Genomic DNA, 72,089 nt, shown 5'->3' on the forward strand with positions numbered 1-72,089 from the left:
CATGACCCAAGTGGAAATCCCCTCCCATAAGCCTTTCCCCATCTTTGGATCATGATATACTTCAAATCCAGCAAGTTGAACCTCCCCATGTTCTTCCTTCCATTTATTTTTTCTCAAAAATAATTTCTGCCTTCTATTTCTACTCTTGGAGATTTTCAAAGGAGCTACCCTTTCTACTTTGAGTTCTGCCTCCAAACTAATTTACCTAGCTAGTTCTTTGAGCCCTCAACCAAGATCCATGAAGATCCACTGGTCTCCAGTTCAAATATTTCAAATTATGCTTGCTGCAAGTTTGGACCAGATTTAACAAATTTGATGAAATTCATTTGAATTCTTCTCCTAAAAATCTGAGAAAATTCAGGCAGCCTCTGGGTGCATTGAGAGGTCACCTCACCAAGTCCCAGCTCCAGGAAATTTTTTCTTCATGCCAAATCATTTCGTCGAACACCTACAGAGCACTGTTCTGTCAAGTTCAGTTAACAGTTTCAGGAACACTGTCGTTTTCTTCAGAAACTGTTTTCCATCTCGCCAGTACCGCGGTGGCGCCTTGCGCCCTGTTCTCTCCTTCTTATCCCTGCGCCACACGATCCCCTGGAGGCTAGCGGACGTCGGCGACGAGCAGGAGGAGGTGCGCCACCCCGTGAGCGACGGCAGCGGCGGCTTTGCGGCTGCCAGAGAGAGGCGCAGCATGGACGGTGCCGCCCAGCGCCGCCCAAGCCACCCGAGGCCGCCGCGTGTCCCTCCACTCACCCGTGCGCGCTGCCACCCTTCGTCGTGAACTGGTAGGCGTGGAGCGCGCTCTCTGCCGCCGCCGTGCCCGTACGGTCGCCCCGTCGAGGCTCGGCACATTACGCCTTGCCCAACCGAAGTTTAGTGGTGGAACAACACCAGTGAACCTCCCTGATGCTGCCTGGCCACTTAAACCCCCTGCCCAACCTCTGCCTCGCCGTAATCGCTCGCCGGAGCTTTCCCGTTCACGGCCACCCCCTCGGATCGCCTATAAATAGAGGCCCCGAGCTCGAACTCGAACTCACACCACCCCTACGCACCACCAATACCACGCCAAGCCACTGGAGGAGCCCCGAGGGAGCCTTCTTCCCCAACTCCGGCCGCCTCGACCCGCCACGGGACCCAGCTCGATTCGCTCCCGTGCGTGCACCTCTGCCTCTCAGCTCTTGCCAGTAGCTTCCTTATGCATCCACCCTCCTGACTCGCGCTTCAATTTGGAGTTTGCAGTGCCCACCGGAGTTCTCCACCATCGCCCGAGCCACCGTCCGCCGGAGAAAGTGTCGCCGTCGACGTGGTGCTCTCCGACGACCAAGTCCACCACCCACCGACGCGGAAGGACACCCTGAAACTCTTGGTACCCTCCGATCTCCCTACCTCTCCGTGGTTCGACGCCGGCTACCACCGCAGCCTTCGGGCGCCGGCGAAGTTTTAAACCTGACATGTGGGACCCCCCCCCCCCGTCAGCCTCTCTTCTGTTTCCCCTCTCGAACCGTTTTCTGTTGGCGCCTTCGGGCAAATGCGTTTTCTCTTTGAGCTGGCGCATTTCTTTCCGAACCGTTTTCTGTTTTCTCAGTCAAGTCCCTGGATCTTTTCTGTTTTATCACAGATTAGTCCCTGGACTAAAACCCTTATAACTTTTTAATAAAAGATGATTTTTGATTGATTCTTTTTTTGTCAGTCTTATATTTTTGTCTAGTTTTTTATAGTATTTATTTGGAAAAAATTTGTAACAACTTTTATGCACGCGATGGTTTTCACGTTAGTATACGTTGTCGCTATACCGTAGGTTCCGGAGGAGGTGACGGAGCCGCGAACTTCGCCGAGCTAGACTCCGACTTCTCCGAACCAGGCAAGCATGTTTGAACCTTCGATATGACAGGTATTTTGCATGTTTGCTTGAATGGTTGTGCATGGCATATGAGCATCGGTGAGTATCTCGTTGCATGTCAGGCAACTATCCGTGTGTTCCGAAGTTACTGTGACCTCTGATGAGAGATGGCCTAGTCATGTGGTGACCTGAAAGGCAGTAAGGTGGTATTGTTGTAGCATGCCAGCCTTACGACACCCGATAAACTCCAACGTTAACGTGGACTGAGTCACGTTATCATTCTTCCCCTTTCGTGCTACCACATGTTTTCTGCAAGGAATACGGTTTAGTAAGTTGTTAACCTCTTTCCATGTACACACCAAATAGAGGGGCCGGGATGAGGGTTCCATGGCCCTGGATTAAAGCCAGTCATCCGGTCAGGGGGCATGGGTGTTTCCGGTTGGGACCGAGAGGGGGGCACCCCTTAGAGCGAGCGTATATAAATTTGATCCCATGCTACGCGAGGTTGTAGCCTCCCCGTCTCAAGGTTTTTCTTGAACGTTGCCGAGGGTGATTCCTGGCATCGGAATGTTGAATGGGTGTGTACTGGTTAGATGTGTTTCTCCTAAAACACCGTAAACGGAACTAGTCCCTGTGACTACTGAAATCCGTTGGCTGTGGTTAAAGTACAAACTTTGCAGAGTCAAATCCCCCCCGAATCATCATGCCCATGGTCAAGGACCGTGGCCAGTGTATCCATATCTTTGACAAATCCTCGTGGTAAATCCCCGGTGTACAAGCTTGAGTGGTAAACCCGGTTGCATTATTATTCTTGTGGATGGACTAACCTTTATTTTATCTTGTACCTGAATATTCCCTTACAATGATTTAAATTCAAGAGCTACTGAGATATTTAAGTTATTTAAGTCATTTGATATAAGCCCTTTATGTGATGTCGCTCAGACGTCCGACTGTGGCATGCTCGTTATTTACATTTGATATAAGCCCTTTATGTGATGTCGCTCAGACGTCCGACTGTGGCATGCTCGTTATTTACATTCGATACAAGCCCTTTATGTGATGTCGCTCAGACGTCCGACTGTAACACCTTTTTTTAACAAACAGAGGATATATGCGTGATTAAATAAAAAATAAGGGTTGCTTTTGTAAAAGAGCATGCCACGTCACCCCTGACGCACGGGTCCCAGCGGTCAGATACACCGTCAATACGCGCTTATACGGTTGTTAGACCGTTTTGCAACACTTAGGCTTAGAGTTGGTACTACATGGCAAAAAAAATGACTAATGGTACTGATTCGTTACGACGTGCCGAAGTGTGGTAGTTCCCTGCAATTAACTCGTTTTGCTTCTTCAATGAAGATAGTATTACTCATTATGTACAACATTACCAGGTTATGTTAATGGCCAGCGGTTCAAGCAAGTAGCCATTTAAGGGCAACCGAAGCTGTTTAGTCCTTTTCATCACCATTTGGACAAGATGAAATGATTCAGACAACATCAACTGAACTAAAATGATGTTTCCCTAGAAAGAAAAAAACTGAGTGATGTTGTTCAGCCTCCACAGTTGTAAGTTCATCAATGAACAGAACTAAAATATACTCCTTCAGCCTTCGTGTTACAAACATTTTTGTTTCCCACAAATTTATGAGTGTAGTTGCTTACACAAATTTCAACCTATTGCTGGTTGGCTACATCTCAGGATGGCAAGACGCATCTACGTAGTTTTCGCTAGACCCGAGTAACAACAGTTGTGCGCCTTTTCCAAGCACATCAAAATACCATTTAGTAATGTGCATGAGAAAACAAGTTCAAAATCGTTTCGAGATACTTAATTTGAAGCAGCAGACTGTGAGACATTAGTATCGTAGAATGGCACATGAACATCTGAGTTACAATAATTCCTTTATGAAAATGTTCACATTGATGAACTTGGGTTTCAGAGCAGCAACACAAGCAATCAACAAAATTGCCTAATTCTGGATTTGGAAATTAAGCAATTTGCAATTAAGCTTAACCCAATCTAGTAATATAACAAGTGTGCTGACAGAGCAAATCACATAAGGCACACTAGAAAGATCTAGCATTTTTTTTGGAACGAAGGCTCAAGAAGAGCCCGGTTTTGAATTAAGAAAGCCATCAACCAGCCAGGATAACAAACTCGAAACCAATACAAGAAAACAAAAAAAAAAGACAAGATACAAAGGCGCTGGAAAGCAGCTCACAAGCCTCACACACACCAAGCTAAATATGATCAAACATGAAGACACGCAGCTCGGAGACGTGAAGGTCCTCAGTCGCGGACAAGTCACCAGGGGAGTAGGAGAATGTCAGCACATGAGCTGCACTTCCGACGGCGAGGAAGGGCACGCCGTCGCCAAATCACCAGCGGCCCCGACATGCCATGTCCTCCCAGCTCCACTGTCAAAGAGGTCCCTGCCTTCTCACCTGGCTCGAAGGCGCCGAACCGTTGATAGTGTAGCAGTTCACCCTAGAACCTGGGAGGAAGGACACCGGCAGGCTGCATCTGGAAAGGAACCGAGCTCACCCGACTAGCCACGGAATGCTCACCTAGAGCAGAGCAAAACCCACAGACTGAACACGAATGAGAAAGAAATTTGAATAATATAATAACAACACAAAGAAAGGAAGAATTGTAGGTACGCATAACCAGCCTCTTGCCCTCCTGTAGCCTGGCCAAATGGGCCGGCCCGGCACGTCTCGGCACGGTCCGGCTTGAGTTAGACAGGCCAGGCATGTCACGGCGCGACCAGACATGCTTAGTATGTGGGCCGCGCTGGGCCAACACATGTGCTGACCTCCGTGGCCTAGACACGACATACTATTAAACGGGCCGACCCATCGGCACGTTTAGCCGCCAACCCACCTATTATTCAACATATTGGGCTGCCTATGGGCCTATTGGCATATTGGGCTGCCTATCGGCCCAATTAACCATGTTCCCGGTCGGCACATCACGAGCCGGGCACACGTGCTAACGTGTCGGCCTGCCAGACACGGCCTAGTTGGCCAGGTTTCGTGTACACCATGGCAATGCTGAAGAGGAACACAAGCGTCTTGTGCTTCGTGGCCACCCTCATGATGGTCATGGCTATTATTACCTTTGTTCTCTCCTTATGCGATACCCACAAACAGGTTGATAAGTGAATTTTATCATGGTGGTCACGCTCAACCAATAACGTAAGCCAAAGGCGGAAGAAAATGAGAACTCCACGGATATTTTGTTCAGAAGAATTGAAAATTTCCCAAAATTTAAATTTGTTCATTGACCCATATACTTGTTTCTCTTTTGTGATGCAATACTGAAATATGGCGAGTCAAGCAAAAGCAAAGAAAACAACATCTCACAATCCATACAATACTTTTCAGATGCGAAAATATATGTCACTCATAGGAAGTACCCAGTAAATGTGCATTCGAGAGATGCCACGAGAGGAAAAATAGTGGAAACCATCTTGCATGTGCGTGGCCTTGTGAGGCTGACGACGATCTTGCAACAAAAGGGCAAGATAGTGATGCATGGCAGGAGCCGTGCTCCCATCCAAACAGAGAATCCAACGTGGGCTGACAGAGATTCCATTTTATTTGATTTTCACTTCAAAACCAAAACACAGCTGAACAAAGAAGCGCAAATCATCCGCAAGTTAATTAACAACCATGCAAATCCATCCATACCAGGGTTTTCCATCAGAAAATCATACTAGTACGTACTAGGGTTCATGTGCAGATCGATAGGCCATCGTGATTGGCTAGATAGGTTAGCGGCGAGGCCGGGCTAATTCACGCCAACTTAGTGAGACAAAGGCGCAGATGGAGCTCGCCGGACTCTCCTCCGTGCAGCATGTTGGGGCTGACATGGGCGTGGAGCCAGCCCTGGTCCATGTCCACGGCGCCGGGGACGGAGCAGCTGGCCACCGTCGCCTTCAGCCTGAAGCTGCACCCGAGCGGCTGGCGCGGGGGTGCCGGAGGGCCGTCCACCCAGAGCACGCCCGTGTACAGGGGCTTCGCGTCCGCGTCCGCGTCGGCGTTGCCCCTGACGCACACGACGGTGACGGGGCGGCGGCCGCCCGGCTCCCTGGCGGCGCCCACGGCCAGGAGGAACACGCGGCCGTCCTCCGCGACTAGCAGGCGGCGCTGGTCCTCCTCGGACGACGCCGGCACGACGAACGGCTGGGGCACCTCGTACCTGATCTTCTCCACGGGCCACGCGTGCGCGCCGGACGGCGAGGCGAGGTGGCGCACGAGCTTGGCCGGCGAGCCCACGAAGCGGCAGTCGAAGCAGTAGCAGGGCGCGTGCTTGCAGCTGGCCTTGTGGTCGGCGGCCGAGTGGTAGGGGATGCCGTCCATGGCCCAGCCGTGTCCCTTGTAGAGGCACGGCACCTTGTAGGCGTCGACCACGCCGTCCATGAAGCGGGAGCGGGTGTAGGACACGGCGTGCCCGCATGGACCGCAGCGCTTGTTCGTGCCGCCGTTGCCGTCGCCGCCGCTGACGCAGGCCTGGCACACGAAATGCTCGCTCCCGCACTGCAATCCACAACCACAAGTCGATGTCCGTATGATTCAACCTTCAGCTTCCTTCCATGGGTAATTCTAGCTACTAGTTCGAATGTAGGAGTCGGAGCGATGATTACCCTGAACACCGGAGGCTTGAGGGGGGCCAGACAGGCGGCGCAGTGAAACAGCTTCTTCGGCAAGGCCAAGCTGACGGCCTCCACCTCTTCCGCCTCCACGGCTGCCATTGCCGCATCTTCTTGCTCGGCCACTTCGTCTTCGGCTTCACCACGCGGACTGGCCTCACAATGGCCACTGGACTGGTCGGCTCCAGGTCCACCACCGTGGCAGCTGAACTGGGGGCGGCCGGCGACGGCGCCATGGCGGCAACTGGAGTGGTCACCACAACCGTGGCGGCTGGCGTAGTCATGTCTCCCTCCGTCGTGGCCGCTGGACTGGGCGGCATGGCGGCCAGAGGAGTGGTCACCGCGGCCGTAGTGGCCGGCTTTGCCATGGCAACAGGGCTGGGCGCCGCCGGTGCCGATGGTGCCACGGTGGCCACCGGGCTGCAGGGTAGCGCCACGACGCTCGACTTCTTGCCGCCGCCCCCCTCCGCATTCATGGAGCGGCGTGACCTCTTCTTGTGCTGCTGCTCCTCCATAGAGATCGACCGGTGCGCGCACCTGAAATTTTGACCGGCCGGAGAGGGGATCGTACCACAACTATTGGAGAGAGAGAGTTACTGGAAGAAGAGGCTAGCTGTGGTGGGCAGGGCACCGTTGTTGGGTTGCTCTGCTTTCACCAATGGTGTGAAGTGAAGGTAAAGTGTTCACTGTCTCCTTGCTACAGTAGTTCAGCTGACGCCAAGTCCCAACAACCATATCTTGTGCTACTTTCATAAAGGGTCTTTCACTCTTTGTGCTGCAACATAGGAATTTTTGTAGTGATTTTGGTGTGTTTTATGCTCTAGCCTTTTGAAGTTTTTTCTTATGCAAATTGTTTGATTTTGTAGAGTAAATCTATTTTTTCAGGTTGTTCTTCAACGATGATTCTGTCGAGTCCGACGTTGCAAATTGTCACACTGATCTATTTATTCAGTAAGAAATATGTTTTTTTTTCGACGGGGTAACCGAAACAACTTGTATTACACATCCTCTATTTCGAAGCTTCTCATAATATATCAATGCGATGGCACTCGATTCCTACCTTACTCGTATTCACGTGTTTCCTGAAATACTAGAATCAAAATAGGCCCTACCACCATTCATTCTTCAAGGCATCACAGAAATTTAACCATTACAAAATGTTACACAATTTTTGAAACTACTTATCATTGATAATTATCACAATTTACATAATGATTACTTGATTAGCACAAATGCTTTTTATGCATTGCGACTCAAATGGTAAGGATGTTTGATTCAAAACTTGTAAGAATCGACTATTCATTAGGAACAGCATAGTACGTACAATAGAAACACATTTTCTTTGCCCAACCTTTGCATTGGTGCCACGTTTTAGTATGCTTTGTTCACTCTTTTCAGTCTGTATATAGTTCACACTAAGATATTCAAAACATTTCATATTTTCGAATTGGTGGGAGTGCCATCTAAAATACTAAACCTACTCTCTATTCCATTATGTATCCATTCCACTACTGTTGCTAGCTGAAACGCCACCCACAAACTCCTGCGCAAAAGAAAAAGGTCACGAGCAGATAATAACTCCTACCCGGTCCCAAGCTAGCAGCATTTCGACAGCTCAAGGACCACTCCGGTGCTTGGATCCAAGGTAGAGGCTAAAGTTTCAAGACTAAAGAGAGACTAGAACTAGTCTTTAGACTAAAAATTTTTTGTCAGAGGAACCCTACTAAAATATGGATTAGCCCTCTCTCTTCATTTAATTCCTCTCTTTAACACAGTCGGTTCCCCTCCTGTTCCCTCGTCTCCCCCCTCCCCTCGAGCGCTCCTCTCCCCCTCCCTGTTCTGTTCGTGCGAGGAAGAAAGCAGCGGGCCTCCGCAAGACGCGTCGGGCCCCCGTAGGACGCGCCGGCGGCCGCCTCCACCTCCGCTGATCGCCGCTGGCTCGGCCTACCGCCGCGCCTCCGCCTCCGCCTACCCGTTTAAGGTGAGACTGAAGGCCAGGATCCATCCGCCATGGACGGCGCCCGTTCGATTTCTTTAGTTTTGTGCTTGTTTTTCCATTAATCGGATGAGAGTCTTGTCTCAGATCCATCCGCCATGGACGGCGCCCCGTTCGATTTCTTGTCTCAAACGGAATCGTCTGGTGCTGCGGCGGAGGCCTTGGACGGCGAAGGGTGGGGCTTGACGCCGCCTCGTCTCCGGCGTGATAGTTCCGGCGGCCGCGTTCCGAGGGCCGGGAACGTCGCCGCACCGCGCATGGACCTGGGGAACCTTGACCTCAACGCTGACTGCGGCGCCGCCTCGTACCCCGACATGACCATGTACACGCATATCCTTCAACGGGACAGCGGCTCCGGTTAAGGTTTCCCCCACAGAGGGCAAGATCAGATGGCTTGCCGCTGCGAGGTCGTCCACCTCGCCAAGGTCTGTCCGTAGCGAGGGCACCAGGTGCTCGCGGCAAGGCCGTCGTGGTGCCGGCACTAGGAAAAGAGCATTAATCCCGGTTGCATTACGAACCGTGACTAATATAAGCATATATTAGTCCCGGTTCGAGCAGCCAGGGCATCGTACAGGCATTAGTCTCGGTTCAGATGGGACCTTTAGTCCCGGTTGGTGCCACGAACCGGGACTAAAGGGTGCGATGCCTATTGGTACCGGTTCGTGGCACCAAGCGGTACTAAAGGTTAGACCTTTAGTCCCGGTTCGAGCCACCAACCGATACTAATGGGGTTTGAGCCATTAGTACCGGTTCATGGCACGAACCGGTACTAAAGGTCCCATTTTCAAACTCTACCCCTGGATCGCCTTTTCAGTTTTGTAAAAAGCAAAAGAAAATGATAAAAACTTCAAAAATTAAAATCCTTCCAGATGTAGTTATGTTACTACATGTAGTAGTTAGGAAAATTTAAAAACTTAAATTTGGACATGTTTTGCAAAAAGTGTAGGGAAAATGTAAAACGGCTATAACTTTTGCATACGATGTCAGAAAAAAGTATAATATATCAAAATGTTCAGCACGAAAATCCGCATCCGATTTTGACCGCCTACGGCCTGTTTGCAAATTTTTAGAATCCTCAAATTCTAAAAGGAAAAAAAAGTTATGGTCAAATTTATGTTTTTTTAAATTTTTGTTAAATCTGGTCAAACTATGGTCAAACTACTTATTCAAGAAGTATTAGTGTTACTAAATAATTATTTCAGTTTTTTTGAATTTTGGTCAAATCTGGTCAAACTGTGGTCAAACAATGGTCAAACTAATTATTCAAGAAATATTAGTGTTACTAAATAATTATTTCAGTTTTTTTGAATTTTGGTCAAATCTGGTCAAACTGTGGTCAAAGTACTTATTCAAGAAATATTAGTGTTACTAAATAATTATTGTTTTTTAGAACAATAGTTTCAAACTCAAACAGTGAAATGTGTGACTTCATGCTCAAGCTAAATTCCTGAGGGTTAATAGGATTGACATCTTACTATTGTCAGGAAAACAACAAGTGCAGACTTGGAAACGAGGGAGAATAAAACCCGGAAGTTAAGCGTGCTCAGGCTGGAATAGTGAGAGGATGGGTGACTGTCCGGGAAGTTAGATGATTAGAGGTTAAAATAATTCAAAAATTTGAAAATCAAAAAAATAAATTCAATTTTTTTTTAAAAAAACATAAAATTTCCTTTAGTAGCGGTTGGTGTTACCAACCGGGACTAAAGGTGGACCTCCAGGCAGCAGCCACGTGGAGGGCCTTTAGTCCCGGTTCGTGTAAGAACCGGGACTAAAGGGGGAGGCTTTAGTAACGAGCCTTTAGTCCCGGTTCCAGAACCGGGACTAAAGGCCCTTATGAACCGGGACTAAAGGCCCTTCGTGGGGGTTCAAATGGTGCGGGCAACAGCAGGCAGCCGCAGGTAGCGCCGATTCCGGTGGATGATGATGACGGCATCGAAGAAGACGAAGATGAAGATGAGAACACGCTGAACCAACATAGGAAGGTATACAATTTTCTTTGAAATTCTGCTCACACCATTTCTTTGAAACAGAGAGATTTAGGCTGTTTACTTATGCATATTTCTTTTAGAGGCCAAAAAGCAAGGCTAATTGGACCGACGAAAATACGTACATTTTGTGTGAGTTAGCTTGTGAGGAGATAGATGATGGCAATTTTACTGCTAAAGTTTGGACCAGTCAGGGTTACAAAAATATGAAGGAGAAATATTATCAAAAGACAAAATTGTGGCATCCAGGGAGGGAAGTGAAGAAAAAAATCCAGAACCTGAAGGGTGTGTACAATGATTGGGTATGGTTGCAGCAACAAACCGGATGCGGCCGCGGCGAACATGGAGAAGTTACGGCAACTACAGCTTGGTGGGAGAGGGAGATCAAGGTACGACAACTAAAGCTTTTTCAATGACAAGTACATGAGCAATGGAGACATATGCTAATGTTGTACAAATACTATTTTGCAGAGTAGACCAAATCTCAAGAAATTTAGAAAGGGTAACCCTGAGTACATTGGACTGTTGCATGAGATGTTTCATGAGGTAGCTGTGGATGGTACTTCTGCTTACGTACCTGGGCCAGAAGATGATACAGAGGCAAACGACGATGATGATGATGAGGATGGCAGCCCAATGAGTACCAGTACCCGCAAGAGGGGTGCCAGCTCAGTTGATTTTAGGAGTACAGCAAGTAGTCCTTTAAAGAAAATCAAAATGAACATGGAGAATGGCAAAACTGAGGGTCCATTTTTGAGGACCTTGAAGGAGATCACCACCAGAATGGACAAGGAAGCTGAGACATCAAACACTATATTGCAGGCAATTGTCGACCAAGGCAAAGAAAAGGCAAAGAGAAGTGAGGAGCGTAAGGTAGCAGTAGCTACATGTCAGCAACTTGCCATTGAGTGTGGGGCAGCAGAGGAGTCAATTGAGTACTTTGTAGCCTGTGACTTATTCAAGGACAAACACAACAGGTTTGTCTTCCAGAACATGAAGACCCCTCAAGCTAGGCTCATATGGTTGAAGAGATGGTGCAAAGCAAAGAAGATGTATGACGAAGATGAGTCTTAGCTAGGTTGTCATGTATCCAGTGTCTCCTATTGTGTCATGTTTCCTATGATGAGTTAGGCCAATGTGGACCCTTTATGTGTTGAATTGCTATGTGGACCCTTTATGTGTTGAATTGCTATGTGGACCCTTTATGTTTTGAATCGCTATGCGCACCTACTTACTATGTGTTGAACATAGTTCATATGTTGCAAGATGACTCTAGTGATGGTGATACTATTGATGAGTCCAGTGAAGAGGAAGAGGAAGATGAGGACTCTAGTGATGAGGAAGAGGAAGATGCAAGGAGAAATAGAGTGCTAGCACTACTCCAGTTGAGGCGGAAAAGGCTCAACAATATAGGTATGATCGTCCAAATGTTTGGTTCATATTACATTGAGCGTTTCATGGATAAGGGGGAAAGGAGGATTTCAAAAGCTAAAGAGTCCGGCTATGAATGGGTACTAAGAACTCTGGGACACAGAACATACTGCTATAAAATGTTTAGGATGTATCCACCTGTGTTTCATAAACTACATAATTTGCTAGTGGATTCTTATGGGCTGAAGTCTACTAAGAAGATGTCATCAGTTGAGGCTCTAGCTATGTTTTTATGGATGGTGGGAGATGGTCAGTCCATTAGGCAGAGTGAGAATCGTTTTGTAAGGTCCATGGAGACAGTTGTTAGGAAGTTTGACACAGTATTGCATTGTGTGGTTAAGCTTGCGGCTGACATAATTAAGCCACGAGATCCTGAATTCAGAGTTGTGCATGAAAGGTTAAGAAATGCTCAGTGGCATCCATGGTTCAATGACAGCATTGGGGCAATAGATGGGACTCATGTGCAAGTTGTGGTGCCACCTACCAAGATTCCGCAGTACTTAAACAGACATGGCTACTGTAGTCAGAATGTTATGGCTGTATGTGATTTCGACATGAGATTCACTTTCGTTCTTGCTGGGTGGCCTGGATCGGTTCATGATATGAGGCCCTTCAAGGATGCCCTTAGCCGGTTTAGTCACAAGTTTCCTCATCCACCTCCAGGTACCATACTTCACATTCAGTACATGATTGAATTGTGTATACATTGACATTGACTTTGACTGAAATGCATTGCCATCAATAGGAAAATTTTATCTTGTTGACTCGGGCTACCCCAACAAGGCGGATTATCTTGCACCATATAGGGGACAGAAGTACCATTTCCAAGAGTTCCATCAAGGCACCATGCCGAGAGGTAAAAAAGAGCACTTCAACTACACCCATTCTAGACTACGCAATGTCATTGAGCGTTCTTTTGGAGTCTTGAAAAATAAGTGGAGGATCCTTTTTAAAATACAAAGTTATCCTCTACACAAGCAAACAAAAATTATTGTTGCATGTATGGCCTTGCACAATTTTATCCGCGAAAGTCAGTTGGCGGATAAAGAATTCGACAGGTGTGATAGAGATGAGAATTATCAACCTCTCCTTGAGGAAACAAGGAGGAGGCGTCGTAACAGGAGGGATCTAGAAATGGAGCAAGATTCGGTCGACATGAATCAATTGAGAGATAGAATTGCTGATGGTTTGTTCCAGGGCCATTGAGATCAGTGTCATGTTATTTATTTTCTTGTGCATGGACAATACTAATTTCCTTATGTATGGACAATTTTACTTTACTTGTATGGACAATTTTTATCTTGTGTATAGACAGATTTTATTTCCTTGTATGGACTGTATGGACAATATTTTCTTGAGAGCAACAAGGGCGGGAGATAGCAGTAGGGGCGGAAGAGGAGTTGGCGGCAGCAAAACTACCGTGGGGGAGGAGTTGGTGGAAGGGACAGGTAGGATTAGGGAAGAGGGAGCATAATAAATGCTCATTAACTTGATTTTAGTCTCTTTAGTATTTGGATCCAAGCATGGGTGAGGCTAGCAAGTTTTAGTCGCACTACTTTTAGTCATGTGTGTGCTGCTGCTACCAAGAGTTGTGTTTTTCTTCTTTCATCTTCTTTAAGGCATTGGCTTCGGAGCTTCTTGCTTTTTTTGGTGCAAAAGGTTTGGCATTCCTACTGGCTGTACCTGTACTACGGCAGCCTGGCAAATGTCAAGCTTTGGGCACTGTAGCTAGTAGGTTTGTATTGTTCTCCGACCCAACAGGAAGCCCCCACTTGTCCATGACTGAAGAAAGATCCCGAAATTCGAAGAACTGGAAAAACTTGAGCCACTATGTTTGTTCTGGCGTTGTGTATATATGGATTTGTCTTATTTTTATTCTCAGTTGTTCTGGCGTATATCCTTTGCTTTGTGTGTTCCATATATTTAGATTTGTCATATTTCATTTTATTTGGTAGTTCCTGTGTCTGTCCTTTCATTCTCAAGTATTTTTTTTATCAGTTTTTGTTAATCATTACATTGTCGAGCATCATTTGATCTATTATTGTATATGGTTCAAATGAGTGGGATACATGGGTAGCCTGCTCATAGACTGAACAAAGATGACAAAGCCATGTCATGCATTCCTAAGAAAAGATTTGTTGAAACTTTACTTTAATTCGACGCAATACCATGGAATAGCGTCTTCATTGCTGAAGATATCTGCAATGAGAAGATCAGAAGAAGACTGTTGATGATCCACATATATCGGCGCTCCTCTCGGCTGGGGGTGACTCGTGTGGAGGTGGAGCCCTAGCCAGCCGTCACTGCCCCTCCCGCTCATCTTCATCTTCTCCCTCGCCGCCGACGGAGGGCGCCCACAAACAAAGCCTGCACAGCAACGGCGGCAACATGGCCGTCCTCTCACGCGAAGGCACATGCAGCCGAGGTGGCGTGGAGGCACGGTACAATCTTGCTAGCCGTTGGAGTCGTGGTAGACCTCGCGTAGCAGCTCCTTCCGGCGGGTGGTGGCAATACATTGTCGGATCTGGCCACCTAAGGCCGCGTCTAGTAAGTAGATACACAACGGTATATGGATGGGCATCAATGCTTGCATCCTTGACGGTGCACGACAGCTTGCCTTCTAGTCCTAGATGGTGAGCGGCAGAGGTCGTGTGTCTGCGCGAGATTTGCATGTGTGGCTCTGCCTAATGGAGGCCGACACGAGCCCGCGGTGGTTGAGCCTCTCGTGTGTGTTGCATCGGTTGGGGACGGATCTGTGTAGCGGCACGTTGATCCGGTCCAATGAAAGCCATACAAATTTCATTCATATTTTCCAAGCAGTTCGACTATTTAATTTGAAAACTAAAAAAATCAAGCTAAGATGAGACATTAAAAAGAACGATTCTAAAACAAATTCCCTTGTTGAAACATATTCAGAATTTGCATGAACATTTAATTATACACACTTGAATATTTTATTAGGTAAGTTGTAAATTTTTGACTGATTGTGAAACATTTCCCTAAATTTTGTTTTCAAACGAAGTATTTTTCCATCTCTGTATGTATTGTATTTTGATTTATTTATCAGGCAAACAATTTTTTAATAAAGCGTGTGTACAATTTTTTTGACACATGTGATTTAAACCAAAAAATGTGGATATTTTACAATATAATATGAAACCTGAAAAGTTTTTTTAAGACAAGTTCCAATTCAATCATATTTTGGAAGTTTCATGGAAATTTAATTTTACACACTTGGAACAATTTTTAGTAGGCATGAACATATTCCAAAGATGTTGGAACATTTATTTAAAAAATATATAAAATAGATACTCCCTCCGTCTTTATTTACTTCGCATATTAGTTTTAACCTAAGTCAAACCTTATAAAGTTTGACCAAGTTTTCCAAAAACAGTCTAAACTTTCACAACAAAAAATATATATGATAGGAAAATATATTGAATGACCATTCCAGTGGTATTTTATTTGGTATTGTGGATGTTAAAAAAATCATATAAACTTGATCAAAATTTAGAAAGTTTGACTTGAAACAAAACTAATATGCGAAGTAAATAAATACAGAGGGAGTACTACAATACTATGATATATACGCTTATTATCAGATATGATTTATAAATTTCATTTTTAGTAGAACCTAGTTATTTCTTAGTCTAGTTTTTAGTTAAATCGCAAAAGCCTCTACTACCCTTACTGCCATGCTAGTTGGGCCGGCCGCTGGTGAGGTTTTCCTTGAGAAATGGGACGGGCTCATGTTCTTGTGTTTGAATCGAATGCTCGTCAAAGATATATACTAATTGTTCTAAAAAAGATATATACTAATTACTCACAATTAATAAATTCTTCCATGGACATGCATGCAGTAGCTATGCACTTATCCATACACAAAATATTTACTATCTACTACTTTTTTAAGAAATTACTACTATCTATATTCGTCACGTGAATTAAAGCATTAATGAAACATTTAATCTATACTTCTAATAAGCTAGGCATACACATCTATATAAACACAGAAATCAGAATAATATAACAACACAAAGAAAGGAAGAATTGTAGGTAAGCGAGCGTAAGAAGCCTCCTACCCTCCTGTACTGTATAGTGTACACCATGGCAGTGCTGCAGAGGAACACGAGCGTCCTGTGCTTCGTGGCCACCCTCATGGTGGCTATGGCTACCACCCTTCTTCTCTCCCCATGCGACGCCCATAAAAAGGTTGATAAGTGAATTTAATCATTCAATCTGCAACGTCGCTAAGATCAGAAGATTAAGAGCATTTCAGAATATATTTGAAACCCACATTTTTTAATGTCTTTGGACATGCAGGGAGATGAGACTGCTGCATTTCCCTTGCCGGCGTCGTGCTACTCCATCTCTTTCCCAAACTGTACCGACGACAAGTGCAAGAAGTTTTGCGGCGGCGAAGGCAAGCCGCCGGCCCCCAAGGCCTTCTGCAATGACAACAACAACTGTTGATGTCCTGTAATTCAATTATAAGCGTCTGCTGAAGCAACTGAGCTAAGAAATAATCAAATATGACAATATTGATAATTATTTTTGATCAGGGAGCATCCAGCATGGACAGTTTCCAGACTCATCAAGATGTTTTTAAATCGTTGTAAGCCGACTTTTTTGATAATTTGTTGTGATCGGCAGCTTTTGTAGTGATTTTATCTTCTGTGTGTCTCTAGTTCATGTACGTGGAGACTGATTGAAAATAATCAGGTTTAACAAAATGGTTGATTTTTTTTGGAAAAGGAGGATTAAGCCCGGAATCTGCATCAAGCGATGAACATAGTCTTTGACAGTCGTATAAAGGACAATTTAGACGTTTGACAATCGTATTCGTTTTCGCACATATGAGGAATTCCTCCACACCGCAATACTACAGAAGAACAGCTAACCTGGGCCGGCCCATTTCGGTTGGAAAATGAACAAAAATAACGATACGGATGAGAATCGAACTCACGGCCAGCGATAGACTGGCTATCATTACTAGCCACTTCGGCTGGCATACTCAAGTATTAGAATGGCAGTGCTGAAGAGGAACACGAGCGTCCTGTGCTTCGTGGCCACCCTCATGGTGGCTATGGCTACCACCCTTCTTCTCTCCCCATGCGACGCCCACAAAGAGGTTGATAAGTGAATTTAATCATTCAATCTGCAACGTCGCTAAGATCAGAAGATTAAGAGCACTTCAGAATATATTTGAAACCCACATTTTTAATGTCTTTGTGAAGGAAATATGCCCTAAAGGCAATAATAAAGTTATTATTTTTTTTCCATATATCATGATAAATGTTTATTATTCATGCTAGAATTGTATTAACCGGAAACATGATACATGTGTGAATACATAGACAAACAGAGTGTCACTAGTATGCCTCTACTTGACTAGCTCGTTAATCAAAGATGGTTATGTTTCCTAGTCATGGACAAAGAGTTGTCATTTGATTAACGGGATCACATCATTAGGAGAATGATGTGATTGACTTAACCCATTCCGTTAGCTTAGCACTTGATCGTTTAGTATGTTGCTATTGCTTTCTTCATGACCGATACATGTTCCTATGACTATGAGATTATGCAACTCCCATTCACCGGAGGAACACTTTGTGTGCTACCAAACGTCACAACGTAACTGGGTGATTATAAAGGTGCTCTATAGGTGTCTCCGAAGGTACTTGTTGGGTTGGCGTATTTCGAGATTAGGATTTGTCACTCCGATTGTCGGAGAGGTATCTCTGGGCCCACTCGGTAATGCACATCACTATAAGCCTTGCAAGCATTGCAACTAATGAGTTAGTTGCGGGATGATGTATTACGGAACGAGTAAAGAGACTTGTCGGTAACGAGAGTGAACTAGGTATTGAGATAACGACAATCGAATCTCGGGCAAGTAACATACCGATGACAAAGAGAACAACGTATGTTGTTATGCGGTTTGACCGATAAAGATCTTCGTAGAATATGTAGTAACCAATATGAGAATCCAGGTTCCGCTATTGGTTATTGACCAGAGACATGTCTCGGTCATGTCTACATAGTTCTCGAACCCGTAGGGTCCGCACGCTTAAAGTTCGATGACGGTTATATTATGAGTTTATGTGTTTTGATGTACCGAAGGTAGTTCGGAGTCCCGAATGTGATCACGGACATGACGAGGAGTCTTGAAATGGTAGAGACATAAATATTGATATATTGGAATGTTATATTCGGACACCGGATGAGTTCCGGGGGTTATCGGATATATATCGGAGAAACCGGGGGTGGGGGGAGGGGGGTTACCGGAACCCCCCTGGAGGTTATTGGGCCTCATGGGCCCAAGTGGTGGAAGAGGAGAGGCGGCCAGGAGGTGGCGCGCGGCCCCCCTTGCCCCAATCCGAATTGGGAAAGGGAAGGGGGCGGCGGCCCCCCTTCTCCTTCCTTCTCTCCACCTCCTCCTTCCCCCTTCTCCTAGTTGGAATAGGAAGGGGGGCAAAACCTACTTGGAGTAGGATTGCCCCCTCCCTTGGGCGCGCCTCCTCCCCTTGGCCGGCCCCCTCCTCCCCCCTTTATATACGGAGGAGGGGGCCACCCCACAGACACAACAATTGATCTCTTGATCTCTTAGCCGTGTGCGGTGCCCCCCTCCACCATAATCCACCTCGATAATATCGTAGCGGTGCTTAGGCGAAGCCCTGCGTCAGTAGAACATCATCATCGTCACCACGCCGTCGTGCTGACGGAACTCTCCCTCAAAGCTCGGCTGGATCGGAGTTCGAGGGACGTCATCAAGTTGAACGTGTGCTGAACTCGGAGGTGCCGTGCGTTCGGTACTTGATCGGTCGGATCGTGAAGACGTACGACTACATCAACCGCGTTGTGCTAACGCTTCCGCTTTTGGTCTACGAGGGTACGTGGACACAGTCTCCCCTCTTGTTGCTATGCATCACCATGATCTTGCGTGTGCGTAGGAAAATTTTGAAATTACTACGTTCCCCAACGGTGGCATCAGAGCCAGGTTTTATGCGTTGATGTTATATGCATGAGTAGAACACGAGTGAGTTGTGGGCGATACAAGTCATACTGCTTACCAGCATGTCACACTTTGGTTCGGCGGTATTGTTGGATGAAGCGGCCCGGACCGACATTACGCGTACGCTTACGCGAGACTGGTTTACCGCCGTGCTTTGCACACAGGTGACTAGCGGGTGTCAGTTTCTCTAACTTTAGTTGAACCGAGTGTGGCTACGCCCGGTCCTTGAGAAGGTTAAAACTGCACTAACTTGACGAACTATCGTTGTGGTTTTGATGCGTAGGTAAGAATGGTTCTTGCTCAGCCCGTAGCAGCCACGCAAAACTTGCAACAACAAAGTAGAGGACGTCTAACTTGTTTTTGCAGGGCATGTTGTGATGTGATATGGTTAAGACATGATGCTATATTTTATTGTATGAGATGATCATGTTTTGTAACCAAGTTATCGGCAACTGGCAGGAGCCATATGGTTGTCGCTTGATTGTATGCAATGCAATCGCCCTGTAATTGCTTTACTTTATCACTAAGCGGTAGCGATAGTCGTAGAAGCAATAGTTGGCGAGACGACAACGATGCTACGATGGAGATCAACGTGTCGCGCCGGTGACGATGGTGATCATGATGGTGCTTCAGAGATGGAGATCACAAGCACAAGATGATGATGGCCATATCATATCACTTATATTGATTGCATGTGATGTTTATCTTTTATGCATCTTATCTTGCTTTGATTGATGGTAGCATTATAAGATGATCTCTCACTAAATTTCAAGATAAAAGTGTTCTCCCTGAGTATGCACCGTTGCCAAAGTTCGTCGTGCCCAGGCACCACGTGATGATCGGGTGTGATAAGCTCTACGTCCATCTACAACGGGTGCAAGCCAGTTTTGCACACGCAGAATACTCAGGTTAAACTTGACGAGCCTAGCATATGCAGATATGGCCTCGGAACACTGAGACCGAACGGTCGAGCATGAATCATATAGTACATATGATCAACATAGTGATGTTCACCATTGAAAGCTACTCCATTTCACGTGATGATCGGTTATGGTTTAGTTGATTTGGATCACGTGATCACTTAGATGATTAGAGGGATGTCTATCTAAGTGGGAGTTCTTAAGTAATATGATTAATTGAACATAAATTTATCATGAACTTAGTACCTGATAGTATTTTGCATGTCTATGTTGTTGTAGATAGATGGCTCGTGCTGTTGTTCCGTTGAATTTTAATGCATTCCTTGAGAAAGCAAAGTTGAAAGATGATGGTAGCATTTACATGGACTGGGTCCGTAACTTGAGGATTATCCTCATTGCTGCACAGAAGAATTACATCATGGAAGCACCGCTAGGTGCCAAAGCTGCTACAGGAGCAACACCAGATGTTATGAACGTCTGGCAGAGCAAAGCTGATGACTACTCGATAGTTCAGTGTGCCATGCTTTACGGCTTAGAACCGGGACTTCAACGACGTTTTGAACGTCATGGAGCATATGAGATGTTCCAGGAGTTGAAGTTAATATTTCAAGCAAATGCCCGGATTGAGAGATATGAAGTCTCCAATAAGTTCTACAGCTGCAAGATGGAGGAGAATAGTTCTGTCAGTGAGCATATACTCAGAATGTCTGGGTATAACAATCACTTGATTCAACCGGGAGTTAATCTTCCGGATGATAGCGTCATTGACAGAATTCTTCAATCACTGCCACCAAGCTACAAGAGCTTCGTGATGAACTATAACATGCAAGGGATGGATAAGACGATTCCCGAGCTCTTCGCAATGCTAAAGGTTGCGGAGGTAGAAATCAAGAAGGAGCATCAAGTGTTGATGGTCAATAAGACCACCAGTTTCAAGAAAAAGGGCAAAGGGAAGAAGAAGGGGAACTTCAAGAAGAACAACAAACAAGTTGCTGCTCAAGAGAAGAAACCCAAGTCTGGACCTAAGCCTGAGACTGAGTGCTTCTACTGCAAGCAGACTGGTCACTGGAAGCGGAACTGCCCCAAGTATTTGGCGGATAAGAAGGATGGCAAGGTGAACAAAGGTATATGTGATATACATGTTATTGATGTGTACCTTACCAGAGCTCGTAGTAGCACCTGGGTATTTGATACTGGTTCTGTTGCTAATATTTGCAACTCGAAACAGGGACTACGGATTAAGCGAACACTGGCTAAGGACGAGGTGACGATGCGCGTGGCAAATGGTTCCAAAGTCGATGTGATCGCCGTCGGAACGCTACCTCTACATCTACCTTCGGGATTAGTTTTAGACCTAAATAATTGTTATTTGGTGCCAGTGTTGAGCATGAACATTATATCTAGATCTTGTTTGATGCGAGATGGTTATTCATTTAAATCTGAGAATAATGGTTGTTCTATTTATTTGAGTAATATCTTTTATGGTCATGCACCCTTGAAGAATGGTCTATTTTTGATGAATCTAAATAGTAGTGATACACATATTCATAATGTTGAAGCCAAAAGATGCAGAGTTGATAATGATAGTGCAACTTATTTGTGGCACTGCCGTTTGGGTCATATTGGTGTAAAGCGCATGAAGAAACTCCATACTGATGGACTTTTGGAATCACTTGATTATGAATCACTTGGTACTTGCGAACCATGCCTCATGGGCAAGATGACTAAAACGCCGTTCTTCGGAACTATGGAGCGAGCAACTGATTTGTTGGAAATCATACATACTGATGTATGTGGTCCAATGAATGTTGAGGCTCGCGGCGGGTATCGTTATTTTCTCACCTTCACAGATGATTTAAGCAGATATGGGTATATCTACTTAATGAAACATCAGTCTGAAACATTTGAAAAGTTCAAAGAATTTCAGAGTGAAGTTGAAAATCATCGTAATAAGAAAATAAAGTTTCTACGATCTGCTCGTGGAGGAGAATATTTGAGTTACGAGTTTGGTCTACATTTGAAACAATGCGGAATAGTTTCGCAACTCACACCACCCAGAACACCACAGCGTAATGGTGTGTCCGAACGTCATAATCGTAGTTTACTAGATATGGTGTGATCTATGTTGTCTCTTACTGATTTACCGCTATCATTTTGTTGTTAAGCTTTAGAGACGGCCGCATTCACGTTAAATAGGGCACCATCAAAATCCGTTGAGACGACGCCTTATGAACTGTGGTTTGGCAAAAAACCAAAGTTGTCATTTCTTAAAGTTTGGGGTTGCGATGCTTATGTGAAAAATCTTCAACCTGATAAGCTCGAACCTAAATCGGAGAAATGTGTCTTCATAGGATACCCAAAGGAAACTGTTGGGTACACCTTCTATCAGAGATCCGAAGGCAAGACATTCGTTGCCAAGAATGGATCCTTTCTAGAGAAGGAGTTTCTCTCGAAAGAAGTGAGTGGGAGGAAAGTAGAACTTGATGAGGTAACTGTACCCGCTCCCTTATTGGAAAGTAGTTCATCACAGAAACCGGTTCCTGTGACGTCTATACCAATTAGTGAGGAAGTTAATGATGATGATCATGAAACTTCAGATCAAGTTGCTACTGAACCTCGTAGGTCAAACAGAATAAGATCCGCACCAGAGTGGTACGGTAATCCTGTTCTGAAGGTTATGTTACTAGACCATGACGAACCTACGAACTATGAAGAAGCGATGGTGAGCCCAGATTCCGCAAAATGGCTTGATGCCATGAAATCTGAGATGGGATCCATGTATGAGAACAAAGTGTGGACTTTGGTTGACTTGCCCGATGATCGGCAGGCCATCGAGAATAAATGGATCTTCAAGAAGAAGACTGACGCTGATGGTAATGTTACTGTCTATAAAGCTCGACTTGTTGCAAAAGGTTTTCGACAAGTTCAAGGGGTTGACTACGATGAGACTTTCTCACCCGTAGCGATGCTTAAGTCTGTCCGAATCATGTTAGCAATTGCCGCATTTTATGATTATGAAATTTGGCAAATGGATGTCAAAACTGCATCCCTGAATGGATTTCTGGAAGAAGAGTTGTATATGATGCAACCGGAAGGTTTTGTCGATCCAAAGGGAGCTAACAAAGTGTGCAAGCTCCAGCGATCCATTTATGGACTGGTGCAAGCCTCTTGGAGTTGGAATAAACGTTTTGATAGTGTGATCATATGGTTTTATACAGACTTTTGGAGAAGCCTGTATTTACAAGAAAGTGAGTGGGAGCTCTGTAGCATTTCTGATATTATATGTGGATGACATATTGTTGATCGGAAATGATATAGAATTTCTGGATAGCATAAAGGGATATTTGAATAAGAGTTTTTCAATGAAAGACCTCGGTGAAGCTGCTTATATATTGGGCATCAAAATCTATAGATATAGATCAAGACGCTTAATTGGACTTTCACAAAGCACATACCTTGACAAACTTTTGAAGAAGTTCAAAATGGATCAAGCAAAGAAAGGGTTCTTGCTTGTGTTACAAGGTGTCAAGTTGAGTAACACTCAATGCCCGACCACTGTAGAAGATAGAGAGAGAATGAAAGATGTTCCCTATGCTTCAGCCATAGGCTCTATCATTTATGCAATGCTGTGTACCAGACCTGATGTGTGCCTTGCTATTAGTTTAGCAGGGAGGTACCAAAGTAATCCAGCAGTGGATCACTGGACAGCGGTCAAGAACATCCTGAAATACTTGAGAAGGACTAAGGATATGTTTCTCGTTTATGGAGGTGACAAAGAGCTCGTCGTAAATGGTTACGTCGATGCAAGATTTGACACTGATCCGGACGATTCTAAATCGCAAACCAGGTACGTGTTTATATTGCACGGTGGAGCTGTCAGTTGGTGCAGTTCTAAACAAAGCGTCGTAGCGGGATCTACATGTGAAGCGGAGTACATAGCTGCTTCGGAAGCAGCAAATGAAGGAGTCTGGATGAAGGAGTTCATATCCGATCTAGGTGTCATACCTAGTGGATCGGGTCCAATGAAAATCTTTTGTGACAATACTGGTGCAATTGCTTTGGCAAAGGAATCCAGATTTCACAAGAGAACCAAGCACATCAAGAGACGCTTCAACTCCATCCGGGATCAAGTCCAGGTGGGAGACACAGAGATTTGCAAAATACATATAGATCTGAATGTTGCAGACCCGTTGACTAAGCCTCTTCCACGAGCAAAACATGATCAGCACCAAGGCTCCATGGGTGTTAGAATCATTACTGTGTAATCTAGATTATTGACTCTAGCTAGTGCAAGTGGGAGACTGAAGGAAATATGCCCTAGAGGCAATAATAAAGTTATTATTTATTTCCTTATATCATGATAAATATTAATATTAATGCTAGAGTTATATTAATCGGAAACATGATACATGTGTGAATACATAGACAAACAGAGTGTCACTAGTATGCCTCTACTTGACTAGCTCGTTAATCAAAGATGGTTATGTTTCCAAGCCATGGACAAAGAGTTGTCATTTGATTAACGGGATCACATCATTAGGAGAATGATGTCATTGACTTGACCCATTCCGTTAGCTTAGCACTTGATCGTTTAGTATGTTGCTATTGCTTTCTTCATGACTTATACATGTTCCTATGACTATGAGATTATGCAACTCCCGTTTACCGGAGGAACACTTTGTGTGCTACCAAACGTGACAACATAACTGGGTGATTATAAAGGTGCTCTACAGGTGTCTCTGAAGGTACTTGTTGGGTTGGCGTATTTCGAGATTAGGATTTGTCACTCCGATTGTCAGAGAGGTATCTCTGGGCCCACTCGGTAATGCACATCACTATAAGCCTTGCAAGCATTGCAACTAATGAGCTAGTTGCGGGATGATGTATTACGGAACGAGTAAAGAGACTTGCCGGTAACGAGATTGAACTAGGTATTGAGATACCGACGATGGAATCTCGGGCAAGTAACATACCGATGACAAAGGGAACAACGTATGTTGTTATGCGGTTTGACCGATAAAGATCTTCGTAGAATATGTGGGAGCCAATATGAGCATCCAGGTTCCGCTATTGGTTATTGACCGGAGACGTGTCTCGGTCATGTCTACATAGTTCTCGAACCCGTAGGGTCCGCACGCTTAAAGTTCGATGACGGTTATATTATGAGTTTATGTGTTTTGATATACTGAAGGTAGTTCGGAGTCCCGGATGTGATCACGGACATGACGAGGAGTCTCGAAATGGTCGAGACATAAAGATTGATATATTGGAATGTTATATTCGGACACCGGATGAGTTCCGGGGGTTATCGGATATATATCGGAGAAACCGGGGGGTTACCGGAACCCCCCCGGAGGTTATTGGGCCTCATGGGCCCAGGTGGTGGAAGAGGAGAGGCGGCCAGGAGGTGGCGCGCGGCCCCCCTTGCCCCAATCCGAATTGGGAAAGGGAAGGGGGCGGCGGCCCCCCTTCTCCTTCCTTCTCTCCACCTCCTCCTCCCCCCTTCTCCTAGTTGGAATAGGAAAGGGGGGCAAAACCTACTTGGAGTAGGATTGCCCCCCCTTGGGCATGCCTCCTCCCCTTGGCCGGCCCCCTCCTCCTCCCCCCTTTATATAGGGAGGAGGGGGGCACCCCATAGACACAACAATTGATCTCTTGATCTCTTAGCCGTGTGTCGTGCCCCCCTCCACCATAATCCACCTTGATAATATCTTAGCGGTGCTTAGGCAAAGCCCTGCGTCGGTAGAACATCATCGCGTCACCACGCCGTCGTGCTGACGGAACTCTCCCTCAAAGCTCGGCTGGATCGGAGTTTGAGGGACGTCATCGAGTTGAACGTGTGCTGAACTCGGAGGTGCCGTGCGTTCGGTACTTGATCGGTCGGATCGTGAAGACGTACGACTACACCAACCGCGTTGTGCTAACGCTTCCGCTTTCGGTCTACGAGGGTACGTGGACACACTCTCCCCTCTCGTTGCTATGCATCACCATGATCTTGCGTGTGCGTAGGAAAATTTTGAAATTACTACGTTCCCCAACACTTTGGACATGCTGGGAGATGAGACTACTGCATTTCCCTTGCCGGCGTCATGCTACTCCATCTCTTTCCCAAACTGTACCGATGACAAGTGCAAGAAGTTTTGCGGCGGCGAAGGCAAGCCGCCTGCCCCCAAGGCCTTCTGCAATGACAACAACAACTGTTGTTGTCCTGTAATTCGATTATAAGCGTCTGCTGAAGCAACTGAGCTAAGAAATAATCAAATATGACAATATTGATAATTATTTTTGATCAGGGAGCATCCAACATGGATTGTTTCCCAGACTCATCAAGATGTTTTTAAATCGTTGTAAGCCGACTATTTTTGATAATTTGTTGTGATCGGCAGCTTTTGTGGTGATTTTATCCTGTGTGTGTCTCTAGTTCATGTACGTGGAGACTGATTGAAAATAATCAGGTTTAAGAAAATGGTTGATTTTTTTGGAAAAGGAGGATTAAGCCCGAAATCTGCATCAAGCGATGAACATAGTCTTTGATAGTCGTATAAAGGGCAATTTAGACCTTTGACAATCGTATTCATTTTCGCACGTATGAGGAATTCCTCCACGCCGCAATACTACAGAAGAACAGCTAACCTGGGCCGGCCCATTTCCGTTGGAAAATGCACAAAAATAACGATACGGATGAGAATCGAACTCACGACGAGCGATAGACTGGCTGTCGTTACTAGCCACTTCGGCTGGCATACTCAAGTATTAGAATGGCAGTGCTGAAGAGGAACACGAGCGTCCTGTGCTTCGTGGCCACCCTCATGGTGGCTATGGCTACCACCCTTCTTCTCTCCCCATGTGACGCCCACAAAGAGGCTGATAAGTGAATTTAATCATTCAATCTGCAACGTCGCTAAGATCAGAAGATTAAGAGCATTTCGGAATATATTTGAAACCCACATTTTTTAATGTCTTTGGACATGCAGGGAGATGAGACTGCTGCATTTCCCTTGCCGGCGTCGTGCTACTCCATCTCTTTCCCAACCTGTACCGACGACAAGTGCAAGAAGTTTTGCGGCGGCGAAGGCAAGCCGCCGGCCCCCATGGCCTTCTGCAATGACAACAACAACTGTTGTCGTCCTGTAATTCAATTATAAGCATCTGCTGAAGCAACTGAGCTAAGAAATAATCAAATATGACAATATTGATAATTATTTTTGATCAGGGAGCATCCAGCATGGACTGTTTCCCAGACTCATCAAGATGTTTTTAAATCGTTGTAAGCCGACTTTTTTTGATAATTTGTTGTGATCGGCAGCTTTTGTAGTGATTTTATCATGTGTGTGTCTCTAGTTCATGTACGTGGAGACTGATTGAAAATAATCAGGTTTAACAAAAATGGTTAATTTTTTTTGGAAAAGGAGGATTAACCCTGAAATATGCATCAAGCGATGAACATAGTCTTTGACAGTCGTATAAAGGGCAATTTAGACCTTTGACAATCGTATTCATTTTCGCACGTATGAGGAATTCCTCAATGCCACAATACTACAGAAGAATAGCTAACCTGGGCCGGCCCATTTCCGTTGGAAAATGAACAAAAATAACGATACGGATGAGAATCGAACTCACGACCAGCGATAGACTGGCTATCGTTACTAGCCACTTCGGCTGGCATACTCAAGTATTAGAATGGCAGTGCTGAAGAGGAACACGAGCATCCTATGCTTCGTGGCCACCCTCATGGTGGCTATGGCTACCACCCTTCTTCTCTCCCCATGCGACGCCCACAAAGAGGTTGATAAGTGAATTTAATCATTCAATCCGCAACATCGCTAAGATCAGAAGATTAAGCGCATTTCAGAATATATTTGAAACCCACATTTTTTTAATGTCTTTGTGAAGGAAATATGCCCTAGAGGCAATAATAAAGTTATTTTTTTTTCCTTATATCATGATAAATGTTTATTATTCATGCTAGAATTGTATTAACGGGAAACATGATACATGTGTGAATACATAGACAAACACAGTGTCACTAGTATGCCTCTACTTGACTAGCTCGTTAATCAAAGATGGTTATGTTTCCTAGTCATGGACAAAGAGTTGTCATTTGATTAACGGGATCACATCATTAGGAGAATGATGTGATTGACTTGACCCATTCCGTTAGCTTAGCATTTGATCGTTTAGTATGTTGCTATTGCTTTCTTCATGACCGATACATGTTCCTATGACTATGAGATTATGCAACTCCCGTTCACGGGAGGAACACTTTGTGTGCTACCAAACCTCACATCGTAACTGGGTGATTATAAAGGTGCTCTACAGGTGTCTCCGAAGGTACTTGTTGGGTTGGCGTATTTCGAGATTTGGATTTGTCACTCCGATTGTCGGAGAGGTATCTCTGGGCCCACTCGGTAATGCACATCACTATAAGACTTGCAAGCATTGCAACTAATGAGTTAGTTGCGGGATGATGTATAACGGAACGAGTAAAGAGACTTGCCGGTAACGAGATTGAACTAGGTATTGAGATAAAGACAATCGAATCTCGGGCAAGTAACATACCGATGACAAAGAGAACAACGTATGTTGTTATGCGGCTTGACCGATAAAGATCTTCGTAGAATATGTAGGAGACAATATGAGAATCCAGGTTCCGCCATTGGTTATTGATCGGAGACATGTCTCGGTCATGTCTACATAGTTCTCGAACCCGTAGGGTCCGCACGCTTAAAGTTCGATGACGGTCATATTATGAGTTTATGTGTTTTGATGAACTGAATGTAGTTCGGAGTCCCGGATGTGATCACGGACATGACGAGGAGTCTCGAAATGGTAGAGACATAAAGATTGATATATTGGAATGTTATATTCGGACACTGGATGAGTTCCGGGGGTTATCGGATATATATCGGAGAAACCGGGGGGGGGGGGGTTACCGGAACCCCCCCGGAGGTCCCAAGTGCTGGAAGAGGAGAGGCGGCAGGAGGTGGCGCGCGGCCCTCCTTGCCCCAATCCGAGTTGGGAAAGGGAAGGGGGCGGCGGCCCCCCTTCTCCTTCCTTCTCTCCACCTCCTCCTTCCCCCTTCTCCTAGTTGGAATAGGAAGGGGGGGGGGGCAAAACCTACTTGGAGTAGGATTCCCCCCTTGGGCGCGCCTCCTCCCCCCTTTATATACGGAGGAGGGGGCACCCCATAGACACAACAATTGATCTCTTGATCTCTTAGCTGTGTGCGGTGCCCCTCCCACCATAATCCACCTCGATAATATCGTAGCGGTGCTTAGGCGAAGCCCTGCGTCGGTAGTGTTGGGGATCGTAGCAGAAATTAAAATTTTCTATGCATCACCAAGATCAATCTATGGAGTTTAGTAGATCGCGAGCGGAAGCGTTCAAGAGAACGGGGTTGATGGAGTCGTACTCGTCGTGATCCAAATCACCGATGATCCAAGCGCCGAACGGACGGCACCTCCGCGTTCAACACACGTACGGAGCGGTGGCATCTCCCACGCCTTGATCCAGCAAGGAGGAGGGAGAGGTTGAGGAAGAAGGCTCCAACAGCAGCACGACGGCGTGGTGGTGGTGGAGTGACAGTTCTCCGGCAGGGCTTCGCCAAGCACACGCGGAGGAGGAGAGGTGTTGGGGAGGGGAGGGGCTGCGCCTTGGATGTGGTCCTGCAGCCCTCCCCTCACCCCTCTATTTATAGGGAGAAGGGGGAAGGGGGCCGGCCCCTCTAGATGAGATCTAGAGGGGGGGGGGGGCGGCGGCCAAGGGGGGAGGGAGCTTGCCCCCCAAGCAAGGGGGGCGCCCCCCCTTTAGGGTTCCCCCAAAACCCTAGGCGCATGGGCTCTAGGGGGGTTGGCGCCCAGCACACTAAGGGCTGGTTCCCTTCCACCTACAGCCCATAAGGCCCTCCGGGGCAGGTGGACCCTCCCGGTGGACCCCCGGAACCCCTCCGGTGGTCCCGGTACAATACCGGTATACCCCCGAATATTTCCGGTGACCATATGGTGACTTCCCATATATAAATCTTTAACTCCGGACCATTCCGGAACTCCTCGTGATGTCCGGGATCTCATCCGGGACTCCGAACAACATTCGGTAATCACATACAAACCTTCCTTATAACCCTAGCGTCATCGAACCTTAAGTGTGTAGACCCTACGGGTTCGGGAGTCATGCAGACAAGACCGAGACACCTCTCTAGCCAATAACCAACAGCGGGATCTGGATACCCATGCTGGCTCCCACATGTTCCACGATGATCTCATGGGATGAACCACGATGTCGAGGATTCAAGCAATCCCGTATACAATTCCCTTTGTCAATCGGTACTTTACTTGCCCGAGATTCGATCGTCGGTATCCCAATACCTCGTTCAATCTCGTTACCGGCAAGTCACTTTACTCGTTCCGTAATGCATGATCCCGTGACTAACTACTTAGTCACATTGAGCTCATTATGATGATGCAATACCGAGTGGGCCCAGAGATACCTCTCCGTCATACGGAGTGACAAATCCCAGTCTCGATCCGAGCCAACCCAACAGACACTTTCGGAGATACCTGTAGTGCACCTTTATAGCCACCCAGTTATGTTGTGACGTTTGGTACACCCAAAGCATTCCTACGGTATCCGGGAGTTGCACGATCTCATGGTCTAAGGAAATGATACTTGACATTAGAAAAGCTTTAGCAAACGAACTACACGATCTAGTGCTATGCTTAGGATTGGGTCTTGTCCATCACATCATTCTCCTAATGATGTGATCCCGTTATCAATGACATCCAATGTCCATGGTCAGGAAACCGTAACCATCTATTGATCAACGAGCTAGTCAACTAGAGGCTCACTAGGGACATGTTATGGTCTATGTATTCACACATATATTACGATTTCCGAATAACACAATTAAAGCATGAACAATAGACAATTATCATGAACAAGGAAATATAATAATAACAACCATTTTATTATTGCCTCCAGGGCATATTTCCAACAGCCTCCCACTTGCACTAGTGTCAGTAATCTAGTTACATTGTGATGAATCGTACACCCATAGAGTTCTGGTGTTGATCATGTTTCGCTCGTGGAAGAGGTTTAGTCAACGGATCTGCGACATTTAAATCCGTATGCACTTTACAAATATCTATGTCTCCATTTTGAACATTTTCACGAATGGAGTTGAAGCGACGCTTGACATGCCTGGTCTTCTTGTGAAACCTGGGCTCCTTGGCAAGGGCAATAGCTCCAGTGTTGTCACAGAAGAGAGTCATCGGCCCCGATGCATTGGGAATAACTCCTAGGTCGGCAATGAACATCTTCATCCAGATTGCTTCATGTGCTGCCTCCGAGGCTGCCATGTACTCCGCTTCACATGTAGATCCCGCCACGACGCTTTGCTTGCAACTGCACCAGCTGACTGCCCCACCATTCAAAATATACACGTATCCGGTTTGTGACTTAGAGTCATCCAGATCTGTGTCGAAGCTAGCATCGACGTAACCCTTTACGACGAGCTCTTCGTCACCTCCATAAACGAGAAACATATCCTTAGTCCTTTTCAGGTACTTCAGGATGTTCTTGACCGCTGTCCAGTGTTCCATGCTGGGATTACTTTGGTACCTTCCTACCAAACTTACAGCAAGGTTTACATCAGGTCTGGTACACAGCATGGCATACATAATAGACCCTATGGCCGAGGCATAGGGGACGACACTCATCTTTTCTCTATCTTCTGCCGTGGTCGGACATTGATCCGTGCTCAATTGCACACGTTGCAATACAGGCAAGAACCCCTTCTTGGACTGATCCATACTGAACTTCTTCAATATCTTGTCAAGGTATGTGCTTTGTGAAAGACCTATGAGGCGTCTCGATCTATCTCTATAGATCTTGATGCCTAATATGTAAGCAGCTTCTCCAAGGCCCTTCATTGAAAAACACTTATTCAAGTAGGCCTTTATACTTTCCAAGAATTCTATATCATTTCCCATCAACAGTATGTCATCCACATATAATAAGAGAAATGCTACAGAGCTCCCACTCACTTTCTTGTAAACACAGGCTTCTCCATAAGTCTGCGTAAACCCAAACACTTTGATCATCTCATCAAAGCGAATGTTCCAACTCCGAGATGCCTGCACCAGCCCATAGATTGAGCGCTGGAGTTTGCATACTTTGTCAGCATTCTTAGGATCGACAAAACCTTCCGGTTGCATCATATACAATTCTTCCTTAAGGAAGCCGTTAAGGAATGCCGTTTTGACGTCCATTTGCCATATTTCATAATCGTAGAATGCGGCAATTGCTAACATGATTCGAACGGACTTCAGCTTCGCTACGGGTGAGAAGGTCTCATCATAGTCAACTCCTTGAACTTGTCGATAACCCTTAGCGACAAGTCGAGCTTTATAGATGGTAACATTTCCATCCGCGTCCGTGTTCTTCTTAAGGATCCATTTATTTTCTATCGCTCGCCGATCATCGGGCAAGTCTGTCAAAGTCCATACTTTCTTTTCATACATGGATCCTATCTCCGATTGCATGGCTTCAAGCCATTTGTTGGAATCTGGACCCGCCATTGCTTCTTCATAGTTCGAAGGTTCACCGTTGTCCAACAACATGATTTCCAGGACAGGGTTGCCGTACCACTCTGGTGCGGAACGTGTCCTTGTAGACCTACAAAGTTCAGTGGTAACTTGATCATGATCGTCATCATTAACTTCCTCTCTAGTCGGTGCAAGCACCACAGAAACATTTTCTTTTGCCGCGCTACTTTCTGGTTCGAGAGGGGTCATCTCATCAAGTTCCACTTTCCTCCCACTTACTTCTTTCGATAGAAACTCTTTCTCCAGAAAGGACCCGTTCTTGGCAACAAAGATGTTGCCTTCGGATCTGAGGTAGAAGGTATACCCAATGGTTTCCTTAGGGTTTCCTATGAAGACGCATTTTTCCGACTTGGGTTCGAACTTTTCAGGTTGAAGTTTCTTGACATAAGCATCGCATCCCCAAACTTTAAGAAACGACAGCTTAGGTTTCTTTCCAAACCAAATTCATTCGGTGTCGTCTCAACGGATTTCGACGGAGCCCTATTTAAAGTGAATGCAGTAGTCTCTAAAGCATAACCCCAGAATGATAGCGGTAGATCGGTAAGAGACATCATAGATTGCACCATATCCAAGAGAGTGCGATTACGACGTTCGGACACACCATTACGCTGAGGTGTTCCAGGCGGCGTGAGTTGTGAAACAATTCCACATTTCCTTAAGTGTATGCCAAATTCGTGACTCAAATATTCCCCTCCACGATCTGATCATAAAAACTTTATTTTCCTGTCACGTTGATTCTCAAGCTCACTCTGAAATTCCTTGAACTTTTCAAAGGTCTCAGACTTGTGTTTCATTAAGTAGACATACCCACATCTACTCAAGTCATCAGTGAGTGTGAGAACATAACGATAGCCACCGCGAGCCTCAACGCTCATTGGACCACACACATCAGTATGTATGATTTCCAATAAGTTGGTTGCTCGCTCCACTGTTCCAGAAAACAGAGTCTTGGTCATTTTGCCCATGAGGCTTGGTTCGCACGTGTCAAATGATTCATAATCAAGAGACTCCAAAAGTCCATCTGCATGGAGTTTCTTCATGCGTTTGACACCAATGTGACCAAGGCGGCAGTGCCACAAGTATGTGGGACTATCATTATCAACCTTACATTTCTTGGCATTCACACTATGAATATGTGTAACATCACGTTCGAGATTCATTAAGAATAAACCATTGACCAGCGGGGCATGACCATAAAACATATCTCTCATATAAATAGAACAACCATTATTCTCGGATTTAAATGAGTAGCCATCTCGCATTAAACGAGATCCAGATACAATGTTCATGCTCAAAGCTGGCACTAAATAACAATTATTGAGGTTTAAAACTAGTCCCGTAGGTAAATGTAGAGGTAGCGTGCCGACGGCGATCACATCGACCTTGGAACCATTCCCGACGCGCATCGTCACCTCGTCCTTCGCCAGTCTCTGCTTATTCTGCAGCTCCTGCTTTGAGTTACAAATATGAGCAACCGCACCGGTATCAAATACCCAGGAGCTACTACGAGCGCTGGTTAGGTACACATCTATAACATGTATATCACATATACCTTTGGTATTGCCGGCCTTCTTATCCGCTAAGTACTTGGGGCAGTTCCGCTTCCAGTGACCGTTTCCCTTGCAATAAAAGCACTCAATCTCAGGCTTGGGTCCATTCTTTGTCTTCTTCCCGACAGCTTGCTTAACGGGCGTGGCAACTCCCTTGCCGTCTTTATTGAAGTTCTTCTTACCCTTGCCTTTCTTGAACTTAGTGGTTTTATTCACCATCAGCACTTGATGTTCCTTTTTGATCTCCACCTCCACTGATTTCAGCATTGAATATACCTCAGGAATGGTCTTTTCCATCCCCTGCATATTGAAGTTCATCACAAAGATCTTGTAGCTAGGTGGGAGCGACTGTAGGATTCTGTCAACGACCGCGTCATCCGGGAGATTAACTCCCAGCTGAGACAAGCGGTTGTGCAACCCAGACATTTTGAGTATGTGTTCGCTGACGGAACTATTCTCCTCCATCTTACAACTATAGAACTTGTCGGAGACTTCATATCTCTCGACCCGGGCATGAGCTTGGAAAACCATTTTCAGCTCTTGGAACATCTCATATGCTCCGTGCTGCTCAAAACGCTTTTGGAGCCCCGGTTATAAGCTATAAAGCATGCCGCACTGAACCAGGGAGTAATCATCACTACGTGACTGCCAGGCGTTCAGAACGTCTTGAGTTGCTGGGAAAACAGGTACATCACCTAGCAGTGCTTCAAGGACATATGCTTTATTGGCAGCTATGAGGATAATCCTCAGGTTACGGACCCAGTCCGTGTAGTTGCTACCATCGTCTTTCAGCTTGGTTTTCTCTAGGAACGCGTTGAAGTTGAGGGCAACATTAGCGTGGGCCATTTGATCTACAAGACATATTGTAAAGGTTTTTTAGACTAAGTTCATGATACTTAAGTTCATCTAATCAAATTATTAACGAACTCCCACTCATACAGACATCCCTCTAGTCATCTAAATGATACATGATCCGAGTCAACTAGGCCGTGTCCGATCATCACGTGAGACGGACGGGTCATCATCGGTGAACATCTTCATGTTGACCGTATCTGCTATACGACTCATGTTCGACATTTCGGTCTCTTGTGTTCCGAGGCCATGTCTGTACATGCTAGGCTCGTCAAGTCAACCTAAGTGTATTGCGTGTGTAAATCTGGTTTACACCCGTTGTATGCGAAGTCAGAACCTATCACACCCGATCATCACGTGGTGCTTCGGAACAACGAACCTTCGCAACGGTGCACAGTTAGGGGGAACACTTTCTTGAAATTTTAGCAAGGGATCATCTTATTTCTGCTACCGTCATTCTAAGCAAATAAGATGTAAAACATGATAAACATCACATGCAATCAAATAGTGACATGATATGGCCAATATCATTTTGCTCCTTTTGATCTCCATCTTCGGGGCGCCATGTTCATCATCGTCACCGGCATGACACCGTGATCTCCATCATCGTGTCTTCATGAAGTTGTCTCGCCAACTATTACTTCTACTACTATGGCTAACGGTTAGCAATAAAGTAAAGTAATTACATGACGTTCTAGTTGACACGCAGGTCATAAATAAATGAAGACAACTCCTATGGCTCCTGCCGGTTGTCATACTCATCGACATGCAAGTCGTGATTCCTATTACAAGAACATGATCAATCTCATACATCACATATATCATTCATCACATCCTTCTGGCCATATCACATCACATGACACTTGCTGCAAAAACAAGTTAGACGTCCTCTAATTGTTGTTGCAAACTTTTACGTGGCTGCTATTGGTTTCTAGCAAGAACGATTCTTACCTACGCCAAAACCACAACGTGATATGTCAATTTATATTTACCCTTCATAAGGACCCTTTTCATCGAATCCGATCCGACTAAAGTGGGAGAGACAGACACCCGCTAGCCACCTTATGCAACTAGTGCATGTCAGTCGGTGGAACCAGTCTCACGTAAGCGTACGTGTAAGGTCGGTCCGGGCCGCTTCATCCATGATGCCGCCGAATCAAGATAAGACTAGTAACAGCAAGTAAATTGACAAAATCGACGCCCACAACAACTTGTGTTCTACTCGTGCATAGAAACTACGCATAGACCTAGCTCATGATGCCACTGTTGGGATCATAGCAGAAATTAAAATTTTCTACGCATCACCAAGATCAATCTATGGAGTTTACTAGCAACGAGAGGGGAGGAGTGCATCTACATACCCTTGTAGATCGCGAGCGGAATCGTTCAAGAGAACGGGGTTGATGGAGTCGTACTCGTCGTGATCCAAATCGCCGATGATCCAAGCGCCGAACGGGCGGCACCTCCGCGTTCAACACACGTACGGAGCGGTGACGTCTCGCACGCCTTGATCCAGCAAGGAGGAGGGAGAGGTTGAGGAAGAAGGCTCCAACAGCAGCACGACGGCGTGGTGGTGGTGGAGTGACAGTTCTCCGGCAGGGCTTCGCCAACACACGCGGAGGAGGAGAGGTGTTGGGGAGGGGAGGGGCTGCGCCTTGGATGTGGTCCCGTAGCCCTCCCCTCACCCCTCTATTTATAGGGAGAAGGGGGAAGGGGGCCGGCCCCTCTAGATGAGATCTAGAGAGGGGTGGCGGCCAAGGGGGGAGGGAGCTTGCCCCCCAAGCAAGGGGGCGCCCCCCCCCTTTAGGGTTCCCCCAAAACCCTAGGCGCATGAGCCCTAGGGGGGTTGGCGCCCAGCCCACTAAGGGCTGGTTCCCTTCCACCTACAGCCCATAAGGCCCTCCGGGGCAGGTGGACCCTCCCGGTGGACCCCCGGAACCCCTCCGGTGGTCCCGGTACAATACCGGTATACCCCCGAATATTTCCGTTGACCGTATGGTGACTTCCCATATATAAATCTTTACCTCCAGACCATTCCGGAACTCCTCGTGACGTCCGGGATCTCATCCGGGACTCCGAACAACATTCGGTAATCACATACAAACCTTCCTTATAACCCTAGCGTCATCGAACCTCAAGTGTGTAGACCCTACGTGTTCGGGAGTCATGCAGACAAGACCGAGACACCTCTCTAGCCAATAACCAACAGCGGGATCTGGATACCCATGCTGGCTCCCACATGTTCCACGATGATCTCATCGGATGAACCACGATGTCGAGGAGTCAAGCAATCCCGTATATAATTCCCTTTGTCAATCGGTACTTTACTTGCCCGAGATTCGATCGTCGGTATCCCAATACCTCGTTCAATCTCGTTACCGGCAAGTCACTTTACTCGTTCCGTAATGCATGATCCCGTGACTAACTACGTAGTCACATTGAGCTCATTATGATGATGGAATACCGAGTGAGCCCAGAGATACCTCTCCGTCATACGGAGTGACAAATCCCAGTCTCGATCCGAGCCAACCCAACAGACACTTTTGGAGATACCTGTAGTGCACCTTTATAGCCACCCAGTTATGTTGTGACGTTTGGTACACCCAAAGCATTCCTACGGTATCCGGGAGTTGCACGATCTCATGGTCTAAGGAAATGATACTTGACATTAGAAAAGCTTTAGCAAATGAACTACACGATCTAGTGCTATGCTTAGGATTGGGTCTTGTCCATCACATCATTCTCCTAATGATGTGATCCCGTTATCAATGACATCTAATGTCCATGGTCAGGAAACCGTAACCATCTATTGATCAACGAGCTAGTCAACTAGAGGCTCACTAGGGACATGTTATGCTCTATGTATTCACACATATATTACGATTTCCGGATAACACAATTAAAGCATGAACAATAGACAATTATCATGAACAAGGAAATATAATAATAACCATTTTACTATTGCCTCTAGGGCATATTTCCAACAGCCTCCCACTTGCACTAGAGTCAATAATCTAGTTACATTGTGATGAATCGTACACCCATAGAGTTCTGGTGTTGATCATGTTTCGCTCGTGGAAGAGGTTGAGTCAACGGATCTGCGACATTGAAATCCGTATGCACTTTACAAATATCTATGTCTCCATTTTGAACATTTTCACGAATGGAGTTGAAGCGACGCTTGATGTGCCTGGTCTTCTTGTGAAACCTGGGCTCCTTGGCAAGGGCAATAGCTCCAGTGTTGTCACAGAAGAGAGTCATCGGCCCCGATGCATTGGGATTAACTCCTAGGTCGGCAATGAACTCCTTCATCCAGATTGCTTCATGTGCTGCCTCCGAGGCTGCCATGTACTCCGCTTCACATGTAGATCCCGCCACGACGCTTTGCTTGCAACTGCACCAGCTGACTGCCCCACCATTGAAAATATACACGTATCTGGTTTGTGACTTAGAGTCATCCAGATTTGTGTCGAAGCTAGCATCGACGTAACCCTTTACGACGAGCTCTTCGTCACCTCCATAAACGAGAAACATATCCTTAGTCATTTTCAGGTACTTCAGGATGTTCTTGACCGCTGTCCAGTGTTCCATGCTGGGATTACTTTGGTACCTTCCTACCAAACTTACGGCAAGGTTTACATCAGGTCTGGTACACAGCATGGCATACATAATAGACCCTATGGCTGAGGCATAGGGGACGACACTCATCTTTTCTCTATCTTCTGTCGTGGTCGGGCATTGAGCCGTGCTCGATCTCACAGCTTGCAATACAGGCAAGAACCCCTTCTTGGACAGATCCATATTGAACTTCTTCAATATCTTGCCAAGGTATGTGCTTTGTGAAAGACCTATGAGGCGTCTCGATCTATCTCTATAGATCTTGATGCCTAATATGTAAGCAGCTTCTCCAAGGTCCTTCATTGAAAAAAACTTATTCAAGTAGGCCTTTATACTTTCCAAGAATTCTATATCATTTCCCATCAACAGTATGTCATCCACATATAATAAGAGAAATGCTACAGAGCTCCCACTCACTTTCTTGTAAACACAGGCTTCTCCATAAGTCTGCGTAAACCCAAACGCTTTGATCATCTCATCAAAGCGAATGTTCCAACTCCGAGATGCCTGCACCAGCCCATAGATTGAGCGCTGGAGCTTGCATACTTTGTCAGCATTCTTAGGATCGACAAAACCTTCCGGCTGCATCATATACAATTCTTCCTTAAGGAAGCCGTTAAGGAATGCCGTTTTGACGTCCATTTGCCATATTTCATAATCGTAGAATGCGGCAATTGCTAACATGATTCGGACGGACTTCAGCTTCGCTACGGGTGAGAAGGTCTCATCGTAGTCAACTCCTTGAACTTGTCGATAACCCTTAGCGACAAGTCGAGCTTTATAGATGGTAACATTTCCATCCGCATCCGTCTTCTTCTTAAAGATCCATTTATTTTCTATCGCTCGCCAATATCGGGCAAGTCTATCAAAGTCCATACTTTGTTTTCATACATGGATCCTATCTCGGATTGCATGGCTTCAAGCCATTTGTTGGAATCTGGACCCGCCATTGCTTCTTCATAGTTCGAAGGTTCACCGTTGTCCAACAACATGATTTCCAGGACAGGGTTGCCGTACCACTCTGGTGCGGAACGTGTCCTTGTGGACCTACGAAGTTCAGTGGTAACTTGATCATGATCGTCATCATTAACTTCCTATCTAGTCGGTGCAGGCACCACAGAAACATTTTCTTGTGCTGCGCTACTTTATGGTTCGAGAGGGGTCATCTCATCAAGTTCCACTTTCCTCCCACTTACTTCTTTCGAGAGAAACTCTTTCTCCAGAAAGGACCTGTTCTTGGCAACGAAGATCTTGCCTTAGGATCTGAGGTAGAAGGTATATCCAATGGTTTCCTTAGGCTATCCTATGAAGACGCATTTTTCCGACTTGGGTTCGAGCTTTTCAGGTTGAAGTTTCTTGACATAAGCATCGCATCCCCAAACTTTAAGAAACGACAGCTTAGGTTTCTTTCCAAACCAAATTCATTCGGTGTCGTCTCAACGGATTTCGACGGAGCCCTATTTAAAGTGAATGCGGCAGTCTCTAAAGCATAACCCCAGAATGATAGCGGTAGATCGGTAAGAGACATCATAGATCGCACCATATCCAATAGAGTGCGATTACAACGTTCGGACACACCATTACGCTGAGATGTTCCAGGCGGCGTGAGTTGTGAAACAATTCTACATTTCCGTAAGTGTATGCCAAATTCGTGACTCAAATATTCCCCTCCATGATCTGATCATAAGAACTTTATTTTCCTGTCACGTTGATTCTCAACCTCACTCTGAAATTCCTTGAACTTTTCAAAGGTCTCAGACTTGTGTTTCATTAAGTAGACATACCCATATCTACTCAAGTCATCAGTGAGGGTGAGAAAATAACGATAGCCACCGCGAGCCTCAACGCTCATTGGACCGCACACATCAGTATGTATGATTTCCAATAAGTTGGTTGCTCGCTCCACTGTTCCGGAGAACGGAGTCTTGGTCATTTTGCCCATGAGGCATGGTTCGCACGTGTCAAATGATTCATAATCAAGAGACTCCAAAAGTCCATCTGCATGGAGTTTCTTCATGCGTTTGACACCAATGTGACCAAGGCGGCAGTGCCACAAGTATGTGGGACTATCATTATCAACCTTACATTTCTTGGCATTCACACTATGAATATGTGTAACATCACGTTCGAGATTCAAAAGAATAAACCATTGACCAGCGGGGCATGACCATAAAACATATCTCTCATATAAATAGAACAACCATTATTCTCGGATTTAAATGAGTAGCCATCTCGCATTAAACGAGATCCAGATACAATGTTCATGCTTAAAGCTGGCACTAAATAACAATTATTGAGGTTTAAAACTAGTCCCATAGGTAAATGTAGAGGTAGCGTGCCGACGGCGATCACATCGACCTTGGAACCATTCCCGACGCGCATCGTCACCTCGTCCTTCGCCAGTCTCCGCTTATTCCGCAGCTCCTGCTTTGAGTTACAAATATGAGCAACCGCACCGGTATCAAATACCCAGGAGCTACTACGAGCGCTGGTTAGGTACACATCTATAACATGTATATCACATATACCTTTGGTATTGCCGGCCTTCTTATCCGCTAAGTACTTGGGGCAGTTCCGCTTCCAGTGACCGTTTCACTTGCAATAAAAGCACTAAGTCTCAGGCTTGGGTCCATTCTTTGTCTTCTTCCCGGCAGCTTGCTTACCGGGTGCGGCAACTCCCTTGCCGTCTTTCTTGAAGTTCTTCTTACCCTTGGCTTTCTTGACCTTTGTGGTTTTATTCACCATCAACACTTGATGTTCCTTTTTGATCTCCACCTCCGCTGATTTCAGCTTTGAATATACCTCAGGAATGGTCTTTTCCATCCCCTGCATATTGAAGTTCATCACAAAGCTCTTGTAGCTAGGTGGGAGCGACTGAAGGATTCTGTCAACGACCGCGTCATCCGGGAGATTAACTCCCAGCTGAGACAAGCGATTGTGCATCCCAGACATTTTGAGTATGTGTTCGCTGACGGAACTATTCTCCTCCATCTTACAACTGTAGAACTTGTCGGAGACTTCATATCTCTCGACCCGGGCATGAGCTTGGAAAACCATTTTCAGCTCTTGGAACATCTCATATGCTCCGTGCTGCTCAAAACGCTTTTGGAGCCCCGGTTCTAAGCTGTAAAGCATGCCGCACTGAACCAGGGAGTAATCATCACTACGTGACTGCCAGGCGTTTAGAACGTCTTGAGTTGCTGGGAAAACAGGTGCATCACCTAGCAGTGCTTCAAGGACATATGCTTTCTTGGCAGCTATGAGGATAATCCTCAGGTTACGGACCCAGTCCGTGTAGTTGCTACCATCGTCTTTCAGCTTGGTTTTCTCTAGGAACGCGTTGAAGTTGAGGGCAACATTAGTGTGGGCCATTTGATCTACAAGACATATTGTAAAGGTTTTTTAGACTAAGTTCATGATACTTAAGTTCATCTAATCAAATTATTAACGAACTCCCACTCATACAGACATCCCTCTAGTCATCTAAGTGATACATGATCCGAGTCAACTAGGCCGTGTCCGATCATCACGTGAGACGGACCAGTCATCATCGGTGAACATCTTCATGTTGATCGTATCTGCTATACGACTCATGTTCGACATTTCGGTCTCTTGTGTTCCGAGGCCATGTCTGTACATGCTAGGCTCGTCAAGTCAACCTAACTGTATTGCATGTGTAAATCTGGTTTACACCCGTTGTATGCGAACGTCAGAACCTATCCACCCGATCATCACGTGGTGCTTCGGAACAACGAACCTTCGCAACGGTGCACAGTTAGGGGGAACACTTTCTTGAAATTTTAGCGAGGGATCATCTTATTTATGCTACCGTCATTCTAAGCAAATAAGATGTAAAACATGATAAACATCACATGCAATCAAATAGTGACATGATATGGCCAATATCATTTTGCTCCTTTTGATCGCCATCTTCGGGGCGCCATGTTCATCATCGTCACCGGCATGACACCATGATCTCCATCATCGTGTCTTCATGAAGTTGTCTCTCCAACTATTACTTCTACTACTATGGCTAACGGTTAGCAATAAAGTAAAGTAATTACATGACGTTCCAGTTGACACGCAGGTCATAAATAAATTAAGACAACTCCTATGGCTCCTGCCGGTTGTCATACTCATCGACATGCAAGTCGTGATTCCTATTACAAGAACATGATCAATCTCATACATCACATATATCATTCATCACATCCTTCTGGCCATATCACATCACATGACACTTGCTGCAAAAACAAGTTAGACGTCCTCTAATTATTGTTGCAAACTTTTACGTGGCTGCTATTGGTTTCTAGCAAGAACGATTCTTACCTACGCCAAAACCACAACGTGATATGCCAATTTATATTTACCGTTCATAAGGACCCTTTTCATCGAATCCGATCCGACTAAAGTGGGAGAGACAGACACCCGCTAGCCACCTTATGCAACTAGTGCATGTCAGTCGGTGGAACCTGTCTCACGTAAGCGTACGTGTAAGGTCGGTCCGGGCCGCCTCATCCATGATGGCGCCGAATCAAGATAAGACTAGTAACGGCAAGTAAATTGACAAAATCGACGCCCACAACAACTGGTGTTCTACTCGTGCATAGAAACTACGCATAGACCTAGCTCATGATCCCACTGTTGGGGCTCGTAGCAGAAATTAAAATTTTCTACGCATCACCAAGATCAATCTATGGAGTTTACTAGCAACGAGAGGGGAGGAGTGCATCTACATACCCTTGTAGATCGCGAGCGGAATCGTTCAAGAGAACGGGGTTGATGGAGTCGTACTCGTCGTGATCCAAATCATCGATGATCCAAGCGCCGAACGGGCGGCACCTCCGCGTTCAACACACGTACGGAGCGGTGACGTCTCCCACGCCTTGCTCCAGCAAGGAGGAGGGAGAGGTTGAGGAAGAAGGCTCCAACAGCAGCACGACGGCGTGGTGGTGGTGGAGTGACAGTTCTCCGGCAGGGCTTCGCCAAGCACACGCGGAGGAGGAGAGGTGTTGGGGAGGGGAGGGGTTGCGCCTTGGATGTGGTCCTGCAGCCCTCCCCTCACCCCTCTATTTATAGGGAGAAGGGGAAGGGGCCTGGCGCCTCTAGATGAGATCTAGAGGGGGGCGGCGGCCAAGGGGGGAGGGAGCTTGCCCCCCAAGCAAGGGGGGCGCCCCCGTTTAGGGTTCCCCAAAATCCCTAGGCGCATGGGCCCTAGGGGGGTTGGCGCCCAGCCCACTAAGGGCTGGTTCCCTTCCACCTACAGCCCATAAGGCCCTCCGGGGCAGGTGGACCCTCCCGGTGGACCCCCGGAACCCCTCCGGTGGTCCCGATACAATACCGGTATACCCCCGAATATTTCCGGTGACCGTATGGTGACTTCCCATATATAAATCTTTACCTCCGGACCATTCCGGAACTCCTCGTGATGTCCGGGATCTCATCCGGGACTCTGAACAACATTCGGTAATCACATACAAACCTTCCTTATAACCCTAGCGTCATCGAACCTTAAGTGTGTAGACCCTACGGGTTCGGGAATCATGCAGACAAGACCGAGACACCTCTCTAGCCAATAACCAACAGCGGGATCTGGATACCCATGTTGGCTCCCACATGTTCCACGATGATCTCATCGGATGAACCACGAAGTCGAGGATTCAAGCAATCCCGTATACAATTCCCTTTGTCAATCGGTACTTTACTTGCCCGAGATTCAATTGTCGGTATCCCAATACCTCGTTCAATCTCGTTACTGGCAAGTCACTTTACTCGTTCCGTAATGCATGATCCTGTGACTAACTACGTAGTCACATTGAGCTCATTATGATGATGCAATACCGAGTGGGCCCAGAGATACCTCTCCGTCATACGGAGTGACAAATCCCAGTCTCTATCCGAGCCAACCCAACAGACACTTTCGGAGATACCTGTATTGCACCTTTATAGCCACCCAGTTACGTGGTGACGTTTGGTACACCCAAAGCATTCCTACGGTATCCGGGAGTTGCACGGTCTCATGGTCTAAGGAAATGATACTTGACATTAGATAAGCTTTAGCAAACGAACTACACGATCTAGTGCTATGCTTAGGATTGGGTCTTGTCCATCACATCATTCTCCTAATGATGTGATCCCGTTATCAATGACATCCAATGTCCATGGTCAGGAAACCGTAACCATCTATTGATCAACGAGCTAGTCAACTAGAGGCTCACTAGGGACATGTTATGGTCTATGTATTCACACATGTATTACGATTTCCGGATAACACAATTAAAGCATGAACAATAGACAATTATCATGAACAAGGAAATATAATAATAACCATTTTATTATTGCCTCTAGGGCATATTTCCAACCGGTAGAACATCATCATCGTCACCACGCCGTCGTGCTGACGGAACTCTCCCTCAAAGCTCGGCTGGATCGGAGTTTGAGGGACGTCATCAAGTTGAACGTGTGCTGAACTCGGAGGTGCCGTGCGTTCGGTACTTGATCGGTCGGATCATGAAGCCGTACGACTACATCAACCGCGTTGTGCTAACGCTTCCGCTTTTGGTCTACGAGGGTACGTGGACACACTCTCCCCTCTCGTTGCTATGCATCACCATGATCTTGCGTGTGCGTAGGAAAATTTTGAAATTACTACGTTCCCCAACGGTGGCATCAGAGCCAGGTTTTATGCGTTGATGTTATATGCATGAGTAGAACACAAGTGAGTTGTGGGCGATACAAGCCATACTGCTTACCAGCATGTCACACTTTGGTTTGGCGGTATTGTTGGATGAAGCGGCCCGGACCGACATTACGCGTACGCTTACACGAGACTGGTTTTACCGCCGTGCTTTGCACACAAGTGACTAGCGGGTGTCAGTTTCTCCAACTTTAGTTGAACCGAGTGTGGCTACGCCCGGTCCTTGAGAAGGTTAAAACAGCACTAACTTGACGAACTATCGTTATGGTTTTGATGCGTAGGTAAGAACGGTTCTTGCTCAGCCCGTAGCAGCCACGTAAAACTTGCAACAACAAAGTAGAGGACGTCTAACTTGTTTTTGCAGGGCTTGTTGTGATGTGATATGATCAAGACATGACGCTATATTTTATTGTATGAGATGATCATGTTTTGTTACCAAGTTATCGGCAACTGGCAGGAGCCATATGGTTGTCGCTTGATTGTATGCAATGCAATCGCCCTGTAATTGCTTTACTTTATCACTAAGCGGTAGTGATAGTTGTAGAAGCAATAGTTGGTGAGACGACAACGATGCTACGATGGAGATCAAGGTGTCGCGCCGGTGACGATGGTGATCATGATGGTGCTTCAGAGATGGAGATCACAAGCACAAGATGATGATGGCCATATCATATCACTTATATTGATTGCATGTGATGTTTATCTTTTATGCATCTTATCTTGCTTTGATTGACGGTATCATTATAAGATGATCTCTCACTAAATTTCAAGATAAAAGTGTTCTCCCTGAGTATGCACCGTTGCCAAAGTTCGTCGTGCGCAGACACCACGTGATGATCGGGTGTGATAAGCTCTACGTCCATCTACAACGGGTGCAAGCCAGTTTTGCACACGCAGAATACTCAGGTTAAACTTGACAAGCCTAGCATATGCAGATATGTTCTCGGAACACTGAGACCGAAAGGTCGAGCATGAATCATATAGTAGATATGATCAACATAGTGATGTTCACCATTGAAAGCTACTCCATTTCACGTGATGATCGGTTATGGTTTAGTTGATTTGGATCACATGATCACTTAGATAATTAGAGAGATGTCTATCTAAGTGGGAGTTTTTAAGTAATATGATTAATTGAACTTAAATTTATCATGAACTTAGTACCTGATAGTATTTTGCATGTCTATGTTGTTGTAGATAGATGGCTCGTGCTGTTGTTCCGTTGAATTTTAATGCGTTCCTTGAGAAAGCAAAGTTCAAAGATGATGGTAGCAATTACACGGACTGGGTCCGTAACTTGAGGATTATCCTCATTGCTGCACAAAAGAATTACGTCCTGGAAGCACCGCTAGGTGCCAAACCTGCTGCAGGAGCAACACCAGATGTTATGAACGTCTGGCAGAGCAAAGCTGATGACTACTCAATAGTTCAGTGTGCCATGCTTTACGGCTTAGAAACGGGACTTCAACGACGTTTTGAACGTCATGGAGCATATGAGATGTTCCAGGAGTTGAAGTTAATATTTCAAGCAAATGCCCGGATTGAGAGATATGAAGTCTCCAATAAGTTCTACAGCTGCAAGATGGAGGAGAATAGTTTTGTCAGTGAGCATATACTCAGAATGTCTGGGTATAACAATCACTTGATTCAACTGGGAGTTAATCTTCCGGATGATAGCGTCATCGACAGAATTCTTCAATCACTGCCACCAAGCTACAAGAGCTTCGTGATGAACTATAACATGCAAGGGATGGATAAGACGATTCCCGAGCTCTTCGCAATGCTAAAGGCTGTGGAGGTAGAAATCAAGAAGGAGCATCAAGTGTTGATGGTCAATAAGACCACCAGTTTCAAGAAAAAGGGCAAAGGGAAGAAGAAGGGGAACTTCAAGAAGAACAACAAACAAGTTGCTGCTCAAGAGAAGAAACCCAAGTCTGGACCTAAGCCTGAGACTGAGTGCTTCTACTGCAAGCAGACTGGTCACTAGAAGCGGAACTGCCCCAAGTATTTGGTGGATAAGAAGGATGGCAAGGTGAACAAAGGTATATGTGATATACATGTTATTGATGTGTACCTTACCAGAGCTCGTAGTAGCACCTGGGTATTTGATACTGGTTCTGTTGCTAATATTTGCAACTCGAAATAGGGACTACGGATTAAGCGAACACTGGCTAAGGACGAGGTGACGATGCACGTGGGAAATGGTTCCAAAGTCGATGTGATCGCCGTCGGCACGCTACCTCTACATCTACCTTCGGGATTAGTTTTAGACCTAAATAATTGTTATTTGGTGCCAGCGTTGAGCATGAACATTATATCTGGATCTTGTTTGATGCGAGACGGTTATTCATTCAAATCTGAGGATAATGGTTGTTCTATTTATTTGAGTAATATCTGTTATGGTCATGCACCCTTGAAGAGTGGTCTATTTTTTATGAATCTCGATAGTAGTGATACACATATTCATAATGTTGAAGCCAAAAGATGCAGAGTTGATAATGATAGTGCAACTTATTTGTGGCACTGCCGTTTGGGTCATATTGGTGTAAAGCGCATGAAGAAACTCCATACTGATGGACTTTTGGAATCACTTGATTATGAATCACTTGGTACTTGCGAACCATGCCTCATAGGCAGGATGACTAAAACGCCAATCTCCGGAACTATGGAGCAAGCAACTGATTTGTTGGAAATCATACATACTGATGTATGTGGTCCAATGAATGTTGAGGCTCGCGGCGGGTATCGTTATTTTCTCACCTTCATAGATGATTTAAGCAGATATGGGTATATCTACTTAATGAAACATAAGTCTGAAACATTTGAAAAGTTCAAAGAATATCAGAGTGAAGTTGAAAATCATCGTAATAAGAAAATAAAGTTTCTACGATCTGATCGTGGAGGAGAATATTTGAGTTACGAATTTGGTCTACATTTGAAACAATGCGGAATAGTTTCGCAACTCACGCCACCCAGAACACCACAGCGTAATGGTGTGTCCGAACGTCATAATCGTACTTTACTAGATATGGTGCAATCTATGATGTCTCTTACTGATTTACCGCTATCATTTTTGGGTTAAGCTTTAGAGACGACCGCATTCACGTTAAATAGGGCACCATCAAAATCCGTTGAGACGACGCCTTATGAACTGTGGTTTGGCAAGAAACCAAAGTTGTCATTTCTTAAAGTTTGGGGTTGCGATGCTTATGTGAAAAAGCTTCAACCTGATAAGCTCGAACCCAAATCGGAGAAATGTGTCTTCATAGGATACCCAAAGGAAACTGTTGGGTACGCCTTCTATCAGAGATCCGAAGGCAAGACATTCGTTGCCAATAATGGATCCTTTCTAGAGAAGGAGTTTCTCTCGAAAGAAGTGAGTGGGAGGAAATTAGAACTTGATGAGGTAACTGTACCCGCTCCCTTATTGGAAAGTAGTTCATCACAGAAACCGGTTCCTGTGACGTCTATACCAATTAGTGAGGAAGTTAATGATGATGATCATGAAACTTCAGATCAAGTTGCTACTGAACCTCGTTGGTCAAACAGAATAAGATCCCCACCAGAGTGGTACGGTAATCCTGTTCTGGAGGTTATGTTACTAGACCATGACGAACCTACGAACTACGAAGAAGCGATGGTGAACCCAGATTCCGCAAAATGGCTTGATGCCATGAAATCTGAGATGGGATCCATGTATGAGAACAAAGTGTGGACTTTGGTTGACTTGCCCGATGATCGGCAGGCCATCGAGAATAAATGGATCTTCAAGAAGAAGACTGACGCTGACGGTAATGTTACTGTTTATAAAGCTCGACTTGTTGCAAAAGGTTTTCGACAAGTTCAAGGGGTTGACTACGATGAGACTTTCTCACCCGTAGCGATGCTTAAGTCTGTCCGAATCATGTTAGCAATTGCCGCATTTTATGATTATGAAATTTGGCAAATGGATGTCAAAACTGCATCCCTGAATGGATTTCTGGAAGAAGAGTTGTATATGATGCAACCGAAAGGTTTTGTCGATCCAAAGGGAGCTAACAAAGTGTGCAAGCTCCAGCGATCCATTTATGGACTAGTGGCATCTTGGAGTTGGAATAAACGTTTTGATAGTGTGATCAAAGCATATGGTTTTATACAGACTTTTGGAGAAGCCTGTATTTACAAGAAAGTGAGTGGGAGCTCTGTAGCATTTCTGATATTATATGTGGATGACATATTGTTGATCGGAAATGATATAGAATTTCTGGATAGCATAAAGGGATATTTGAATAAGAGTTTTTCGATGACAAAGGGAACAACGTATGTTGTTATGCGGTTTGACCGATAAAGATCTTCGTAGAATATGTGGGAGCCAATATGAGCATCCAGGTTCCGCTATTGGTTATTCACCGGAGACGTGTCTCGGTCATGTCTACATAGTTCTCGAACCCGTAGGGTCCGCACGCTTAAAGTTCGATGACGGTTATATTATGAGTTTATGTGTTTTGATGTACCGAAGGTAGTTTGGAGTCCCGGATGTGATCACGGACCTGACGAGGAGTCTCGAAATGGTCGAGACATAAAGATTGATATATTGGAATGTTATATTCGGACACCGGATGAGTTCCAGGGGTTATCGGATATATATCGGAGAAACCGAGGGGTTACCGGAACCACCCCCTCCCGGAGGTTATTGGGCCTCATGGGCCCAAGTGGTGGAAGAGGAGAGGCGGCCAGGAGGTGGCGCGCGGCCCCCTTGCCCCAATCCGAATTGGGAAAGGGAAGGGGGCGGCGGCCCCGCTTCTCCTTCCTTCTCTCCACCTCCTCCTTCCCCCTTCTCCTAGTTGGAATAGGAAAGGGGGGCAAAACCTACTTGGAGTACGATTGCCCCCCCTTGGGCGCGCCTCCTCCCCTTGGCCGCCCCCCTCCTCCTCCCCCTTTATATACGGAGGAGGGGGCAACCCATAGACACAACAATTGATCTTTTGATCTCTTAGCCGTCTGCCCTGCCCCCCTCCACCATAATCCACCTTGATAATATCGTAGCGGTGCTTAGGCGAAGCCCTGCGTCGGTAGAACATCATCGTCGTCACCACGCCGTCGTGCTGATGGAACTCTCCCTCAAAGCTCGGCTGGATCGGAGTTCGAGGGACGTCATCGAGTTGAACGTGTGCTGAACTCGGAGGTGCCGTGCGTTCGGTACTTGATCGGTCGGATCGTGAAGACGTACGACTACACCAACCGCATTGTGCTAACGCTTCCGCTTTTGGTCTACGAGGGTACGTGGACACACTCTCCCCTCTCGTTGCTATGCATCACCATGATCTTGCGTGTGCGTAGGAAAATTTTCAAATTACTACGTTCCCAACACTTTGGACATGCTGGGAGATGAGACTGCTGCATTTCCCTTGCCGGCGTCGTGCTACTCCATCTCTTTCCCAAACTGTACCGACGACAAGTGCAAGAAGTATTGCGGCGGCGAAGGCAAGCCGCCGGCCCCCAAGGCCTTCTGCAATGACAACAACAAATGTTGTTGTCATGTAATTCAATTATAAGCGTCTGCTGAAGCAACTGAGCTAAGAAATAATCAAATATGACAATATTGATAATTATTTTTGATCAGGGAGCATCCAGCATGGACTGTTTCCCAGACTCATCAAGATGTTTTTAAAACGTTGTAAGCCGACTTTTTTTGATAATTTGTCGTGATCGGCAGCTTTTGTAGTGATTTTATCCTGTGTGTGTCTCTAGTTCATGTACGTGGAGACTGATTGAAAATAATCAGGTTTAACAAAAATTGTTGATTTTTTTTGGAAAAGGAGGATTAACCCCGGAATCTGCATCAAGCGATGAACATAGTCTTTGAGAGTCGTATAAAGGGCAATTTAGACCTTTGACAATCGTATTCATTTTCGCACGTATGAGGAATTCCTCCATGCCGCAATACTACAGAAGAACAGATAACCTAGGCCGGCCCATTTCCATTGGAAAATGAACAAAAATAACAATACGGATGAGAATCGAACTCATGACCAGCGATAGACTGGCTATCGTTACTAGCCACTTCGGCTGGCATACTCAAGTATAAGAATGGCAGTGCTCAAGAGGAACACGAGCGTCCTGTGCTTCGTGGCCACCCTCATGGTGGCTATGGCTACCACCCTTCTTCTCTCCCCATGCGACGCCCACAAAGAGGTTGATAAGTGAATTTAATCATTCAATCTGCAACGTCGCTAAGATCAGAAGATTAAGAGCATTTCAGAATATATTTGAAACCCACATTTTTTAATGTCTTTGGACATGCAGGGAGATGAGACTGCTGCATTTCCCTTGCCGGCGTCGTGCTACTCCATCTCTTTCCCAAACTATACCGACGACAAGTGCAAGAAGTTTTGCGGCGGCGAAGGCAAGCCGCCGGCCCCCATGGCCTTCTGCAATGACAACAACAACTGTTGTTGTCCTGTAATTCAATTATAAGCGTCTGCTGAAGCAACTGAGCTAAGAAATAATCAAATATGACAATATTGATAATTATTTTTGATCAGGGAGCATCCAGCATGGACTGTTCCCAGACTCATCAAGATGTTTTTAAATCGTTGTAAGCCGACTTTTTTTGATAATTTGTTGTGATCGGCAGCTTTTGTAGTGATTTTATCCTGTGTGTGTCTCTAGTTCATGTACGTGGAGACTGATTGAAAATATTCAGGTTTAACAAAAATGGTTGATTTTTTTTGGAAAAGGAGGATTAACCCCGGAATCTGCATCAAGCGATGAACATAGTCTTTGACAGTCATATAAAGGGCAATTTAGACCTTTGACAATCGTATTCATTTTCGCATGTATGAGGAATTCCTCCACGCCGCAATACTACAGAAGAACAACTAACCTGGGCCGGCCCATTTCCGTTGGAAAATGAACAAAAATAACGATCCGGATGAGAATCGAACTCACGACCAGCGATAGACTGGCTATCGTTACTAGCCACTTCGGCCGGCATACTCAAGTATTAGAATGGCAGTGCTGAAGAGGAACACCAGCGTCATGTGCTTCGTGGCCACCCTCATGGTGGCTATGGCTACCACCCTTCTTCTCTCCCCACGCGACGCCCACAAAGAGGGTTATAAGTGAATTTAAACGTTCAATCTGCAACGTCGCTAAGATCAGAAGATTAAGAGCATTTCAGAATATATTTGAAACCCACATTTTTTTAATGTCTTTGTGAAGGAAATATGCCCTAGAGGCAATAATAAAGTTATTATTTATTTCCTTATATCATGATAAATGTTTATTATTCATGCTAGAATTGTATTAACCGGAAACATGATACATATGTGAATACATAGACAAATAGAGTGTCACTAGTATGCCTCTACTTGACTAGCTCGTTAATCAAAGATGGTTATGTTTCCTAGTCATGGACAAAGAGTTGTCATTTGATTAACGGGATCACATCATTAGGAAAATGATGTGATTGACTTGACCCATTCCGTTAGCTTAGCACTTGATTGTTTAGTATGTTGCTATTGCTTTCTTCATGACTTATACATGTTCCTATGACTATGAGATTATGCAACTCCCGTTCACCGGTGGAACACTTTGTGTGCTACCAAACGTCACAACGTAACTGGGTGATTATAAAGGTGCTCTACAGGTGTCTTCGAAGGTACTTGTTGGGTTGGCGTATTTCGAGATTAGGATTTGTCACTCCGATTGTCGGAGAGGTATCTCTGGGCCCACTCGGTAATGCACATCACTATAAGCCTTGCAAGCATTGCAACTAATGAGTTAGTTGCGGGATGATGTATTACGGAACGAGTAAAGAGACTTGCCGGTAACGAGATTGAACTAGGTATTGAGATAACGACAATCGAATCTCGGACAAAGAGAACAACGTATGTTGTTATGCGGTTTGACCGATAAAGATCTTCGTAGAATATGTAGGAGCCAATATGAGCATCCAGATTCCGCTATTGGTTATTGACCGGAGACATGTCTCGGTCATGTCTACATAGTTCTCGAACCCGTAGGGTCCGCACGCTTAAAGTTCGATGACGGTTATATTATGAGTTTATGTGTTTTGATGTATCGAAAGTAGTTCGGAGTCCCGGATTTGAGCACGGACATGACGAGGAGTCTCGAAATGGTCGAGACATAAAGATTGATATATTGGAATGTTATATTCGGACACCGGATGAGTTCCGGGGGTTATCGGATATATATCGGAGAAACCGGGGGTTACCGGAACCCCCCGGAGGTTATTGGGCCTCATGGGCCCAAGTGGTGGAAGAGGAGAGGCGGCCAGGAGGTGGCGCGCGGCCCCCCTTGCCCCAATCCGAATTGGGAAAGGGAAAGGGGGCGGCGGCCCCCCTTCTCCTTCCTTCTCTCCACCTCCTCCTTCCCCCTTCTCCTAGTTGGAATAGGAAGGGGGGCAAAACCTACTTGGAGTAGGATTGCCCCCCCCCCCCCCCGGGCGCGCCTCCACTTCGGCTGGCATACTCAAGTATTAGAATAATAGTGCCATACTTAAAGAACTCTTTAAAGTGCCAACACATAAACATCAATTCACAAATACGAAAACGGGTGAGCGGATCACAAGCTCCCGTGTGTGCATAACATCACTGGCCCAATTTTTTTTTGAAATGTCGTATGTGAATTTCTGCTTGACAAAGTAAATATTTTTTAAACCTGAACATTTTCAAAATTTGTGAACATATTTTTAAAACCTCAAAGCTTTTGTTAACAATGTTTCAGAATCTCAAACGTTGTTTTAAAAAAATAGGAGCAAAATTGAAAACGAGTACATTTTTCAAAACAACAAGCAACCTTTTGAAAATACGAACATGTTCTGAAACTACGAACACCTTTTCAAAACGCGAACATTTTATGAATTCCTCTGAATGATATTTTTAAATTGCTCATAATGTCAAAACAAGAACATTTTTCAAAAGAGAAACAAAATTGAACACCAACATTTTTAATATTTTAACATTTTATGAAAAACACTAACAAATTTGGAATTTCAAAAGATTTCAAAAATTTACTAAAAAAAATTGACACCAATGTTTTTGAATTTTCTCGTACGTTTTTTGCAATCATGTAGAAAAAATAACCATACTTAATGTAGGGTGTCCGGGTAGCTCAGAAGGCTCCGCTTGAGAGCACTTTTTTTCTCAACATCCGTCAAATGACCCTAATTTTTTTCATTGGCGTGTAGGAACAATTCAAGACACCATACCATGGTTTTTTTGTTTTTTACAAATTTTACATTTTCTGGAGTTTTCTCGGACAAAAAAGGGAATAAATTGCCGGATGTCTCGCAACTTGCATACGTTGTCGAAAATCATTTAAAATTAGCATGGATTCCTACCATGGGCATGCCCACCTGCTTGCAAAAGTTGGATCATTTCAAGCGTATCCAAAAATAGGCCATGTTCAATGTAGGGTGTCCAGGTACGTCAGAAGGCTCTGCCAGAGAGCACGTTGTTTCTCGCATCCTTGAAATGGCCCCAATTTTTCCCATGACCTTGTATGACCAATTCAAGGCACCATGCCAAGTTGTTTTGGTTTTCAACAAATTTTGCATTTTCTAGATTTTTCTTGATAAAAAAATAAATAAATGCCCGGACATGTTGCGACTTGCATACAGTGTCGGGAATCGTTCAAACCCGACATAGATGCCTACCATGTGCATGCCCACGTTCTTAGAAAAGTTGGGGTCATTTCAAGGATATCTAAAAATAAATCATGTTCAATGAAGGGTGTTCGGGTAAGCCAGAAGGCTCCGTCTGAGAGCATGTTGTCTTTCGACATCCATGAAATGGCCCCAATTTTTATATGACCTTGTATGACAACCTAAAGACACCATGCCAAGTTTTTTTTGACGACTTTCACATTTACTAGAGTTTCCTTGGCCAAAAAAGGTCGATAAATGGCCGGACATTACACAACTTGCATACGGTGTAAGAAATCATTCAAACCTGACATGCGTGCCTACGACGGGCATGCCCACCTGCTAGAAAGATTGGGGTCGTTTTTTAAGAATGTCCAAAACCAGACCATGTTCAATGAAGGGTGTTCGATTGGCCATAAGGCTCCATCAGAGAGCACATGTTCACAAATTAAAAATATCATGGATTTTGGAAAAAAAGTTCAAGGATTTAAAAAAGTTCACGAACTTTAAAAACAGCTCATCGGTTTTCAAAACAAGTTTATCAATTTTGAAAAAAGAAGTTCATTGACTTTGGAAAAAATCATTCATTTTCAAAAAGGTTCATCGATTTAGAAATAAAAGTTTAACGCCTTTGAAAAAAAATCATGGATATTAAAAAAAAGTTCATTGAATTTTTTAAAAGGAAACTGGAAAAGTTTGCACATTGGAAAAGAAAAAGGAAAGCAAAAAAGAAATAGAAAAAAGAACATAAAACGAAAAAGAAAAAAAGAAAGGAAAAAAACGAACAAAAACGTTTGAAAAAAGGAGAAATAAAAGGACAAGAAAAAAGGAAAGACGAAGTACGTAAGAGAAAAGGTCAGGAAAGATATTTGTAAACACAACAAGTGCTGGTGGCTGGTTGGTTGTCCCGACCAACTTCGTACCAGGAAGTACCTGGTTCAAGTCCTCGTGGGCTCACATTATATTTATGATTTAATATTTTTTTCTAATATATTTCTCAGAAAAAATTTGTAATATATGACCATCTTGTCCTTTTTTATGAAGAGGTATTGGCTCCTTGTATTTAGGGGATAAATTGGATCTTTTGCCCCACTTTACTTCTCCATTGGATTATTTGCCCCCCCCCATCCCCGAGAGACTACCGGGTGGGGCCCGGGGCTACTGTCATTGAAACAATCAAAGGGCAAATCATCCAACCCCTTGTAAAGTGGGGCAAAACATCCAACCCCTTGTAAAGTGGGGCAAATCATCCAACCCCTTGTAAAGTGAGGCAAATCATCCAATCCCCCGTATTTAGGGGGTCTACTGAAGCAGAAGTTTTTATTAAATAGTCTCAAGTTTCAAACAAAAATGGTTGATGCTTGCGTCTTGACAGCATGATCACAAAACAAGTTCTTGTTTGTTGTTTCTTGAATAGATGGGCATGGTATGTGAGCAAGTTCTTTTAGCCTTGCGAACTTGACACATGATGCATGTCGTTCTACAGGTCCAATGCATGTTCGTTAACGTTGTCTTGTTTCCCATTTAGCTATGTAAGAATACTTTGAATGTTTACTTGTCAATTATAGTGGCAAAATGTATGTGTCAATTGAGTATGTTGCTACAAATGAAATATTTGCAGACTGATGGTTGCTCGTGACAAACCTTTTATGTCGAACTGATGGGCATTATCGGAAGTCCTTGTCAGATTTTCTCCACAATAAAAGTACATGTCTGTGTAGAGAAGTCCTTATCAGCATTACCGGAAGTCCTTGTTAGCATTATCATAATCTTGTTAATAATTTTACTTGAGACCACCAGATCCTTTCTTTAATATTCAATTAAATTGCGGCCTGTCTGATTCACTACATCATGAGCGTTTGAAGTTTTATCCTATGCAAATTGTTTAATTTGTAGAACAAATTGTTTTTGCAAGTCGTTCTTCAACATAGTTCTATTGAGTCCAACGTCATAAATTGTCACACTGATCTAATTTTTCAGGAAATATTATGTGTCTTTTCTATGGTGCAACCAAACGATTTGTACTACACATAATCTTATTTCGAAGTTTCTCATAATTTAGCAATGCCATGGCATGGCACTCAATTCCTACCTTACTCATATTCACGTGTTTTCTGAGTTATTACATCCAAAATAGGCCCAGCCACCATCCATTCTTCACGGCATGATACAAATTTAACCGTTACAAAATGCTATTAAAATTTTAAAAGTGCTTATCATTCATAAGGTATCAAACAATACATAATTACTTGATTAGCATAAATACTTTTTATGCATTGGGACTCAAAAGCTATGGAAGTTTGGTTACAAAACTTGTACGACTCGACTATTTATTAGGAACGGCCCAGCATAGTACCATAAAAACATTTTTTCTTCCCCCAACCTTTGCATTGGTACCACATACTACTACCGGATTATTATGTATGTTCACTCATTTCAAAACAGTGTGCCATATACAGGCACGTTTTAATATGTATGTTCACTCATTTCAGATTTGGATAGTCTATATTGAAATACTCAAAACATTTTATATTTTTGAACGGAGGGAGTACCATCTAAAATACGAAATCTACTCTCTGTTCCATTACGTATTCATTCCACTGTTGCTAGCTGAAACCTCACCCACCAAACTCCTGCACAAAAGAAAAAGGTGACGAGCAGATAATAACTCCCAGCCAGTCCCAAGCTAGCATTTCGAGCGGACTAAGATATTTGCTCTCTGTGTATATGGATTTGTCTTATATTTATCGTCAGTTGTTTTGCCATATATCCTTTGCTTTCTGTGTTCCATATGTATTTGGATTTTTCATATTTCATTTTTTTCAGTTGTTCATGCGTCTATCCTTTCATAGTTTTAAATCATTAACATTGTCAAGAATCTACCCCTAAAAAAACATCGGCAAGAATAATTTTCTTCCCTCGCTGCCTGCAGAGGGCGCCCACGGGCAAAGCCTGTGCAACATTGGCGGCAACATGGCCGTCCTCAGGCGCGGAGGCACATGCTGCCGAGGTGGAGGCACGGTGCAATCTTACTAGCCCTTGGAGTCGTGATAGAGCTAGCGCCAGAGCTCCTTCCAGCGGGTGGTGGCCATATGTTGCCGGATCTAGCCATGTAATCCTGGGTCTAGTAGATACACGACTGTATATGGGTGGGCAACGATGCTTAACAGTGCCTCCTCGATGGCACGGGCGCACGGCAGAGATCGTGCGTCTGCGTGAGATTTCCATGTGTAGTTCTGCATGATGGAAGCCGACACAAGCCTGTGGTTCCACAACGGTGCTGGTGAGCCTCTCGGGTGAGTTGCATCGGTTGGGCATGGATCTGTGTAGCGGCACGTCGATCTGGTCCAACGAAAGCCATACAAATTCCGTTCATATTTTTCTAGCAAGTTTGAATATTTAATTTTAAAACAAAAAAATAAATCAATTTAAGATGAAACATTAAAAAGAACCATTCTAAAACAAATTCTCTAGTCGATTTTTTTCCCAGAAGTTGCATAAACCACACTTGAATATTTTATTTGGTAAGTATGTAATTTTTTTATTGATTGTGAAACATTTCCCTAAATTTTGTTTTCATACGAAGTATTTTCCATCTGTGTATGTATTGTATTTTATTTATTTCTCTGGCAGACAATTTAATAAAGTGGGTGAACTTTTTTTTGACACATGTGATTTCAAATCAACAATGTGTATATTTTACTGTATAATATGAAACATGAAAGGTTGTCTTAACATCAGTTCCCATTCAATCATATTAAGTTGCATGGAAATTTAATTAACACAGTCAGAACAGTTTTTAGCAGGCTTGAACATTTTCCGAAGATGGTGGGACATTTATACTTTAAAACAATTCAAAATAGATACTACAATACTATGATATACACACTTATTATCAAATATGATTTATAAATTATATTTTTAATAGAACCTTTTTATTTTCTTAGTCCAGTTATTTAGTGGAACTTTCTTAATCTAGTTTTTAGGCAGATTTTCTTAATATAGTTTTTTAGGCGTATTTTCTTAATATAGTTAAATCACAAAAACCTCAACTACCCTTACAGCCATGCTAGTTGGGGTGGAACACTAGTGATTCCCTATAGTGTGATGTTTTCTTTGAAGAGGGCAGCCCATGAAACAGACTTAAATTTGTTTTCAGAAATGGGACGGACTCACGTTCTTCTAGGTAGATTTTCTTGTGTTTGAATCAAATGCTCGTCAAATATATATACCAATCAATCACAGTTAGCAAATTCTTCCATGGACATGCATGCAGTAGCTATGCACTTATCCTTACATAAGATATTTGATGGTAACTCTGTCAAATTGTCGATGTTCCGTATAGATGTGTCAGTTTTTATTTATTTTTTACTAGTTTCAATCTGGTTTTTATTTTTCTATTCCAAAAAATATGGATTTCTATTTATTGGGGAATATTTAATTAAAAAGTTGTAAAAAAATATGAACTAAAAAAATAACATTGTTGTAGAAACACATAAACATTTTTAAAATTTCTAAAAAAAAATTTGCAAATATTTTTCAAACCAGAAAGACGAAAAGAAAAGGAAAGTGAAAAAGGATAATAGGAAACCCAAAAAACCTTAAGATTAAAAAAACAAATGGAATATTCTAAATTTTTCCAAAAATCAGCTTGCTCCCTACACGACTTTACTCAATTTGTCGCAGAGAGCCACAAATAGGAAACACAACGTCGGGGTCCTCTTGTTTGGCGTGCAGAATGAAGCCGCCATGGTGGAGCTGCAGGGTCAGGGCGCGGTGACCGCGGATGTCGGCGGCGTCCACGGCGGTGCGGGGAAAGTCGCAACCGCTGCGGATGTGGCAGGCTCCTCCTCATCGCTGCAGAAGGTGACGGCGTTGAGCGGCGTAGTACATCCCGATGCCCTCGTTGCGCCGCCTGCCGTGGAGGAGCAGGTATTTGCACTTGCTTAGCTTGTAGAGTTAGTTGCTCCCTAGTTGCATTGGTTAGATTGTGATTCATACAGTAGTTTTGATGGTTAGAGTAGTTGGTTTGACGGATGGGCCGGGTTTTTTTTATGGGTTGGGGGGTGGGGGTTTTTGGACTAGGGTTTGTTGGATAAATTCGTTGCAAAAATCTAGCTAGATAAAATTTTCCACAATATGTAGTTATATTAGCTCCGTTCTTCAATGTGTGTGCATGACCAATGATCAATGTGTTATTTGAATGTCATATTGGGGTTTTTGATCAATGCGTGTACAAATCTAATACATTGATATACTAGTGATGGATGTGGTTTTTGAATGCATAGAGCTAAGGGGCACAGAAATAAAAACCCCACTTCTAAAACATTTCTAAAATTGGGAGTATATTAGCCCTATGATCAATGTGTCATGTGTGCATATCTAAAATTTCAATTGCCTACTAGTGATGGATGTAATTGTATATTCAGGAGGATGATGGTTGTGTGTGTGTGGGGGGGGGGGGGGGAAGCTGGCCGACTACGACCCGTACGAGGGGGCGTTTAGTGACGATTCTGAATATGAGGTAAGCATATCCCTTGTTCATTTAGTTCCTTTGACATGGTGTATATTAATCTATAATGTATTAATGCAAATCATTCATGTGTGCAGTATGATTCTGGAGATGATGTGTACAAGGGCAACTCCGCGTCCTTCACAGCCAAGGAGGTGGAGAAGATCAAGGCCAAGGGAGTTGCTTCCTTCTACAACCGCAAGTTCAAGAAGTGGCACTGCCCCTACTGCACCATCAAGCCAAAGCCAAGGGATGGCCGCTTCGATCACCTTCTGTCTCATGCTGAGGATGTGGCGATTCGCGGGGAGGACTACATGATCAGGGGGCAGCATGCCGCCCTCGTGAAGGCCCTGACTCCGGCGTGATGTGATCGATGATGTGATGATGTGTTACTTTTGGTTTGGTTTGTTGAACCGTTGGGTTACTTTTGGTTTGTTCAACTGAATCTCGTTGGTTATGGTTTGTTGAACTGAATCTCTCGTTGGTTATGCTAGTAATCTGCTTGCTATCTATACTTGTCTGTCCTTAAATTTGCATGTGGTATATTTGTCTGTCCTGAATCTATGGTTAGTTATGTTTAGATGTTGTGAACTATGATCTTAGGTGCTGCAATGATCACACATGTTGTGTAAGAAATCAAATGCATGCTCCAAATGAGATCATGTAAACCTTGGCAAACCTAGACAGTACAAATTCAAGAAAATGCAAAAACAAGTAAAACATTGGCAAACTATGTATGTTTGTGTAGGAGATCATGTGTGCAAAATTTGAAGTGATTTAGAGGAGGTCAAATAAATTTGAATTTGAGAAAATGTGCTCCAAATGAGCTCCCAGACTAGGGTAAACAACCCATTTTTAATCAAGTTTTTTTGAACCTACTCTAAATGAGCCAAATGTTTTTTTATTAACACATATTCACTTTCCATAGTGTAGATTCGAAGTCTCACTATTTTTTGAATTAATCTTCATATTTTTACATTTTGTTTTGAAAACATATGCTTTAATATAAAAACTATTGAAAACACGTTTTGAAATATGAAAATGGAAAACTAACTTCAGATCCTTCTTATTCACTTTAAAATAAATCTTTAGTGATTTTTGTGATTTTTTTAAATTTTTCAAAAACAGAAGGTAACACCACCTCCTCTCCTTGAACTCTATGAAATCATGTACACGATAGCTCATATATGTGAAGGTTTTCTCATGAAAATGACCATAGACCAAGTTTATGATTTTTTGTTGGTAACATGTCACATAAGACAACATTGTGCGCAGGTTTTATATTTTTTTTGATTTTTTGAAATTAATGCTGCTTATTTGACCTCGATCGTGCCAGCTAGGGTTTTTTCATGAAAATGACCATAGACCAAGTTTAATATTTTTCCTCGTTAGTTTGACTTATAAAACAACGAACGACGAAGGTTTCATATTTTTTCAAATTTTTAAATTAGTATGCTCAGTCAAAGCCTTCGAAACCCCGTTGACCAGCTCAAAAGCCCTCTAAACCCTGCGGGGTTTCGCCTAACCCTAGCTCCCAATGTCAGTCGTCCGATCATACCCTCGCGCCAAGCGACAACCCTCAGATCTGGCCTTCTAGAAGGAAGTAGGTGGGCTGATTGTGTGCAGGCTCCGCGCCGTTGGATCACAAGGACGGCTCCGCATCGTTAGATCGTGGGGCGATCCGCGAGAGGCGATCCTATTCGTTGTGCTCGGCTGCTCGCCCACCACTGACTTCATGAAAAAACGTTGTTATTAGGCCCAAAAGGAAACCAAGCTCTGGTTGGGCCTTCGAATTGCGTCGTTTTTTCTGTATCGTTTGCTCTGTTTTTGTGAATGTGCTGGCTCTATATTTTTGCATCGTTTGCTCTGTTTTTTGTGAACTTGTTGGCTCTGTATTTTTGCATCGTTTGAAATCAATTGACATTGTGTAGCAAATGACCAATTTTTAAGGGCCAAATTTATTTTTATCATGCAAAAGGGCCACAAACTATTCAAAAATTGTCTCTTTTTGTTCATATAATATATATGACCATGGATTCCCACGCGTGCAATTAGCTTCTTTTTCTTCTTCTTTTTCAAACCACCATTTCCCACGCGTGTACACTCCCGATGTTGCGGTGGGTTTGAAAACGGGTTACTTCACATTTGACCCCATTATTTGCCACGACCAAATAACACGTAGCACTACGGCTATTTAAGCCAACCTCTGCCTCTGCCATCCCTCATCCATCTCCCATCCTCTCTGCCATCTGCCCTTCTTTCTCTTCGACCACTTCTCCTTCTTATAGCACAGCCTCAGCCATGCAGTACACCGGACCAACCTACCACTTCCCACCCACCGTGCCGAAGAGGCTCTACCCTCCTGGCGTGTACGTTGAGCGCACTCTATGTGTGTGGGCAATATCAAGGTGGAGGACCGCTAGGAACTTCACCGAGTTCTTCCTCGCGTCCGGCTACCACCACCTCCCACGGGGATCTCCAATGATGTTCCGTGTCGAGGAGGTCATCCAAAACGGGGTGGTGGTTGCTCTCCTTGCCCACTTCACCAACACATTCGACGCCTTCTACCTCCTCGGCCGGGTGTTTTGGTGTGGCTGCGAGTTCATCGCTTTCACCACCCACAACATGTTCACGGAGTACACCAACATCTTCCCCACCGCGTCCCGCATGCACACTCTTCCGTACCCCGTCGTCAACGCCCCGGAGGAGCAGTGAAGGGCGCCCGGAGGAGGACCGAGGTGGAGAAGGCGGCGTCTAGGGTTCTAAACCCTCTTTCTATTTTTTGAGTCTATGTTATGTTAAGTTGTAATCCCATTGAACTATGTGAGAGATGCTATGGGCTTGTTGGCCCTTTTATCAAGTTCTATTATTAAGTTCTCTATCTATTCTATTATGATGTTCCTCCTAGTTTCAACTATGTGATCGTGCTATGGGCTTGATGGCCCTATCTACATGTATGTTGATTGTTTTCTTAGAGAGCTCGCTTTGTTAGTAAGCACCTAGTGCATGCAGTCACAACAAACCCTTCTTTTCTTAAATAGCCACAAATATGTAGCCACCTAGCTAGTGCATGCAGCCACAACATATTTGTTCAATTTATTTGTCGTAGCAAAACGGGTTCTAAATCTAGGAGACAAGTGTGCGAGAAGAGAGGAACCCGCGGCAGTGACCGTCGCTGCATCCGTGGCGGCTGGCGTGCACGAAAGCTGCTCGGTCAGTGCATTGTGGCGACACGCATCAGCGCATGCAGGCTCGGTCGGCGCATCGACGCATGTAGGCAGGCTTGTTGGGTGCATGCATAGCAGGCTTCTGTCGTGGCAGCGCGCGCATGCGTTTAATGCAAGGGACGGCCAAACGAAACCACGACCCAATGCTACTTCTTGAGCTTGCGTTGGTTTTTCCCTTGAAGAGGAAAGGGTGATGCAGCAAAATAGAGATAAGTATTTCCCTCAGTTCGAGAACCAAGGTATCAATCCAGTAGGAGTATCAAGATAAAGCATCAAAGCACCTGCACAAAAACAAACAACTTGCACCCAACGCGATAAAGGGGTTGTCAATCCCTTCACGGTCACTTGCAAACGTGAGATCTGATAAAGGTAATTGATAGATAAATAGTAATATAAAATAAATAAATAAAAGGTAGCGAGGTATTTTTGGTATTTTTGTATTTAGATCTGAAAATATATAATGTAAGATAGACCCGGGGGCCATAGGTTTCACTAGAGGCTTCTCTCTCGATAGTAAGTATTACGGTGGGTGAACAAATTACTGCCGAGCAATTGATAGAATCACGCAAAGTCATGACGATATCTAAGGCAATGATCATACATATAGGCATCAAGTCCGAGACAAGTAGACCGACTCCTGCCTGCATCTGCTACTATTACTCCACACATCGACCGCTATCCAGCATGCATCTAGTGTATTAAGTTCATAACAAACGGAGTTACGGCTTAAGCAAGATGACATGATGTAGAGGGATAGATTCATGCAATATGATATAAACCCCATCTTTTTACCCTTGATGGCAACAACACGATACGTGCCTCGCTACCCCTTCTGTCACTGGGTGAGGACACCGCACGGCCCAAAACCAATCACTTCTCCCATGGCAAGAATTATAGATCTAGTTGCCCAAACAAAACCCATAACTCGAAGAGACTTACAAGGATATGAAATCATGCATATAAGAAATTAGAGAAGACTCAAATAATATTCATAGATAATCCGATCATAAATCCACAATTCATCGGATGTCGACAAACACACCGCAAAGAAGATTACATCGAATAGATCTCCATGAAGATCATGGAGAACTTTGTATTGAAGATCAAAGAGAGAGAAGAAGCCATCTATCTACTAGCTATGGACCCGAAGGTCTGAAGTAAACTACTCACGCATCATCGGAGAGACAATGGTGTTGATGAAGAGGCCCTCCGTGATTGAATCCCCCTCCGGCAGGACGCCAGAAAAGGCCCCAAGATGGGATCTCGCGGAAACAGAGGCTTGCAGCGGCGGAAAAGTATTTTCGTGGCTCTCTCTGATAGTTCGAGGATTTATGGGAATTACTAGGCGAAAGAGGTAGGGCAAACGGTGGACCGGGGGACCATGAGCCTGCTAGGCGCGCGCCCCCCTAGGGCGCGCCTAGGGGGCTCGTGACCTCCCCCGAAGCCTTCTGCCTTGGTTCTCAAGTCTTCTGGGTATCTTCTGTTATGGAAAAAATCACGCCGAAGGTTTTATTCCGTTTGGACTCCGTTTGATATTCCTATCTGCAAAAGGTCAGAAACACGGAAAAAACAGAAACTGGCACTGGGCACTGTGTTAATAGGTTAGTCCCAAAAATAATATAAAATATCTTATAATTGCATATAAAACATCCCAAGTTGATAATATAATAGCATGGAACAATCAAAAATTATAGATACGTTGAAGAGGTATCAAGCATCCCCAAGCTTAACTCCTACTCGTCCTTGAGTAGGGAAGTGATAAAAACAGAATTTTTGATGTGGAATGCTACCTAGCATATTCTTATAATCTTCTTTATTGTGGCATGAATGTTCAGATCCATAAGATTCAAGACAAAAGTTTAATATTGACATGAAAACAATAATACTTCAAGTATACTAGCAAAGTAATCATGAACTTTCGAAATAACATGGCCAAAGAAAGTTATCCCTACAAAATCATATAGTCTGGCTATGCTCCATCTTCCCCACACAACGAATTAAAATCATGCACAACCCCGGTATTGGCCAAGTAATTGTTTTCGCACTTTTACTTTCTCAAACCTTTTCAACTCTCATGCAATACATGAGCGTGAGCCATGGATATAGCACTATAAGTGGAATAGAATATGGTGGAGGTTGTGAGGCAAAAAGGAAGAAGATGGTCACATCGACTCAGCGTATCAACGGGCTATGGAGATGCCCATCAATAGATATCAATGTGAAGGAGTAGGGATTGCCATGCAACAGATGCACTAGAGCTACAAGTGTATGAAAGCTCAAAAAGACAACTAGTGGGTGTGCACCCAACTTGCTTGCTCACGAAGACCTAGGGCAAATTTGAGGAATCCCATCATTGGAATATACAAGCCAAGTTATATAATGATAATTCCCACTAGCATATGAAAGTGACAAAACATGAGACTCTCTATCATGAAGAACATGGTGCTACTTTGAAGCACGAGTGTGGAAAAAGATAGTAACATTGTCCCTTCTCTCTTTTTCTCTCATATTTATTTATTTATTTATTTTGGTGGGCATCTTTTGGCCTCTTTTTTTATTTGGGCATCGCTGGCCTCTTTTATTATTTCCTCACTTGGGACAATGTTCTAATAATGATCATCACACTTTTATTTACTTACAACTCGATACTTAGAACAAAGATGATGACTCTATATGAAAATGCCTCCGGCAGTGTACCGGGATGTGCAACGATCTAGCATAGAAATGACATAAAAAAACGGACAAGCCATGAAAACATCATGCTAGCTATCTTATGATCATGCAATGGAAATATGACAATGATGTCACGTGTCATGAGTGACGGAACGGTGGAAGTTGCATGGCAATATATCTCGGAATGGCTATGGAAATGCCATAATAGGTAGGTATGGTGGCTGTTTTGAGGAAGGTATATGGTGGGTTTATGCACCGGCAAAAGTTGCGCGGCACTAGAGAGGCTAGCAATGGTGGAAGGGTGAGAGTGCGTACATTCCATGGACTCACATTAGTCATAAAGAACTCACATACTTGTTGCAAAAGTTTTATTAGTTGTCGAAACAAAGTGCTAGACGCATACTCCTAGGGGAAGGGTTGGTAGGAGTTAACCATCGCGCGATCCCGACCGCCACACAAAGGATGACAATCAATAAATCATCATGCTCCGACTTCATATCATAGCGGTTCACCATACGTGCATGCTACGGGAATCGCAAACCTCAACACAAGTATTTCTGCGATTCACAATCACCTACTAACATGACTCTAATATCAACATCTCCATGTCTCAAACTAATTGCAACGAATCAAATTTTCTCTTACTAGTCAATGCACTTGAATATGCAAGTTTTTATTATATCCCCTTGTGATGCCTATCATATTAGGACTAATTTCATAGCACACACCAATTACCAAGTTATTTAGAGAGCACTCTCAAAATAATATAAGTGAAGATCGAGAGTTTTATTTCTACAAAATAGAACACCGCCGTGCTCTACAAAGATATAAGTGAAGCACTAGAGCAAAATTATCTAGCTCAACGGATATAAGTGAAGCACATGTGAGCAACATTGCCTAACTCAAAAGATATAAGTGAAGCACATAGAGCATTCTAACAAATTCACGATGAGTGCGTGTCCATCTGAAAAGGTGTGCAGCAAGGATGATTGTGATAAAACAAAAGGCAAGGACTCATATCTTACAAGACGCTCCAAGCAAAACACATATCATGTGGTGAATAAAAATATAGCCCCAAGTAAAGTTACCGATGGATTGAAGACGAAAGAGGGGATGCCTTCCCCGGGCATCCCCAAGCTTAGGCTTTTTGGTATCGTTGAATTTGGCTTGGGATGCCCCAAGATTAGGCTCTTGCCACTCTTTATTCCATTGTCCATAAGAACTTCACCCAAAACTTTAAAACTTCACAAAACAAAACTTAAACAGAAACTCGTGATATCATTAGCATAAGAAAAACAAACCACCAACTTTTAGGTACTGTAGTAAACTTAATTTCCATTTAGATTGATATTATATTACTGTATTCTCACTTCTCCATGGATTTTACCCCCCGATACTAACCATAGATGCATCAAAATAAGCAATCAACACAACAAAAACAGAATCTGTCAAAAATAGAACAGTCTGTAGCAATATGTATATTTCGTATACCTATGGTATCCTAAAAATTCTGAAAAAATTATGACAATTAGGGAAATGTGTATATCAATCAGCAGAAAAAAGAATCAACTCATTATCACGTTCTAACTAGAAATAACAATTAATTTCGTGAGCGCAAAGTTTCTGTCTTTTTCAGCATGATCAAACAACTATCACCCAAACCAATCATAAAGGCTTTACTTGGTACAAATACTAATTAAAACATAAAAAACACAATCATAACAGAGGCATGATGTTGTTGGCACACAAAATAAAAATATTGGGCTGTCTCCCAACAAGCGCTTTTCTTTAAAGCCTTTTAGCTAGGCATTGATAATTTAATGATGCTCACATAAAAGATAGCAATCGAACACGAAGAGAGCATCATGAAACATGTGACAAACATATTTAAGTCTAACATACTTCCTATGCATAGGCATTTTATAATCAAACAAATTATCAAGGCAAGCAAAAACTAGCATATGCAAGGAATAAGCAAGAAATATCAATCTCAACATGACGAGAGGTAATTTAGTAACATGAAAGTTTCTACCACAATATTTCCCTCTCTCATAATAATTACATGTGGGATCATATTCAAATTCAATGATATAACTATCACATAAAATATTCTTTTCATGACCCACATGTATGCAAAGTTGACACTTTTCCAAAATAGTGGGATTATCTAATAAAGTCATGACTTCTCCAAACCAACTTTCAATATTATTGCAAACATTATTATCAATATCATATTCATCATGAGGCTCAAACAAATTTTCAAGATCATAAGAGAAATCATCACCCCAATCATGATCATTACAATAAGTAGTGGACATAGCAAAACTAGCATCCCCAAGCTTAGGGTTTTGCATATTATTAGCATAATTGACATTCATAGGATTTATAACAAAATCATTGCAATCATGCTTTTCTTTCAAGGAGCTATCAAGTGTGGGTGCAATAACATTAATTTCATGTTTAACATAAGGAACTATAGCAAGTTCATCTCCATAGGCTTCATTAATATTGGCATCATGGCCATAAGAATAGCAAGCATCATGTTCATCAAGGGGAGATGTTTCAATCATATCAACAGAATCACAATTATCTATAGATTCATGCATATCATTATTTTCTTCCAAAGCACCGGACATTCTCTCAATAAATTCTCTAACATAGACATTAGAAGCATAGTTCTCACGGCACTATTTAAGTATGTCAAAATTTTCAGATTTGTAGAGAGTAATATCATACTTTTCAATCAAAGAAGCAACTTCATGAGCACCCTTAAAAACAACAAATTCTTCAATTTGTTCGATATCATAATAACTATAAACACCCTTTTCATAAGAAGATAAGATTTCATTATCATTAAACTCACATAGGTAAGGAAGGTGTTTTTTAGGGTTTTTAGAGCAACAAGTATGATCATAAATTTCACATAGATTCCAAGCATAGCAAACTATTAATGTGATGCCATAAGAGTCTCCCCTTTTCAGACAAACGGTGACGCACAAAATGAGCATGCTCATCCAAAGATTTCCCATCAACCAAGCTGGTTGGGGTTTCAGCACGAGCACAAATGGATCGAAGATGATCCAAGTAGAAAACTTTAAGTGCATCCATATCAATAGATATTTAGAAAGCAAAGATGCAAGCATATTGAAGGCACATAGCACACAAGCAAACAAGAGACAAGCAAAAAGAAAGGCAAACGAAAAAGGCAAATATTTTTGGGTTTTTGTAAATTGTTTTAGAAGTGGGGAAGAGGAAAACGAGAGGCAAATGGCAAATAATGTAAATGAAAGAGATGAGTTTGCGATAGGTACTTGGTAGATAAGCTTCACTTGAATACTCCCCGGCAACGGCGCCAGAAATTCTTCCTGCTACTTCTTGAGCTTGCGTTGTTTTTCCCTTGAAGAGGAAAGGGTGATGCAGCAAAGTAGAGATAAGTATTTCCCTCAGTTTGAGAACCAAGGTATCAATCCAGTAGGAGTATCAAGATAAAGCACCAAAGCACCTACACAAAAACAAACAATTTGCACCCAACGCGATAAAGGGGTTGTCAATCCCTTCACGGTCACTTGCAAACATGAGATCTGATAAAGGTAATTGATAGATAAATAGTAATATAAAATAAAAAAGGCAGCGAGGTATTTTTGGTATTTTTGTATTTAGATCTGAAAATATATAATGTAAGATAGACCCGGGGGCCATAGGTTTCACTAGAGGCTTCTCTTTCGATAGCAAGTATTACGGTGGGTGAAAAAATTACTGCCGAGCAATTGATAGAATCGCGCAAAGTCATGACGATATCTAAGGCAATGATCATACATATAGGCATGACGTCCGAGACAAGTAGACCGACTCCTGCCTGCATCTACTACTATTACTGCACACATCGACCGCTATCCAGCATGCATCTAGTGTATTAAGTTCATAACAAACGGAGTAACGCCTTAAGCAAGATGACATGATGTAGAGGGATAGTTTCATGCAATATGATATAAACCCCATCTTTTTACCCTTGATGGCAACAACACGATACGTGCCTCGCTACCCCTTCTGTCACTGTGTGAGGACATCGCACGGTATGAACCCAAAACCAAGCACTTCTCCCATGGCAAGAATTATAGATCTAGTTGGCCAAACAAAACCCATACCTCGAAGAGACTTACAAGGATATGAAATCATGCATATAAGAAACCATAGAAGACTCAAATAATATTCATAGATAATCTGATCATAAATCCACAATTCATCGGATCTCGACAAACACACCGCAAAGAAGATTACATCGAATAGATCTCCATGAAGATCATGGAGAACTTTGTATTGAAGATCAAAGAGAGGGAAGAAGCCATCTATCTACTAGCTATGGACCCGAAGGTCTGAAGTAAACTACTCACGCATCATCGGAGAGGCAATGGTGTTGATGAAGAGGCCCTCCGTGATTGAATCCCCCTCCGGCAGGACGACAGAAAAGGCCCCAAGATGGGATCTCGCGAAAACAGAGGCTTGCGGCGGTGGAAAAGTATTTTCGTGGCTCTCTCTGATGGTTCGGGGATTTATGGGAATTTATAGGCGAAAGAGGTAGGGCAAACGGTGGACGGGGGGCCCACGAGCGTGCTAGGCGCGCCCCCCTAGGGCGCGCCTAGGGGGCTCGTGACCTCCCCCGAAGCCTTCTGCCTTGGTTCTCAAGTCTTCTGGGTATCTTCTGTTATGGAAAAAATCATCCCGAAGGTTTTATTCCGTTTGGACTCCGTTTGATATTCTTATCTGGAAAAGGTAAAAAACACGGAAAAACAAAAACTGGCACTGGGCACTGTGTTAATAGGTTAATCCCAAAAATAATATAAAAAAGAATATAATTGCATATAAAACATCCCAAGTTGATAATATAATAACATGGAACAATCAAAAATTATAGATACGTTGGAGACGTATCACCCAACGGTCGAACAGCTACACCCCCAACACGGCCCCACTCGTTAGAGTTAACTGTCAAGGCACTGACCCGACGGCGACGTCCGTTGTGGCCTCTTCTAAGGGTTTCGGGCAAGGGAGTGGGGAAAACTGAGCAAAACATAAGAGCATGGGGATGGATGAGTAGAGCTTAGGAACCAGGGGCAGAGATGTAAAAATCCCTTTTAATTTTAGGATGATTGATGTTGGGTAGCTCGTAAAACAACTTTTGCAAGGCAGGATGAAGATGCACAAACTTTCTTTCTAATTTCTCAACAAGCAAGACAATAGCATCAGCATAACAATTTGTATCAAGGAGGATAGATTTGTTATTAATAGCATTGTTCTAGTGCAATCAAAGAATTCTTGAATAACATTCTTGCCAATAATATTGCCATCACCCACATGGAAAGATTTTTCCTTATAATTAGGTGGGGTTATAGGCCAATGATTCGGAGAGCAATATTCTATTTTTCCATCATGACTAGAATTCTCATGATCCTCAAGACTTTCAAAAGTGGCTACCGCGGAATCAGACATGCTGATAAGGTAAGGAAACAAGCACACAAGCAAACAAAAGCACACGAAAGAAAGGCAAACGAAAAAGGCAAATATTTTTGTTTTTTTTCCTGAAATTCGTTTTAGAAGTGGGGGAGAGGAAAACGAGAGGCAAATGGCAAATAAAGTAAATGCAAAGATGAGTTTGCGATAGGTACTTGGTAGACGTGAGTCCTCCTGACTTGCTTGAATACTCCCGAACAACGGCGCGAGAAATTCTTGCTGCTACTTCTTGAGCTTGCGTTGGTTTTTCCCTTCAAGAGGAAAGGGTGATGCATCAAAGTAGAGATAAGTATTTCCCTGAGTTAAGAACCAAGGTATCAATCCAGTAGGAGTATCAAACGAAGCACCAATGCACGTGCACA

At 44.1% G+C, this 72,089-nt stretch overlaps 3 protein-coding genes across 3 annotated transcripts; 2 read left to right on the forward strand and 1 right to left on the reverse strand.

Moving 5' to 3' along the window:
- Nucleotides 1–5,635: 5,635 nt before the first annotated feature.
- LOC109786609 (putative E3 ubiquitin-protein ligase SINA-like 9) lies at nucleotides 5,636–6,594 on the reverse strand. The gene is made up of 2 exons (XM_040402119.1): nucleotides 6,487–6,594; nucleotides 5,636–6,379 (listed from the first exon to the last, which is right to left on the reverse strand). The coding sequence occupies exons 1-2, from the start codon at nucleotides 6,592–6,594 to the stop codon at nucleotides 5,636–5,638; spliced, it is 852 nt and encodes a 283-aa protein (XP_040258053.1).
- A 3,756-nt stretch (nucleotides 6,595–10,350) lies between these two features.
- LOC141042665 (uncharacterized) lies at nucleotides 10,351–11,629 on the forward strand (the record flags this gene model as incomplete). Its single annotated transcript, XM_073511530.1, has 3 exons — nucleotides 10,351–10,470; nucleotides 10,788–10,862; nucleotides 10,945–11,629. Coding segments are annotated over 3 exons (798 nt in total), but the record flags the coding sequence as incomplete, so codon positions are not given.
- A 394-nt stretch (nucleotides 11,630–12,023) lies between these two features.
- Nucleotides 12,024–14,036, forward strand: LOC109786610 (protein ALP1-like). Its single transcript, XM_045234595.2, has 2 exons — nucleotides 12,024–12,567; nucleotides 12,650–14,036. The coding sequence occupies exons 1-2, from the start codon at nucleotides 12,024–12,026 to the stop codon at nucleotides 13,108–13,110; spliced, it is 1,005 nt and encodes a 334-aa protein (XP_045090530.2). The 3' UTR covers nucleotides 13,111–14,036.
- The last annotated feature ends 58,053 nt before the right edge of the window (nucleotides 14,037–72,089 follow it).

The sequence above is a fragment of the Aegilops tauschii genome, chromosome 3 (genome assembly GCF_002575655.3).
Source record: "Aegilops tauschii subsp. strangulata cultivar AL8/78 chromosome 3, Aet v6.0, whole genome shotgun sequence".
NCBI lineage: Eukaryota > Viridiplantae > Streptophyta > Magnoliopsida > Poales > Poaceae > Aegilops > Aegilops tauschii.

Excerpts from the sequence above, each read along its gene's own strand:
- LOC109786609 (XM_040402119.1), bottom strand. The coding sequence starts at position 6,594 with ATGGCAGCCGTGGAGGCGGAAGAGGTGGAGGCCGTCAGCTTGGCCTTG. Across the intron at positions 6,380-6,486 it reads TCAAGCCTCCGGTGTTCAGG|TGCGGGAGCGAGCATTTCGT; the intron begins GTAATCATCGCT and ends TGTGGATTGCAG.
- LOC109786610 (XM_045234595.2), top strand. The coding sequence starts at position 12,024 with ATGTTTAGGATGTATCCACCTGTGTTTCATAAACTACATAATTTGCTA. Across the intron at positions 12,568-12,649 it reads GTTTCCTCATCCACCTCCAG|GAAAATTTTATCTTGTTGAC; the intron begins GTACCATACTTC and ends TGCCATCAATAG.